Below are 72,089 nucleotides of genomic sequence, written 5' to 3' on the forward strand. Positions count from 1 at the left end.
CATTTTCGGATGCTGCATAAAAAACAAAAAACAAAAAAAATAACCTTGGATGGAAACGGCAAGATGACCATACATTATTTATCCAATAAACTACGATGAAAACACGTTTACAGAATAAATCCCTCGAAGCGCAACAAAAAACTCATGTGACTTTTCCTCAACAATGGATGTGATTGGATAACTGGACTAACCAGTGGTCTAATTTCATTGCACAGCATCTCAAATGTTGGTTTGAGATGCTTGAGTAGGCGGGGCGGGCTTAGCATAATGACGACGACGGTTACCTGCCACTTGAAAACAAAGAAGAGCGGCTGCTGCTGGAGAACATCTTTTGAATCGGCTTTGTCCGCGACTCTGGAGGACTTGGAGTTAGGTTTTTCTTCGAGAAAAGAGCAAAGAACGGCACTTAAGCCATTCTTAAAAAAAGGAAGATGTGTTCGTAGTTTTGCGCGGCCAGATATGGCAAAAGTTGAATCTATCAACTAAGCTCCGCTGTTTGGAAACGCTCTGGTTGGTTGAAGCGCTGTCCTATTGCGTGCAGAGGGAATTTGAAAGACAGCCGTTTATCCCGCCCCTCGGATTGAGCCGTGTCTATGGTGAGTTGCCAGACCCAACATCTTGATGTAGGTCTGGCTTGCCAGGCTATCGTACTATGGTAGGTAAGCAGCGAGTTACGTCATTGTACGGGAAACACACCCCTGTTCGGTGTGATGGCATTTAATGTCCGTGACAAACTCTGTAGTCCCATTTAGCCACTTCTCAGCGACAGCCATTTTCAAAACAAGTAAAATCACACGGGGATAGAAGTTATGCCGTAGAGTAAAATGTGAAAATATCTCGAGGCATTTAACAAAAACTCAGGATGATGGAACTGTAAGTGCAAAAATACTAGATCATTCTTGTGTTTTGGCCTACGAAAATATGTCATCCCTGCGGCACTCTATAATATCCCCCACTCTTCTCATAGGATCCTTCATCATACCCTCAGCCCACCACTCAGGATCTGGCAGGTTACTGGGACCTCCTCCAGCTAGCCATCGAGGACGTGAGAGTGAAGTTTCAGGACCTCCAGCGGCTGAAGGACTCGGGCTGGCGGTTGCCTCCTGAGAAGAAGGTGAGAGTGGAGATCCGCTCTGCTCCAGTCACTGCACAGCTCCACTCCAGTGCCAAAACAGCAGCGGGCAGGAGAACCGCTCGTGTGCTGGGTCCCAGCAACTCTCTGCCATCACACAAACACCTCAGCAAGAAATGGAACTAAACTAGAGGGGGGGGGGGAAGACATGCATGTTCTGGAATAACAGCTGATTTACTGCCTAAAGACCTGCTCATTTGCTTTGAGATATTAAAGCCTAACAAATATGTAACTAATATCTCTGTTTTCTTTCTTTTTACTGTCTGCTGCTTCCACAATGTCATGCTCATCCTAAAAAAACTAATCCAAAATCATTCTTATGTTGCAACTCCATGGTGCCGTCTCTTCTCCGTATATGTCCTGGTCTCCATCCTCTCTGCTTGTACGTGTGCGTTTTCGGTGTCCTTCCCTGCGTTCCCGTCCATCCCTGCATTGGTCATCCATGCTGTCACGCCACTCCCCCGCTCTTCCTCTCAGGAGGACAAGAAGGTTCCACCTCCATTACCAAAGAAGCCCATCGGTGGCGTAACGGGCAGCCTGAGGGCCGACAGCACAGCCGAGGCCGGGGGCATGCTGGTGGTCTCGCGTGGACGTAGCGTCCCCGAACGGGAGAAATCGCTGGACCTGGGCGAACGGCAGAAGCTGGAGACGCGGCGTAGGCTGCTCCAGACCAAACGCTCAGCTTCGTTCCGCCAGAATTCTGCCACGGAGAGCGCTGACAGCATCGAGATCTACATCACAGAGGCTCAGACGAGACTCTGAATCAGTCAGACACCCCGTAAACAACCACCACGGCTCTTCTCTGGCCCTCTGCACAGACCTCCATGTTACAAATCGGCCAGAGAGCGAGTGCAATTACTCACTTTAGCGTGATAGATAACTACAGATGGCCTACCAGTATGCTGCTGGTGTTTGGATGTGAGCTTACACGTTTTATTTGATTTTTTTGTTGTTGAGCAAGTGTTATTATTCTCACAAAAAAAGGGCTCAACCAGCACAACCAAGTGTCACATGATTGAGACTTTTGTAAGTCCACAAAATATATACAAATTTAAGGACTGTTTTAATGAACCAAGGCAACACATACGGGTGCAATATCACATATTAAAAGGATCTTATCTTGTAATTTTAAATAATAGACTTTGTTTTGATATAATCTTGGCAGTGTATGTGTTTGTTAATGGATTCCACAGTGCGGCGGACGTAGCCCCTTTCACTGTGACACTAGCGCACTCTTGTGCCCAGAGTAGAGCAATGCACCCTGATATAAATTTGGGCCTGAAACTGAATGTCTTAGCAGCGCAGTAGTAAAACTCAACAACGTTTGCAGTAAAGATAAATGCCTTTTTTTAAAAGCCAGTTATCAAACTGTCACAGGGATTTGTCTCCTGTATAGTGCAATATCACTTTGCAATTGCATTCAGGCTTCTGATGGGGAAAAAAACCCACACACACATAACAAAACCATTCAGGCTCTGAGGCAACAGCCACGCTTCCTGAAACAGGATGGTCTACATCATAAGACTCTTCAAAAACAGCAGCGGTTGTCCGAGGGGTGCAGAAGACAATCCTTAATTTCACACTTGACCTGCACACTGAAAAATTATCATTCAGAGGGAAAGGGAAGCATCTTGTTCATTTCACCCCTCTGCCTTTTTTTGTAACAGATGAAAAACATGAAATCAATGTAGCTTCTACATTTTGCCTGAGTGCTTTAATTTTATTTAATTTTTATTTTATTTTTTTACTGATTTGTTTTCTTTTTTATTATTATTTATTTATTTATTTTGGGGGGAGAAATTAATTAGTTCCAGTTCCATTGTCTAGTGGTCTGGCCCACAACTTATTTCATGTAGTTATTATTATTATTATTGTCATTTCCCTCTTTAATTTTGTCTGAGGCTCAAACTAAATAATTATTTTAGAAATAAACAACACATTCTCACCCCAAGACGTCACTTTTTCGTCACTGTCAACCATGCTTCAATATCCGACGCACAAAGCACCCTTTAGCGTCCATATGTGACGCTTCGGTTATGGGTAGGTTTAGGTATGTGGTAGGGTTATGCGTCTCATATGGACGCTAAAGGGTGCTTTGAGCGTCAGATATTGAAGCATGGTTGAAAGCGTCAGTATATGACGACTTGGGGATGAGAACGGGCTGAAATAAAAGCTTGTGTCCACTTTAAAAAAAAAATGCTGTGTTAGTTTAAGTGGTGAAGTTTTGTGTTTATGAAAGAAAGGAAACATTAATGAAAATATAATGTGATTGTGTGCATTCAACTTTTAATTTGGATGAAAGCAACCTGGAAACCAGATTACACAATCATTCTTGCAAACTCATTGTCATACTTGTTTTGGGGTTGTTTTTTTTGAGAAAAGGAAAAAATGTTGATTGCATGAACATTCGTTTGTTTTTGGTATGTTTAACCATGGAATAAGATGGAAAATATTTTATTGGGAGATGTATATTTTATAAAGTAAATTTTTAGATTAGCAGATGAACATTTGTTGTCAAAAGTGATGTTCAAATATGTAAAAAAAAAAAAGAAAGCTCTGTGGACTTTATAGAAGACTTTAGACAGAATCGGGTTGCTTTCCTCTTATTTCTTTTGTCAATCTTGAAATGGACTGGTTAAAGACTTTTGACAAAAGAACAGACGGTTGACAGCCACTTGCCATGTTGTCCACGGGCGAAAAATATAATCTGTTTTCTGTCTTGACTATCTACACGTGCCTAACAGCATAGTGTGTGTTTTTTTTTTTATCTAACTATTCAGTATTATATTCAATACAAAATATATAACTCACACAATATGTATTGCTATAATAATTTGATTTGTTACACCTCATCCAGCTAATAACCACCTCACACTGGATGTTTATGTAACCTGCATGCTTTTATTAATCCATGAAAAAAAAAATGAACTCTTCTATCAAAACTGTAGATCTGTATCCTCTGTCTGGAAAAAGACAGGAGTATTTATCTATTTATTTACAATAACATTTCTGTATCTTAATCTCATCTCATTTATTATTCTGACAGTTATTTCAGACATTTGCAGTATGTTTTTTTTTTATTTACTGTTGCCAATCATCTCCTTTTTATTATTTATTTATTTATTTATTTATAACATATATTTTTTAAACTTGAAAATGGTTGTATTTACAGTCAACTTACACGAAACAGCGAGTCTATGCGACAGAAAAGCACAACAGATTTCCTCTTCCACTGTGAAGGACTTCCTGCCTTCTCAAAACACTGAAAGACTATGTTTGACACGCCGTTGGGGTTTCCAGTGCGAGAAATGGGATGATCTCTTATCAGGGCCATTTGTTTTTGATATACCAACGAAACTTAATTTCAAGCAAGACTGACCGACCACACTTTCCCCCCTCCCCGCCAACTCGCTTGCCTTTTTAGGCTCAAATGGACTGCTCAGAAAGACTATTTTGATGGCCTTTCTATTCTAACCAACATTTTCCAATGTAACTGGATTGATGGAACCTAATCAAATACAATATTAATAACTGTGTCTCTTGCTGCATCATGTAAAGCTTCCCATGTCAACACATGACCCGATCGGTATGCTGATTGTCGGTTCTTGAGACACCTGGTGCCTCTTAATAGGTCAGAATGGATGGCTGACACTCTCTGCCATTGCTACTTTAAACTGAAAAACGAGTCTCAAAAGTGTTGGCGAAGCCTCTGTATGTGCCGTAACCAGATTTAGCTAGAGTAAGTGATGAATATTTCTTCGTAGCACAGAGGAGCTTGTAGCAGTGTGACGTAGACGTTACGTTGGATTCTATACCACATTACTGATCACTGGAAATTACATGGGTCATAGACTTACAAACAATTACTGTGTAATTACAAATACCTTCTCAGTTCTGTTGTATTATGTACAGTAAATATATCTGTTGCAATTGAAGTTGTTGTTATTAATATTCAATGGATTGTTATGATGATTACTGGTATTATTGATAATTTCATATATAATGAAGAAAAATGTTATTGCAGTTATGACTATGAGAAAATCTATTCTGTATTCTCCAGGGTGTTCACGCGTAAAGAGCCACCCGATTTAGATTTTATTCTTTTGTTCGTAATTGCTGCTAATGTAGAAAATAGACGAGACGAGATCAATTGAAAAATAACAGCTAATATTATTTAGGCCCATCTCCTCTAGCATTTGTGTGCAAGATATCACGTGACGGCAATCGTCAAATGAACATACAGATCTGAAGACTAACTTCGCCTCTCATAATGGAAAAAAAGATGAAGAATATTTGGGCAGTTTATGATGTAGCAAAACAATTCTGTTCTGTTTCAAATGTTAATTGAGTTACTCATAACAGAACATTGTGGAAATTTTGATTATTAACAATATCACTATTTACGGTTGTTGTATTTTTTTTTTTTGCTTGTTTTCTTTTCTTTTCTTTTTTTTCTTCTTTTTTTTTTTATACAGTGCCAAGATAAAATAAGTTGATTTTGTATCTATGCTTTGTACATCATTTTACCAAACTGCAATAGCTTACTACCACTTCACCTTTTTCAATATATTATTTCCAGATTTGAAATAAATCTAAATCTTTTACTGGTTTGTTGAAACGAAAGGGTGGAGGGGGTGCCTTATGTTGAATAATGGCACAGCTGAAAAATTCATGGATCATGTTTAGTCTTTGTTTTCTCGCCACTGATGTACAGCTCAATGTCTAGCATTAAATCAGAGAGATGGCACACTGTGATGTGGTAAACCTAAACAGAATGTAATATTGTAAACGGTTGTAAACATTTTCTAAAAATTATTATAAAGCTATTTTAGCAAGGTAAAATGACTGCTTTCCAGTTAGTGCTCTGTTATTTTCCTGATATGTTTGCCTTCACTTAAGACGAGTTCATATTTCACACGAACTTCATACTTAAATGTTAAACCTTTTGAAAAATCTGTTTAAAACGTATAGGCTACTCACGTTAGAAGAAGTCTCTGTTTAGGCCCGTTCGCCAGGAATGATATTAGCGCCCACACCAACAACTGACGCTGACGCAAATATTACGCTCGTGCTGCAGTTAGCGTTCGTCTCCTTTGCTGCCTTCACGTGCTATCGGAACTATCGTAAATATTGAGTTTCCTAGTCGGAAAATTGGATATAATGCTCTCTCAAGTCGTATTTACTACAGGGAAACTTGGAAATAATTGAGTTGAGGTTGCCGTGCCATAAGCGTTAAACATGGCGGAGGTAGTATTGCTTCTGTGACAATAATATTATTTATTAGGCCTAGTTGTTGTTTTTCCCCCAGCTACATCGACATTTGAAGCATATGTTTTATAAGCAGAATTGTCAGCATCTCAGTAAATGTTATTGATGAATGGGAAGCTACATTTTATTCTAAATTAAAGCTGCATTCCGTAACATTTTTGGGTAAACGGTAAGCTTGTAATAATGTTTTTAATTCCAGTGGTAGGCTACTGGTGGATTTCCGCGGGAAATTCGAACATGTCTTTGCGTCATGATGTCACATCTGTAGTACACATAAAGAAGGTGTCCCATTCCCAGCTAGTAGGCTATATTGTGTGTGAGGATGTTGGAGGTGGAAATTTATAGCCTTTTCTCACAGCACTTGATACAATTAAAAGTATAAATTTGATGGCAGATCCAGAAAGGTTCAAACGACAATCACGATTCCTATTAAACTTATCAATTTGATGGCGGATCCGACCATCACAATTCATGATTCCTATTCTTTCCGACAGCAAAGTACTTTTGCACGACGAGCTCATAACGATTTCAGTGGGAAGTGGAGGACATTTTCGATAACACGCAAAGCTCGAGCTTTTTAAAGCTGATTGGCTGTCAATGTTTTGGTCAACATAATTACTTAGAAAAAAAAAATAATAATTTTGAAAGTGATTCCAACTGTATTGTTCCTGTGTCATTATCAATATTCCTGTGGTGGACTAACCTATTATCATAGAATTAGAACGATTATTACTTACTCATTGGATCACTCATCAACTGTTTTGTTTCTAAAAAAAAAAAAAGCCTCTATGCTCAGAGAAGGTTAATTTTTTTTTTCATGTCATTTGGAACTAGTTGGTAGAGCAACAAGAAATAAAGAAAATGACAAGTTGCTTTAACTGTAAGTTACTCATATTAACTTACCATTTGAATTCTTGCATAGAAGCAACCTCATAATTGTAATTATGCTGCCAATGGTCTGAATATATTAATATTCGTATGGCATTCTGAACAGCAGACTTTTGGTTGCATATTATACCCAAAATGAAAATTGTGTCATTTACTTGGCCTCATGTTGGTCCAAACCACAAAGACTTCGTTCATCTTTGGAACAAAAGGTAGTAAGTTATTTTTAATGTTTTCATTTTATGGACACTAAAGCTCAACCACGCGTGCTTCACACAAGAACAAACTTAATTACTTAACGTCCGTAAATTACACTTGTTCATCTTATAAAGTGATTCAGTCTCTTCAGAAATCTTAAGTCATTTCACCATAAACTATTTTTACAATATCCCTTTATAACATTTGAAGTGAATTTTGGTTGCATTTTGGTTTGCAGGATGTAAAATTGAGAATTATTATATTATATATATATATATATATATATATATATATATATATATATATATATATATATATATATATATATATATATATATATAAAATAAAATTGAGATTTTTTTGGGTCAACTATCCCTTGTATTTGTCCAAGATTAGTGGGGGTGGCAAACTACTACACCCACACTCGGTATTAAGAAAAAGAATGCTGACATGTAGTACAAAGGGGGAAATAAAAACTTTAATTGACCATAGATGAAAATACAAATCAAAAACAAAAAAAGTAATTTCCAGTCCCCTTCCTAGATATAACCATTTCAGAATGTGCTGAGGTGAAAAGACAGAATAATGGGCCATTGCCTTTTGGTCCTTGTTATAGCTGTGTGCCTTTCCAACCATGGTTTTTTTCTCAAGGAGGTGCAGACTGATGTACAGAAACCATTATGCAGGGGACTTATGGTTAAAATTTGTAGATACAAGACACATATCTATAAAAAAAACCAACATAAATACAAACGATCAGGCCAAAACGTTGTCGCCGGAGACCACTGCATTATTCCTGGGTCTCCATGCTTTCATCTTCCCCCTCTCCGCCTTCTTCCAATGCTTCATCCTCCTCTTCCTTGCGCTCTGGGGGTTTTTCATAGGCTTTTTCAGATGGGGTGATGATCACTCCATCCCATGTAGACATCTCGGTGGTGAGATCTGCAGATGAGCATCACAGACAATTGGCTTAATGACACAGAAATATTGGAACTACATACATTTAATCTGGAATAAACCTCAAACACTCACAACTAGCATCTCCTTCAAGGCCCAAGATCTTACGGTATCCTCCATGAGAGAGAACCCTCACCAGCGTTTGGGCTGTGAAACACACCATGTCCTGCAGAAACAAATTAATCAGATTATCTGATTTTAACATTAGAATGGTGCATTGCCAGTTGACTCAAATTACCTGCTGCTCCAGTGTCATGACAGTGTGAACACGGAAGTTCCCGCTTTCACACGGATCAGTGATCCCTACAGAACCTGGCAGGAAAAGACCTGCAGCGAGCATCTGAAGACAGCGCCTGCAATACAACATGCTCATTTCACCCCAAGATCCAAAAAAAGATTGATACCCATAACCACAAGCAATTGGTTAACAACAAACAGGAAGTTCTGACTCACCTGTAAGCAACATTGAGTGGCAATGGCTGCCTAGAGGGGTTGTTCATGACAGCAGAGTGACCCTGTGAAGAGAGCAACATTACACCAGTTGATTTGATATCTGTCGTGCAGAAAACCAAGTTAGACTATGACAATGGTGCCCACCAGCAGATCCAGAATCCAGGGCGTGAGAGGTTCAAATCCAGGGAACCGGGCTCGAACGTCTTTCAACAAGCGGATCAAAACTTTCACACTGAATCAACATAGAAACCCAAGTAAGATACAACGGACATTTAATTCATTAAAAAAAGTACTATGGAAGTCAATGGCTACCATCAACTGTGTACCAACATTCTTTAAAATATCTTTTGTGTTCAACAAAAAAAAAAAAACTCATACAGATTTGGAACATGAGTGTGAGTAAATGGTGAACTATGCCCTTTAAAGCCATTGAGATACAACTATCCTTACGTTGACTGAGAAGCATTCTCCTCAAACCAGCGAGCGTGGCGAATGGCTGCCAGAGCACTTTGCAGAACCTTGATGTCCACTGCAAAAGGAATAGGAAGGAACTGCTGTTAAAATTCTGGCTGTAATCGATTCATGTCAGATGTTGGCGGGATAGTTTACCCAAAAATTAAAAGGTTATTTAAAGAGATGGTTGGGAGTAATTTAAGCCTAGGGTCCTTTGCACCATGACCTTGAGCCAAACATCGAGAAAATAGGCTAGAACCAATGTTTTAAATTAAATGTTAATTTAATATTTGAATTAAATATACAATTTTAAGAAATAAAAAAATAGCAGCATGGTGAAACATTGTAGATCCCCAGAAAGCTAATTTGTAAGACAAACTTGTCAAACTAACAGCTGTAGTGTTTGAGAGTGTGACTTACAGTGGAGCTCTGGGTCTAGTTTGCGCAGGTTGGGTGGAACCGTGGTGATGAGGATTTTTACCGTGGCATCGGCAGAGCTGATCTCAAAACCTGTCTCGTTGGTCAGCATGGACAGTACTGAAGAGAAGAGGAACACATGTCATTGAAAATGCAGGCAAAGTAATTTGATTTTCCCCCATTTTGATTACAAATAAGTTTTTTCCTCTCCACTCTAAACGGCTTGCCAGATTCAAACCAATACTCACCCTCAGAAGGGTCCTGTGTACGCAGGGTCTCAACTACTTTGTTTCCCAAAGCAGCGACAGCTTCCACTATACAAATAAACAGAAAATAAATTACAGGATTATCAATAAACCAAGCACTCTTAGGATAGAAGTGACCTACATATACAACTAAACAGAACATAACTCATGAAATGATACTCACAGGTGGGTAAGATCTTCAGGATAACCACAAGGTCAGCTACGTTGTGTCCTGTCGTCATGGTGCCCTTTTTATATGATCCCACTTGTCTTACTTCCTCAATTTGCTGCAGAGGGGATTGTAAGACATTAAACATTTATTCTACAAAAGTAATATGGGGGTAGGGGGGAAATGAAGATTGACTTATTGAAATGCCTTTGCCTTCTTACCACTTCAAAGTTTCCAGGTGCCACGATTAGATTATCAATGACATTGTTAATCTTAGTGACCAAGGACAAAATGGAAGCCTGCAACAGAATGAAAAAAAAAAAAAAACATACGCCCAAATTATGTAAACTAACTCAGCAATAATTCTAATACATATTTTATGAGAGCTAAAAAAAAATATGAAGGATGATGAGGCTTAATTTACTGATCTATGGTTTAACCCACATAGGCCACATTTGGCCATTTATCCTAATGGAAGATCACTGTACCTGTTCAGAAGGGTTAGGAGAAAGGTCTTGGTTCCTCTTCAGCAGACACTCACTGAAAGCGGTCTCATCAGGAGCCGGCTTCACACGAGGAAAGGCCATCTCACACTGTAACAAGCAGTTCATGAGCTGGAGGCGTAAAGGATTTGCTTCACAATGCAAAGAATCAATGAAGAAATGCACTTACAACATAGAAGTCAAATGGTATGTGAGGAACAAAGGGCCGATACCTGACAACACAGAATACATGGAATGTTAGACCAATATAAAATTAGTCAAAAAATAAAATATAAACGCATATACATATACAAATACATACATATATAAAAAATAAAACTCACCCTTGGACCAAACCTCCGCGGGAGCCGAATCGGCCACCTCGGCCCCTGCCACGATCTCCTCTGAGAAACACAAAAACAGTAGGCTAAGTTAATTGAATAAAGGGAAACACACAAATGCTATTCCTTTTAACAAAAAATAAATACAATTTAAATCATCCAGCAAAATCTCAAATCGTAGTCAAAGAAGCTAATCTTTTTCTTTCTCTTTTTTTTTAACTAGCCTATTGGGAAATCAAAAACAATCACAGGTAAAAAGAGCATCATTGTTCGTGTGAATGCTCGGTTCTTCATTCATTCGTTCATGAATGAGTTAACGAACAATTTCCTTGATAGAATAAATAGCGTTTTACAAACAACAACAAAAAAATATGAGTTAAATCCAAATGCATCATTAATCAGTTTTAACGCAAGCGCACAAATAGTAAATATGTCCCATTTATTTAATCCATAAAATGCACACCACGGCTAGCAGAGCAACATGCTAACAGACACCGGGCTAGCATAGCATCAAAATAATACTGATAAATGCGGCAATTTGATAAACCTCGGCTTAGTCAAGCAGTATATGTGTATATATATAAACATATTTTTTAAAAGAATAAAACAGTTGGAACCTCATTGCGTAAGACGTTTTGTCAGCTTAACGGGAACACGCTGATGAGAAATGCTCTGCCTCCTTCTACAGCTCACCGCCGATCTGCGTTTGCCTGACCGGAAGTTTATTTTCAGAATAAAAGTCCGTTATACCAGTCTATAATAAAAGTCCTAGACAATATCCTAGTAAAAGTCACAGTCGTCATTGACAAACTGAAAATCAAAATATATATGAATTGAGGAAGAACCATTTAAGATTTGCCTTAAACATTTTAAAGTCACATATCAAGTAAATTTGCACTTAATTAGTTTAACTCCTATGTACGGAGAGTCAAGATGTACCAAGTACTCACTTTTATTACAGCACAAGATGCTTTCACTATTAAGATGCAGTTTCACTATTATCACTATATATTTTTGGACCACATCATACCCCACTCTATTGGGCAGGAATTTTTTTTTTCTTTCCTATAACACTTAGTACAAGTAGGTGTTGCAGTGAGGTCTAGACTGTGACAGCATGTTAGGGGTGGACCACAGTACATACACTGCCTTTATCAGAGAAGACCAGACACATGATATTTTGCCACCCGCAGCCAATCCAACAGCTCAATAATCCAAAACTGTGCCATATTACGTGAATTACGTAGACATTATGCATGTGTTGAAGTGAGATAAGATTTGTTTTTGCATGTCAGAGTCATTTTCACTGTTATTACAGCAATATGCCTTCATCAGCAGACCCCAGCATTTTACAGAATTAATTCAATACAGTAATAACACAGAAGGTAAGAAAGTTTGTAACAATTTTATAAAGAAAATATATCAATCGCTTGTTTAAGTGATATGTCTTAGCTACTTGTTCTGTCTGGTACTTAGATGATTTGTGTGCTTTTAATTCAGTTTAAGTTGAAGAACAAAAAAAAAAAGTCTACAACAAATACTGTACAAATACTATTTCTGCCTCTTTACGGTAATTCTCATGTATAAACACAATAGTATTACCTTGATTAAATATTTTAATGCATTGTTTTTTTTTCTCCATTTCAAAAAAAGAAATTAAAACTTTTTCAAACTTTATAAGACTTAACTTTACATATTTTTTTCTATTAATATATATTGATTAATAGTTTTTTGTTATGTTTCGTTTATTTTTGTAGTATTGTAGTATATGATGTACTACAATTAATTTGTATTCATTTTCAGATCACAATTCACACACCATCATCTATTTAAAAAAAACATGTAACAAGCAGCAATGGCAAAATCCAGAGACTACGGTAAAGTTCACAGAGCACCACTTAATATAATCAATGTTTAATTTATTGCAATTGTATTGTGCATAGTTTATGCATGTTCTCCTTCAAATGTTGTTCTTCCCAACAGTTGGAGATTTCCTGACAGAATTCAAGGAGCAGATAATTACCAGAGCGACTCATGTCAGTGACATTGCTGAGGCTGTTATCTCCCAAAGTCTGATCCATGAAGTGGCAGCTCAAAAAATGGAGGCTGCTCCAACCCAGCAGGAGGCAATGCGGCTCCTGTTTGAGGCTTTGGAAAGAGAGCCAGCCCGAAACAGAGTGTCCTTCCATCTCATCCTGAGAATGACAGAGCCTGAATTGATTCACGAACTAGGTTAGAAAAACTAATAGATTTGTGGATTTTAGTGGCTAGCAATAGTATCAGTCATTTGACAAGAACCGGATCTGTCCGATATGCAAATTATTTTCAACAAAACAGGTTAAATCTTTTTTTTTTTTTGGCTTCAAAGCCATGGTAATTATAAACTTGTCTCTATAAACTCTTATGAAGTGGTATACAAAATGAAACTTGCATGAAGATTCTTATGGTAACATAAAATTTATGTACATCAGGGCTCTGAACCGGTTCAAGGAACGAAAACAAAAATTGGAAATGACCGAAATTTTAACAGGAACATAGAGAAAAACTTTTTTCCTAACGATCTGCTACCTGTAGCTGCCCGCCCCATAAGCAAGCAAAAAAACGCGTCTCTGTAGGCAGCCTAGGCTCTGAGATCTGCACACAAAAACAAATGGTTTAGCCAAACACTCAAAACCAAAACAAATAGTGTTCCAACCAATCACCGACAGGGGGAGGGTGTTGTGAGGTTTTGTGCTCGTGCACGGCTGCATGCAAAGTCAGAGCTGAAGAAAAAGCTGGCTCAAAACCTCACAACACCCTCCCCCTGTCGGTGATTGGTTGGAACACTATTTGTTTTGGTTTTGAGTGTTTGGCTAAACCACTTGTTTTTGTGTGCAGATCTCAGAGCCTAGGCTGCCTACAGACGCGTTTTTTTGACGGCATGCTTATGGGGCGGGCAGCTAGCGGATCGTTAGGAAAGATTAGATGAATGTGATACAAATATTTTTGGGCCTGAAATCACTGATACCACCTTAAAGATTTTCATTTGGCAGTCAACCAATAATAAATTCAAACAGTATGGCCTATGCAAAAGTCACGTTGACGCATCCAACGTCAGTGAAATGCCCACGCTTAGATGTCAAGTCATCCTATGTAAGTGACAAGACAATGTGCTGGCATTAGCGGTTGGATCGCAGGTGTTTATCCGAGGATATGTGACTGGCAGATTATATCCAGCGTGGTGAGTTAGGAAACCATAGAAAATTGCAGGTTACTGTAGATTCGCTACTATTCAGGAAATTTTAATTATTAAAAATTATTAAACACTTTTTGTTAAATTTAGTATAGTGGCTATATGTATGGTCAGACACTTGCGTGTGACGTTATATTCTACAAAATTTTCCAAAATCAAGCTCAAATGGAGTTACAAGGTTTTTCACAAACAAATGGTCATTAGAATGGTCGCATCTGAGGCAGTAAGTGCATCACATTAAGTTATCATCAACTTACAGGTTACAAAGGTTATTGTAGCTATATGAGGGCGCTCAGTTTTTAATATATCGTTTGAAATATTTGGCAAAAAGCTTGCGTTATAAAAGAAAAAGTGTTACGCACAGGCTGAATTGGCTGACTAGATAGCAAATGAACAGCTCTTCTGCATTTGCTTTGTGACCCTCTATCTGCTATAACCGCACTATGCAAGTTTGCCAGATCGGGTAGCAGATCTGTAGTTCGAATGAGACATAAGATACTACAAATTTGACTTGCTTTACGGCAAGTGTTACAATAGCAAAAAAATAGCAAGCAATTGTCATTATTTTGTTTTTCTTCATTTCTGATGTCGCAATACATCATACTTTCATAAAATCATGCAACATACTCTACCTTGTCTGTGGACATTGTTATTTCCAAAGCCAGTACTGGATAAACAAATAGCGTGCGTGCGACGGTAGGCTGCGGTAGGCTAAATTATTTACGACAGCGGTCATGGACAATTCCACTTCCAACCTGTAGGGGGACCGAAGAGGAAAAGTGCTTTGGTGTTGCTTTAAAATACTGATTCTGCTTGGAGTGAACTGATGGGCCTGATGTAAATTATCTTTTTTTTTTTTTTTGCAGAGTGGATACAACGCAACAGCAAGCACACGCAAACAGAGATAGGCAGTCCATTCAGTTCTCCCAGAGAAAAAAGAAAACAGGATGACACGAATGGGCATACAAGAAACATTCAGAAGAGAAAAGACTCACTAAAAAGGCGTAAACTGGAGACGATGCGTGCCATTGAGCAGATCGAGAAACTTTGGGAAGGAACCAAGCAAGAAAGGACTGAGATAGAGAACACGAGACAGAGGATTCAGCGACAGCAAGATGAAATAACTAGGATGACCACAGAGAAAAGTCAACTTGAGAGAACTATTACTCACATGAAAGCTGAGATGGACCACATCCGTGAAAGAATGGATCGGAATAAAGAAGAGGTAAACCGAGAGAGGGAGAGGGTAGAGCAAATGAGAGCTGATCTTCAAACCGAGCAAACCACCCTGGAGCAAAAGCGGGATGATATCATGAGAGAGAGACAGAATTTGGAGATGATCAGATATGAAGCTCTGAGACAGAAGGAGGAGCTGGAGAGCAACCGTGAAAGCACCAAGTATGAGATGGAACGAATGGAACAAATGAAAAGTGCCATACAAGTTCAGATTAATGAGATAGAAATGAAGATTTACGAAACACAGAAAGCAAAGGGTCAGATGGATCAGATGAAATCTGAAATAGAGGAGGGAAAAAAAGAGTTGGAGAGAAAAAAGGATGACATCAAGAAGCAAAAAGACCAATTTGAGCAGATTAAACTTGACATACAGCAAGTGAAGATGGAAATGGAGCAAAGATGGCATGAAACTGAAAAAGAAGGGCTGGAACAGAGAGCTATAATCCAAAGAGAGAAAGATGAGCTGAAATATCTGCAAGAAGAGGTTCAAAGAGCAAGAGAAGAGGCTGAAAGAAACAGAGAGTTTTCAAAACAAGAGGATGAGAGAATAAACCAGCTGAGAGCTAAAGCACTTATAGAAAACAACCTAATTGAAAAGAAATGGCAAAACGTCTTAAGAAAAGAAACAGATCTGGAAGAGATGAAACGTGACATTGAGAGAGGCAGAGAGGAGTTGGTAATGAATGGAGAGCTGGTCAAAAAGGAGTGGGAAAAGATCGAACAGGCCAAAGCGGACATACAAAGTCGCATGATTTCTATGGAGGGCAGAGCTGAGGAAGTAAAAAGAGAAACTGAGAGGCTAAAACATATGAAAACAGAGATTCAGAGGGACAAAGATATTCTAGAAAAACAGAGGGATGATACACGGAAAGCTAAAGAAGAAATGGAGAAGAAGAGATATGAGATAGTGACAGAGGAGCTAGAGCACAGAGCTCGACTGCAGAGGGAGAGAGATGAGCTGGTGAGTGTAAGAGTAGAGATACAAAGAGCTAATGATATAGAGAAAGCAAAGATACTGAAAGAGAAGGAAGAAAGTGTTAAGATAAGAGAAGAGGCCAGACAAGAAAGAGAAATGACAGAACTGATCAAAGCAGAGATCAAGGCCGAAAAAGACAGCTTGAACCGAAGACAAGAGGAAATGCAGAGGGAGAGACAGGATCTAGAGAGAATTAAACATGAAATGGTCAGAGCCAAAGAAGAGATCGAGAACAGTCAAGAAGTCACAATCCGGGAAAATGAGAAAATGGAAAAAATTAAAGCTGAAATTCAAGGGCAAATTGAAGATATTGAGAAGAAGGTTGAGGAGATCCAAAAAACTAAAGAAAAAATGGAGGAAACAAAGGCCAAGTTGGAGGAAGAGCAGGAGGAGCTGGAAAGAAAGAGAGATTTGGTGAGAAGAGAGACCAAACAGTGCGAGTTCCTCAGAAGTGAAATCCTCAGGGTAAAGGAAGAAATGGAGAGCAGGTGGCATGAAACTGAGACAGAGGAAGTCGAACTCAGAGCAAAAACTCAGGATGAGCTGGAAAGACTGGAAAAACTGAGGGAAGAGGTCCAGAGATCCCAGAAAAACATTGAGGACAGCAAGATGGAGCTCATGCATTGGAAGAACAGTTTTGACAAAATGAAGGTTCAGGCAGAAGAAGACAAACATGACGCTATCAAACAGATGGATGAGGCTAAAGCAAAGGGAGAAGAATTGAAAAGAACAATAGAACAGATGGAGAAAGAGCAAGAAGAGATTAATAACAGCAGAGAAAAGGCTAAACAAGAAGCAGATGAAATCAAAAGCATGATAAATGAGCTACAAAGACAACAGGCAGAAATAGAGAACAGGATTAGAGACGCAAAAAAAGAAAAAGAGGATGCAAACCATGCCAAACTTGCAGTCCAAGAGGCTGAGATGCTCCTAAAAAAGCAAATGGAAGAGTCAGAAAAGAGACGGTATGAAACCATAACAGAGGCACTGGAGCAAAGAGATGAAATTCATAAGAAAACAGAGGAGTTAGAACAAATAAATGAAGAGATACAAATAGCCAGACATGAGCTAGAAAAGATGAAGAGTTCTGAAAAAGGGATTCTACAGAAGATGTTGGAGGATACACAGCAAGAGAGAGAGTTCATTGAGCAAATGAGAACAGCTGTGCTTAAGGACAAGGAAGATCAGGAAAAGCGTTTAGTTAACGAGAGAGAGGAGCTTGAACAGATTCAATTTCAGGTCCAGAACGAAAAGAAAGATCTAGAAAAACGAAGGTATGAGATGATGAGATATAATGTAGAAGTGCAGAGACAAAAAGAAGAACTTGAGAAGATCAAAACTCAGCTAGTTATTGACACAGAGACCATGAACAGAAGCAGAGAGTTAGTGAGACAAGATAGAGAGAAAGCTGAACTTTTTATGCTTGAGATCCAAGAACAAAGAGAGGATGTGAATAAAAGGTTAGAAGAGACAAAAAGACGAGAGGATGCTTTGAGGCAGATGAGGGAGGACATGGAACACGAGAGAGAGGATCTGGAGAAGATTCGCACGGAAACACTGAGAGGGAATGACACGTATGGAGAGGTCAAGGAGGAGATTAACAGAGTGAGAGCGGAGATGGAAAGGATGTGGGATGAGGCTGAAAAGGGAGAGCAGGAGGAACGTGAGAAGATGAACAGGGAGAAGGAGGAGATAATGAAGAAGATGGAAGCTATGAAGAAGGAGATTGGTGAGATTGAAGACATGAAGGTGGAGTTAACGAAACAGAAAAAGGACATCAATATAAAGATGGAAAAGGCAAGGTCAGAAATGACTAAACTTGAACAGATGAAAGCAGACCTCCAGAGACAAAAAGAAGATATTGAGAATCAGATGATGAAAGCAAAGAGTGAGAGATACCAGATGGAACTGATGCGGACTGAGATCTTGAAACAAAAAGAGGATGTTGAAAAGAAAATGGAGCTAGCAAAAGCAGAGATGGACAAAATGCAGCATGTCAAAAATGAAATAAAAAGACAAAAAGAAGAGCTGGAGGAAAGGATGCAGAAAACCAAACGAGAGATTGGAGAAATGGAGCTGATGAAGAGAGAAATGGAAGGGAAGAAGAAAGAACTTGACCAAAGGATGAAATTAAGCATGAGGAAGAAGGATGAGATGGAACGATTGAAGATGGAGATGCAAAGGGCTAAAGATGAGATGGAAAGGAAAAGAATGGAGACGGAGAGACAGAAGAACGAAATGGAGCAAGTTAAAGTTGAAATCCAAAGAGCGAGGGAGGAGTTTGAACAAAGGGTTGAGGAGAGAGATTTAGAAGAGGAGAAAGGACAGATGAATCTCACAATCATCAACCTTATTCAGCAGACCGAGGCGACAAGAGAAATGGTGCGCAGAACGAAATTACAGATTGAAAACCGAATAGCAGGATGTCAGATGGAGACAGCAGACCAAGAGGTGATGAATGCTGAGATGCAGAGGCTCATTCTGGAGATCGAACACATTCGAGAAATGCTGCGAAGTCTTAAGGGTGAGGTGGAACACAACAAGGAAATGATGAAAAGAGACAGGGATGAGATGAAGCTGTTGAAGAACGAAGTTCAACGAAAGAGAAGAGAGATGGAACACAGAGAAGAAAAGATTATGAGAAAACGAGATGAACTAGAACTCATGAAAAATATGATGCAGCAGCAAAAAGAGGAGCTGGAGGAGAGGCTTGAGGATACCATTAAAGAGAATGATAAGATGGAGCAGATGAGAGAAGATGTGAAAAACACTTTGGTGGATATAGAACAAGCAAAGGAAGAGATAAAGAGACAGAAAGAACTCATTGCTCAAGAAAAGACAAGCAAAGAAAAGGTAAGTCATAATTTGCATACATTTGACAGATGCTTCATAATATTATCTGTATTATCAATATTGTCAGTAGCAACTGGACTCTTAAAGTCAACATGAAGCATTTGTAACCCATTATACTTCCATAATGTAACAAAATGTAGTTAAACAGGACAATCTTGAGTAAAACGAGAAAAGAAAGTAGACGAAGACCTCACAATAAATCATACAAATAAAAAGGGGACATTTTGATTTCATGTTGACTCCAAAGCAAGTTTGAAGAACATTTCGGAACATTTCTTTTTGCCATGTGAAATACAAGGGACGTTACATTTAATTTTACCAAAGTATTTTGAAAAATATTTTGAACTGTACCTAGCATAACTGTATACTGTATATCTAAAGAATATTAGAACAAAGAGATGCAAATGCAAACAAGGAACTTTTATTACAGGTTCAACAAGTCATCATTGCAACTGAGAGCCCAGAGTGTTCAAAAACAGAAGAACCGGGTGCCATTGAAATATTTATGACACAAGACTTTGAACTCAGTGTAAGTGAAATTCAGAAAGAAAGACAAAAACTGGAACATTATAAAGAAATATTTTTAAAAGAGAAACAGGAACTACTGAAGGCAAAGGAGGATGTGCAAACAGTGAAAAATGAAGCTGAAGAGAGGATGTCCAGACTGCAAGAGGAGGAAAAAGAGATGGAAAAGAAAAAAGTGAGTCTACAAAATAGGGAAAGACTGCTGCAATCGGAGAGAGAAGAAAACCAAAGAGATTTAGATACAATATGTAAAGAGAAGCAGCAGCTGAATCAACGAAAACAAGAACTGGACAGTATGGAAATAAATCTACAAAGAGAGAAAAATGAATTGGAAATAACAAGAATGATGGAGATTCAACAAATTGATGTTCAAGTTCAAACTGATGTGATGGATGACACAAGAAATTATGAGATTATCCTGACCATGGAAGAGCTGGATAAAGAGCGACAAGCTCTAGAGTTTTTCAAAGAAGACTTGCTTGCACAAAAAAGTACAATGGAGAGACAACTGGCAGAAATAAAATTGAGCGAGGATGAACTTTCAGTCAAAGAAGCCACAATGCAAACTACGACAAAAACCGCAGCAGACATGGAGTTACAATTAGAGCTGCAAAAACAGGAGCTGGAAAAAACAAAAGATGAGCTGGAAAATACAAAGTTAGAAATACAGAAAGGATGGGATGACCTGCAGGCTGAGCTAGCAGAAAGCAGAGAAAAAGAAGACATGATAAGAACAGAATTAGAAAAAGCGAGAGATGTCCTTAATCACATTAGACAGGATATAGAAAAACAAAAGCAAACCATGGAGACTGATCTAAAAGACACTTTTGCTAGAGAACTAGAGGACATAGAAGCTCAAAGAAAAATGATAGAGGACGAAAAGAGAAAATTACAGAGCATTAAGTTTGAGCTGCAAAGAGAATCTGGCGATATTGAGAGGGTAAAACAGGACGTGCAGGAAGAAAGACGAAATATTATCCTGGCCAAGGAGGAGCTGGATAAAGAGCGACAAGCTCTGGAGTATTTCAAAGAAGACATACTTGCACAAAAAAGTACAATAGAGAGACAACTGGCGGAAATACAACTGAGTGAGGATGAACTTTCGCTCAAAGAAACCACACTGCTAACTGCAACAAGAACCACAGCAGACATGGAGTTACAATTAGAGCTGCAAAAACAGGAGCTAGAACGAACAAAAGATGAGCTTGAAAAGACAAAGCTAGAAATACAGAAAGGATGGGATGACCTGCAGGCTGAGCTAGCAGAAAGCAGAGAAAAAGAAGACATGATAAGAACAGAATTAGAAAAAGCGAGAGATGTCCTTAATCACATTAGACAGGATATAGAAAAACAAAAGCAAACCATGGAGACTGATCTAAAAGACACTTTTGCTAGAGAACTAGAGGACATAGAAGCTCAAAGAAAAATAATAGAGGACGAAAAGATAACATTACAGAGCATGAAGTTTGAGCTGCAAAGAGAATCTGGCGATATTGAGAGGGTAAAACAGGACGTGCAGGAAGAAAGACAGAATATGGAGAAATTGACAGTGCATCTTAAAAAAGACAGGGAGGAACTAGAGAAGAAAATATGTGACATGCAACAAATACAAGCAGAGGTAGAGGGAGAAAATAAAGCTCTAGAAAACCTGAGAGAGAAGAATGAGCTGACATTGAAGGAGATCAAAGTGGAGAGAGACACTCTTGAGAGGATGAATGAACTCGTTTCTCAACAAAAAGCTGATATTGAGAATGAGAAGGGGAACATAAAGAAAAGAGAAATCGAACTGCAGCAAATGCAGGATGATTTTAACAGACAACAAAAAGACATGCAGGATATACAGAATATAGTTTTCATGCAAAAAAGTGAACTTCAGAAAAGCCAAGATGAAATAGCCGAAAAGCTAAAACAGGTGGATGATATCATACAGTTCACACAAAATGAAAAAGACAATCTTGACAGAGAGAGGGTAGCTATAATGGAACGGAAGCAGCAGATGGAGAGCAACATGACAAATGCATTAAACAGGGAACTTGAAATGGTAGCACTTGTGAAAGAAGAGGTAGTAAATGAGAAGCGACTTATTGAGGACTGCAGAATAACTTTAATGAGAGATACAGAAGATCTGGAGCAAAAGAAAATCGATTTGGAAAGACAGAGAGAGGAAATAAAACTGCAAAGACAAGGTATTGCAGGCGAACAACACAAGTTAGAACATATTAAATCTGTGCTGCAAACAGTAGCTGAAGATACTGAGAAGCTAAGACAAGATACACTAGCTGAAAGACAGACACTTATAGACACTACAGCACAGCTCCAGAAAGAGAGAGATGCCATTGTGAGTCTTACAGAGGAGACAAAAAGAAAGAGGGAGGACCTGGACCAAATGCAAGCTGATATAGAAAAGCAGGAAAAAGCATTTGAGATATTGAAGGACGTGAAGGCTGATCTGCAAAAAGAAGCAGGTGCCATTGAAAATCTAAGACAAGCTGTTCAAAATGACATGCAAAATGTAAAAGACATGAAAGCTCAAATTCAAAAAGAAAGACAATGCACTGATAGTCTAGTTGAAGAGATTGAAAAAAGGTCAAAAGCTCTGGATGAGATGCAAATGGAGATTGAAAAAGAGAAGCAAGAGGTTGATTCTGAGAGAGACGCACTAGAACAGGAAAAGTCTAGGCTCAGAGATCTCAAAGACGAATTTGCTCAGCAAAAAGAACAGAACATTATACGACTGACAGAGATGCTGAAAGAACGAGAAAATCTTAAGCAGATGAGTGAAACCACCTCAAAAGAAAGGTGCATTGTGGAAAGTGATAAAGAATATTTAAGGCTGAGAGAAAATGAACTAAAGCAAAAAGAAGCAGAGATTGAATACAAACAAAAACAAATGGATGAGTTGAAGAGCAGTTTAAGGATGGAAAAGGTGCAAGTTGAGCAGATACAAGCTGAACAAGAAAAACAATGGGAAGTTTCACAAGGAAAAATGGAATATGTAAAGACTGCAAGTAATAGAGAAATGGCAGATCTGGATGAAGCGAGACAGGAAATAGAGAATTTGAGAGAAGAATTGAGGACAAACTATGAAAATGTGGAGCTCCAAAATAAAAAATTAACTGAACAAAATGAATTATTTGAAAGCCACATGAAATCTTTGGAAATCGATAAGGAAGACATGGAAAAAGATAAAGCAAAACTGCAAAGAGAATTTGAAAACTTTCAGTTTAAGAGGCAATGCTTTGAGAAAGAGATACAGCAAGTGAGAGCTGAGCTTCAGAGAGAAACTGAAAATATTGAGAGAATGAAGAAAGAGGTTATGGATGAAAAACAGAGTATAAAAGATATGGCAGACCGAATTCAACATGAGGGATATGACAGGAAAGAAACTCTGGAGAGGATGCGCCTTGAGCTAGAAAAACAAAAGCAAGCCATTGAGACCGAAAAAGATATGATAGAAAAGCAGAAGTCTGAAGTAGAGAAGAGCAAAACAGAGATAGTTAGAGCAAAAGAAGATCTTGCTGAAATGAGAAAAAAGAACAATATTGATATGTCAGAGATGGATATGCAGAGAAATTCTCTTGAGCAAATGAAGATGAACATCTCACAAGAGGAACATGAAATTAAAAAACAGAAAGACCGTTTAAGACACAAGGAAAATGAACTGAATATACGTATGACAAAATTGTATGCACAGCAGAAAGAAACAGAAGAGATTCAGGATATTATCATCAAAGAGAAGAGTCAGCTCAATGAAAGACAGGCTGAAATGGAAACGCAAAAGAGAGAATTAGATGATGTGATGGACACACTCAAGAAAGAGAGGACTGATATAATGGAGGAAAGATTAAGAGTGAATAACATGCATATAGAACTGAAGAGGGAAAGTGAAACAGTGGAGCTGATGAAACAAAAAGTTCTCAGAGAAAAAGAATCTATTGAAAACAGCAAGAAAATACTGAACAGAGATATAGAGGATATGAAAGAAAAGAGAACCATCTTAGCTGAGGAATTTAAGACCTTAAACGATCATAAACAAATGATTGGCAAAGAAAAGCAGGAATTGCATATGATGAAAGCTGAGCTCCAACAAGAAACTGAAAATATTGCAAAACTAAGGCAGAACACTGAGGAAATGGCAATCAAACTTCAAAAAGAAAAGGAGGATATAGAGACTTCTGTTGCCAGGATCAGAGAAGAGGAAGCAAGTCTAAGAAAAGAAAAACAAACATTAAAATCTGATAGAGACACTTTTGAAAAGGAAAAGTTTGACCTGGAGAAAACTAAGACAGAGATAGACAGAGCCAAGGAAGATCTTGAGAACCAACTTGAATCCCAGAAAAGACTAAATACGATAACATTGGCTGAGATACAGAAAGAGAAGGACGTTCTTGAGCACTTGAGAATGAACATATCAAAACATAGAGATGATCTAGAAAATGAGAGGTATGATATTAAGAGGGAAAGAGAAGAAATAATGAATCAAAAACAGCAAGTGGAGGTAAATTTGAGGGAAGAACTGAAAAAGGAAAGTGAAAAGTTGGAGCTGCTAAGAAAGAAGGTGTATGATGAAAAGGAAGGAATTGACAACAGCAGAAAAAGGATAAAAAAAGAAATGAATGATTTGGAACAAACAAAGCTTGATTTAGTTAAAGACTTGGAAAATAACAAACTTCAGAAACAAATGCTTGAGGATGAGAAGGACAAATTTGAGCAGATGAAAGCTGAGCTAAAAAGACAAGCTGAAAATATTGAAAGGATAAAACTAGAGACACAAAATGAAAGAAAAAAGCTTGAGGAAGCAACAACCCAACTTAAGAAAGATAGAGACAATGTTGACATCCTTGCTAAGGAACTTGACAAGCAAAAAGTGGGTCTAGAAAATAGGGATCGGGAAATAGAAAGGCAAAGGAAAGCAAACGAGTCTAATAAACAGATGCAGGAAATGGCTTTGTTTGAGCTGAGGAAAACTGTGACAGATATAGCAACTGCGAAGGAGGATCTTGAAAACCAGCTTGCTGAGGAAAGAGAAAAGAACAAGATCACACTTGCAGAAATACAGACAGAAAGAGACATGCTTCTACCGAGAGACAATATTTCCGAGCAACAGGATGACATTGTAAATGAGAAGGAACAAATGAGACTGAGAGGGATTGAACTTGATCAAATCCAAGCTCTGATTTATAGACAGCAAGATGAAATGGAAGCCACAAGGAAAGCTCTCACAATTGAAAAAGATAGACTTGAAGAAGAGAAAATTGAAATAGATCAAAGACAGAGAAAAGTAAATGAATTGATTGATTTTGCAACAGAAGAAAAGGCTAATCTTGAGAAAGAGAAGTCTGAAATTATAGCACAAAAACACCAATTGGAGATCGAACTTGAGTTCTTTAAGGTGGAACTGAATAATGGAAGAGAATTAGTTGAGGAAAGGACCCAAATGTTGAAAACATACGAGGCTGAGGTGGATGAAAAAAAAGAAGCTTTAGAGAAAGAGATAAAAGAGCTCAGATATCAAAAACAAGCCATTCAAGATGAGAAGAAGGATGTACAACAGATGAAGATAGAGCTGCAAATAGAAGCTAATGCCATCAGAAAGATAAAAGAAGAAACACAAAATGAAAGGCAGAGTTTGGAAAAGATGGCTGAAGAACTTCAAAAAGACAGAAAATATATTGTTCATCTTGCTGAAGATACAAGGATAAAGAATGAGATCATGGATGAAATGAAAATTGCAAATGAGTCTACATTGGCAGTTCTACAAAGAGAGAAAAACAATCTTGAGCAAATGAGAGTGAATATCTCAAAACAAACAGATGATATTGAAAAAGAAAAAGAGAAAATGAGACTCAAACAAGATGAACTAGAGCGACTGCAAGAAGAGATTCTTAAACAAAAAAGTGAAATGGAAAAGAGTGACATTGATGGTGAAAGAGCTGCAATGATCAGGGAAAAACAGGACATGATGACTGAACTGAAAAAGAGGTCTGAAGATATTGAGATCCAAATGAAGGCAGTATTGACTGAAAAGGAATTACTGGACAATGACAGACAACTGCTGAAGAGAGACATGGAAGCTCTCCAACAAAAAATAATGAGTGTAGACAGAGATTCAGAGAGTCTGAAACTTGAGAGAGAATCTTTTGAGAATGAAAAAGAATCAATGAAAGAGATGAAAACTGACCTGCAACGAGAAGCACATGAGATTGAGAAGATCAAACTAGAGACACAACATGAAAAACAAAGACTGGAGGAAATGACCACTCAACTCCAGAAAGAGAGAGAAACCCTAGATGAGATGAACGAGAGCATCACAAGACAAATGCTTAACATTAAACATCAAAAGGAACAAATCAGACAACAACAACATGAATTTGAGCAGATGCAAACTGAAATTCAGAATCTGAAACAGGAAATAGACAATGACAGACACATTATAATGAAGGACAGAAGTCAGCTTGACCAGAGACAATCTGAGCTTGACAAACAACAGACACAACTGAATGAGTTTATGGAAATAATGAGGAATGAGAGAAGACAACTAGATAAAGATAAAGAAGAGATGGCACAACAGAAACGGCAAATGGACAAAGGAAGAGATGATGTAGACCAAAGCAGAAAGAATTTGGATGAAGACTTAAAGATTATGATACTTCAGAAACAAGTGTATGAAGATGAGAAGAACAAGTTAGAACAGATGAAGAATGAGCTGCAAAGAGAAGCTGATGACATCAGAAAGCTAAAAGAAGAAACAGAAAATGATAGACAGGGTTTGGAAAAGATGGCTGAAGTACTTCAGAAAGAGAGAGAAGATATTATTAATCTCTCTGAAGATACAAGGAGAGAAAATGAGATCATGGATAAAAGCAAAGTTGCAAATGAGTCTACATTGGCAGTTATACACAGAGAGAAATACAATCTTGAGCAAATGAGAGTGAACATCTCCAAACAAACAGATGATATTGAAAAACAAAAAGAGAAAATTAGACTCAAACAAGATGAACTAGAGCGACTGCAAGAAGAGATTAATAAACAACAAAGTGAAATGGAAAAGGAAAAGAGAGACATTGATGGTGAAAGAGCTGCAATGATCAGGGAAAAACAGGACATGATGACTGAACTGAAAAAGAAGTCTGAAGATATTGAGATCAAAATGAAGGCAGTATTGACTGAAAAAGAATTACTGGACAATGACAGACAACTGCTGAAGAGAGACATGGAAGCTCTCCAACAAAAAATAATGAGTGTAGACAGAGATTCAGAGAGTCTGAAACTTGAGAGAGAATCTTTTGAGAATGAAAAAGAATCAATGAAAGAGATGAAAACTGACCTGCAACGAGAAGCACATGAGATTGAGAAGATCAAACTAGAGACACAACATGGAAGACAAAGGCTGGAGGAAATGAACGTTCAACTCCAGAAAGAGAGAGACACACTAGATGAGATGAACGAGAACATCACAAGACAAATGCACGATATTAAACATCAAAAGGAACAAATCAGACAACAACAACATGAATTTGAGCAGATGCAAACTGAAATTCAGAATCTGAAACAGGAAATAGACAGTGACAGACACATTATAATGAAGGACAGAAGTCAGCTTGACCTGAGAGAATCTGAGCTTGACAAACAACAGACACAACTGAATGAGTTTATGGAAATAATGAGGAATGAGAGAACACAACTAGATACAGATAAAGAAGAGATGGAAGAACAGAAACGGCAAATGGACAAAGAAAGAGATTATGTAGACCAAAGCAGAAAGAATTTGGATGAAGACTTAAAGATGATGATACTTCAGAAACAAGTGTATGAAGATGAGAAGAACAAGTTAGAACAGATGAAGATTGAGCTACAAAGAGAAGCTGATGACATCAGAAAGCTCAAAGAAGAAACAGAAAATGATAGACAGGGTTTGGAAAAGATGGCTGAAGTACTTCAGAAAGAAAGAGAAGATATTGTTAATCTCTCTGAAGAAATAAGGAGAAAGAATGAGATCATGGATGAAATGAAAGTTGCAAATGAGTCTACATTGGCAGATCTACATAGAGAGAAATACAGTCTTGAGCAAATGAGAGTGAACATCTCCAAACAAACAGATGGTATTGAAAAAGAAAAGGAGAAAATAAGACTTGAACAAGATGAACTAGAGCGACTGCAAGAAGAGATTAATAAACAACAAAGTGAAATGGAAAAGGAAAAGAGAGACATTGATGGTGAAAGAGCTGCAATGATCAGGGAAAAACAGGACATGATGACTGAACTGAAAAAGAAGTCTGAAGATATTGAGATCAAAATGAAGGCAGTATTGACTGAAAAAGAATTACTGGACAATGACAGACAACTGCTGAAGAGAGACATGGAAGCTCTCCAACAAAAAATAATGAGTGTAGACAGAGATTCAGAGAGTCTGAAACTTGAGAGAGAATCTTTTGAGAATGAAAAAGAATCAATGAAAGAGATGAAAACTGACCTGCAACGAGAAGCACATGAGATTGAGAAGATCAAACTAGAGACACAACATGGAAGACAAAGGCTGGAGGAAATGACCGTTCAACTCCAGAAAGAGAGAGAACAAATCAAAAATCTCATCGAGGAGACAAAAATAAAAGACATGGTCTTGGATGAAATGAAGACAGATATTGAAAAGAAAACTAAAGCCATTGAATCTGATAGAGACCTGCTTGAGAAGGAAAAACATCATCTGAAAAAAACAATAAGTGAACATTCAAGAGACAAGGAAGATCTTGAAAAACAAAGAGAAAAGCAAAGAATCAAACTGGCAGAGATACAAAAAGAGAGAGACACCCTAGATGAGATGAATGAGAACATCACAAGACAAACTCATGACATTAAACATCAAAAGGAACAAATCAGACAAAAACAACATGAATTCGAGCAGATGCAAACTGAAATTCGGAATCTGAAACAGGAAATAGACAATGACAGACACATTATAATGAAGGACAGAAGTCAGCTTGACCAGAGACAATCTGAGCTTGACAAACAACAGACACAACTGAATGAGTTTATGGAAATAATGAGGAATGAGAGACGACAACTAGATAAAGATAAAGAAGAGATGGAAGAACAGAAACGGCAAATGGACAAAGAAAGAGATGATGTAGACCAAAGCAGAAAGAATTTGGATGAAGACTTAAAGATTATGATACTTCAGAAACAAGTGTATGAAGATGAGAAGAACAAGTTAGAACAGATGAAGAATGAGCTGCAAAGAGAAGCTGATGACATCAGAAAGCTAAAAGAAGAAACAGAAAATGATAGACAGGGTTTGGAAAAGATGGCTGAAGTACTTCAGAAAGAAAGAGAAGATATTGTTAATCTCTCTGAAGAAATAAGGAGAAAGAATGAGATCATGGATGAAATGAAAGTTGCAAATGAGTCTACATTGGCAGATCTACATAGAGAGAAATACAATCTTGAGCAAATGAGAGTGAACATCTCCAAACAAACAGATGATATTGAAAAAGAAAAGGAGAAAATAAGACTTGAACAAGATGAACTAGAGCGACTGCAAGAAGAGATTTATAAACAACAAAGTGAAATGGAAAAGGAAGAGAGTGACATTGGAGGTGAAAGAGCTGCAATGATCAGGGAAAAACAGGACATGATGACTGAACTGAAAAAGAAGTCTGAAGATATTGAGATCAAAATGAAGGCAGTATTGACTGAAAAAGAATTACTGGACAATGACAGACAACTGCTGAAGAGAGACATGGAAGCTCTCCAACAAAAAATAATGAGTGTAGACAGAGATTCAGAGAGTCTGAAACTTGAGAGAGAATCTTTTGAGAATGAAAAAGAATCAATGAAAGAGATGAAAACTGACCTGCAACGAGAAGCACATGAGATTGAGAAGATCAAACTAGAGACACAACATGGAAGACAAAGGCTGGAGGAAATGAACGTTCAACTCCAGAAAGAGAGAGACACACTAGATGAGATGAACGAGAACATCACAAGACAAATGCACGATATTAAACATCAAAAGGAACAAATCAGACAACAACAACAGGAATTCAAGGAAATGCAAACTGAAATTCAGAATCTGAAACAGGAAATAGACAATGACAGACACATTATAATGAAGGACAGAAGTCAGCTTGACCAGAGACAATCTGAGCTTGACAAACAACAGACAGAACTGAATGAGTTAATGGAAATAATGAGGAATGAGAGAAGGCAACTAGATACAGATAAAGAAGAGATGGAAGAACAGAAACGGCAAACGGAGAAAGAAAGAGATTATGTAGACCAAAGCAGAAATAATTTGGATGAAGACTTAAAGATTATGATACTTCAGAAACAAGTGTATGAAGATGAGAAGAACAAGTTAGAACAGATGAAGAATGAGCTGCAAAGAGAAGCTGATGACATCAGAAAGCTAAAAGAAGAAACAGAAAATGATAGACAGGGTTTGGAAAAGATGGCTGAAGTACTTCAGAAAGAGAGAGAAGATATTGTTAATCTCTCTGAAGAAATAAGGAGAAAGAATGAGATCATGGATGAAATGAAAGTTGCAAATGAGTCTACATTGGCAGATCTACAAAGAGAGAAATACAGTCTTGAACAATTGAGAGTGAACATCTCCAAACAAACAGATGATATTCAAAAAGAAAAAGAGAAAATAAGACTCAAACAAGATGAACTAGAGCGACTGCAAGAAGAGATTTATAAACAACAAAGTGAAATGGAAAAGGAAAAGAGAGACATTGACAGTGAAAGAGCTGCAATGATCAGGGAAAAACAGGACATGATGACTGAACTGAAAAAGAAGTCTGAAGATATTGAGATCCAAATGAAGGCAGTATTGACTGAAAAGGAATTACTGGAAAATGACAGACAACTGCTGAAGAGAGACGTGGAAGATCTGCAACAAAAAATAATGAATGCTGATAAAAAGCAAGCAAATGAATTTGAATTGGAGAAGTCGGATTTAGAGAAAATCAAAACAGAAATTGCTAAAGCCAACAAACATCTTGCAGAACAGCAGGAAAAAAATGAGATGACAATAGCAGAGATGCAGAGAGAGAGGGACATTCTTGAAGAAATGAGGGTGAACATCTCAAAACAAGTGAAGACCATTGAAAATGAGAATGAAAGTCTTTCTCACAGAGAAAGTGAATTTGCGCAGCAGCAGGAAGTCATTTTAAAACAACAACATGAAATGGATGAAATGAGGAACATCATCATGATGGAAATGAGTCAGCTGGACCAGAGACAAACTGATATTGATCAATTACAGCGAGAGGTTGATGATCTAATGGAATTCACAAAGACAGAAATGACCAACCTAGAAAGAGAAAGAGTGGAAATGATGGCACAGAAGAGAAATATGGAGAGGGATATGGTCAGTCTAAAGATAGAGAAAGAGACATATGAACAAATGAGACTCAAGTTACTTGAGGAAAAAGATCTGGTTGAAAAAGACAGAGAGCTGCTGACCAAAGATTTGGATCATATGGAGAGACAGAAAATGGATATGGAGAGAGAATTAAATAATCTCAAAGTTGAGAAACAAACCATTGAATGTAAGAAAGAAGAACTAGAGAAGATGAAAATTGACATTCAAAGTAAAGCTGAAGACTTGGAGAAACGACCTGAGAAGACAAACAATGAAAGACAGAGGGAGAGGGATATGGTAGTCCAATATAAAAGACAATCAGACACCAGTGCTCTTCCTACAGACAACCAACTAATGAAAGAGCTCTTGGATGAGACAGAGAAGCAAAGAAAAGAAATTCAGTCGGCCAAAGACTTGCTTCAAGAAGAAAAATTTGAACTGGAGAAAACCAAGACAGAGATAAGCCAAGCCAGGGAAGAACTAGATAGACAAAGAAAGGACTTAAAGAAAGAGAAAGACATTCTTAAGCAGGTGAATACAGATAACTTGAGACAAATAGCCCACATTGAAGATGAGAGGGAAAGAATACAACACAAAGAGAATGAACTAGATCAAATGAGAGCAGAACTGCAAAATAAACAAAAAGAAATGGATGACATGAAAAACAAAATGAAAACAGAAAATGCTGATATGGAGAATCTGAAACAAAAGAGAGCTGAGTTGGATAGAGACCTCCAAATTCAAAGAAAAGCTTTTGAAAATGAGCAAGATGAGCTGCAAAAGAAGAGAGAGGATATTGAGAAATTCAAGTTAGAAGTTCAGAAAGAAGAGCAGAGGGCTGCAGAAGAATTAGAAAAAGAGAGGCAACAATTTGCCGAGGAGACCAAAATGAAAACTGACACCCTGGATAAAATTCAAGCTGACATAGAAAGACAGAAAACATCTGCTGCTGTAGAGAAAGAGATGATTACAAAGGAAAGGATGGATCTGAAGAAAACCCAGGAAGATTTCAAAAGACAATCCGAGGAGAGTGAGATCACACGGGCAGACCTGCAGAAAGAGAGAGATAGTCTTAATCTAATGAGCATGGAGATCTTAAAACAAAAACATGACCTAGAGAGAGAAAGAGATGAACTGTTAGAGCAGCAGCGCCTGGTGGAGACACAAAAGAAGGACATCAAAAATGTGGAACAGCTAAGGCAAGAGCTTTTGGATGAGAAGGCACTGACTGAGAAAAGCAGAAAGCAGCTGAACCAAGACAAAGATGATATGGAACGAAATAAATCAAATCTACATAAAGAATTAGAGGAGATACAATTCCAAAAACAAGATATTCAAGATGAAAGAGCTCAACTAGAGCAAATGAAAGCTGAGCTCCAAATGAAAGCAGAGGATATAGAAAAGTCAATGCAAGAGATACTGAGTGAAAGAGAAAAATATGTACAGAAAAAGTCTGAAGAGAGCAAGATAAGAACAGACCTTGATAAAGCAAATACTGAGATACAGAAACAAAAGGAAGAGTTGGAAAGTTATGCTGATAATCTAGAAAAATGTAGGCTTAAACTAGATGAAGCAAGGGCTGAAATAGAGAGTATTAAAGAGGATGTTGAAAGACAGGCAACAAAACGGATTGAGGAACATTTGCAAAAAGAAAGAGACAATATTGAGGATATCAGAAGGAACCTGCTTAAAAAGGAAGAGGTCATTGAACAGGACAAGACAAACATAAGACTTAGATATCAAGAAATAGAGCTCATCCAAGCAGAATTAGTCAAACAGAAAGAAGAGATGATTGAAAAGATTGATAAATCAGAGCAAGAAATACAAGAACAGCAAAATAAACTACAGATGACAGAAGAGGAATGGAGTGTACGAATGGGAAAGTTGCAAGACGAGATAAACAAAAACAATGTCATTAAATCTGAGTTAGCAAAAGAAAGAGAAGCAATTGATGAGATGTTAAGAGAGCTTAAGAGAGAAATGGAGAAATATGAGAAGATCAAATCAAATATTATAATCCAAAAAGAGGAGTTTGAGACTAAAAGGCAGTCAGATTTAGAGGAACTCATTAGTATGAGAGCTGAAATGCTCAAACAGAAAGAGGAATTAGAGGACAAGATGCAAAGGACTAAACATGAGATGAAAGAACTGAAGCTTCTTCAGAATGAAACTGATGGCAAGAGGAAAGATCTTGATCACAAGATGAGACAGGTAGCAAGAAAAAGAGATGAGTTGGAGAAAATGAGGACTGATATTGAAGGTGCAAATGAGAAACTCGAAATGGACAGGGCCATTTTAAGTATAGAGCGGGATGAGATGGAGCAAATGAAAGCTGAGATACAAAGAGCAGAAGAGGAAGTACAATCTCATATGGAAGAAAGAGGTGGAGATATGGAAGAGAAAGAACATATGAACACCAAGATTCAGATGCTTATTCAAGAAGCTGAAAATACTAGGGAAATTGCTTGGAGAACAAAACATGACCTCGAAAGAAGCATGCAGAGAGAAGTTAATGTTGAAGCAGATTCAGAGGATAGAAAAGAAATGAGTGCTTACATGCAGAGGCTGATCCAGGAAATTGAGCATGTTAGAGAGGTTCTCAGAAGAATGAAAGATGAAATCAAGGCTGCTAGAAAAGAAAGATCTGAACTGGAGAACATGAGGCTGGAAATCGAAGCCATGAAACAGAACATGAAAGAAACTTGTGAGCAGCAGAACATTGAGATACAAAAAGAGAAACAGCAAATAAAGAGTAGCAAAGACTGCATGAGCAAAGAGAGAAGTGATCTTGAGCAAATCAGAGCTGATTTGGAAAGACAAAAACAAGACATGGCATTGGCCAAGCAAAAACTTCATGATGAAAATGAACTGCTGGAGAAAGAAAAGGTTGACATGAAGAAAAAATCTGAGATCCTTGAAAGAATTTTAGAAGAGACAACTAGAGAGAAAACAGATAAACCAGTTATTACCAGGAAAAAGAAAGGAATGAGGAGAGATTCAAAGGAATTAAGAGAGAAAATGGAAACATTAAGTATGGATGACCAACAAGAAGAGAGTGAAAGTCAGACGGGCGAAGTTAAAAGACAAATAGATGAACTGACAGAGTTGAAGGCTGAGCTTCAGCAACAGCAGGCAGAACTTGAGAAAACTAAAGCAGACTTAAAATATCAGATGGAAGAGCTAGAAAACATGAGGTCTGAGATATTAAAACTTGAAAAGGAGAGTAAAACAAAAGAGGTGGAGATGATGGATATACAACAACAGAGAGAAAACCTAGAAAAAAAGATTCAGAAAATGACACATGAAAAGAGAGAACTGGAAGTCCTAAGGTCTGAGATAGTCCTGGAAAAGAAAGATCTGGATCAGAAGATGAGACAAGTGATCAGAAAGAGGGATGATATAGATAAAATGAAGGCTGAGATTGCAAAGGCCAGAGAGGAAATCAACAGAGAGAGGCAAGAGCTGGAAATACTCAGGAATGATGTTCAAAGCGCAAGAGAGGATTTTGAACGATTGGTGGAGAGAACTGCACATCTAGAAGATGAAGAAAATACCAATGCTGACATCCAAAGATTGATTTTAGAGGTCGTGAAAATCAGGGAAATGGTGAGAAATCTCAAAGTTTACATGGAGAGCAGGATGGATGAAAGTAAGGCAGAGAAAGATGATAAGGAAAACTTTAAGTCTGAGATCCAGAGGCTCATTCAAGATATTGGACAAATACGGGAAAATCTAGGAAGCCTTAGAGCAGAGATAGAAACCACCGGAAGAGACAAGAATGAATTGGAGAAGATGAGGGCAGAACTTGTAGAGAAGCAACAAGAGGAAGAAAGCATGAGAGAAATGCTGCAGAAAGAAAGAGAAGAACTGAAGCAGTTGAAGGATGAGATAAAAAGAGAAAAGGAGGATGTGGAGACCAAGAGAGAGCTGGTTGAGGTAGAAATAGCTAAAGACAAAATGGAAAAGGCTATAGACACAAGGGAGAACAAGCAAGAACTTGAAAGGGTCACTGAGGAACTCTTGAGAAACCAGAGTCATCTGGAACAGCTCAACAGAGATATACAAAACTTGAGGCAAACCATGCAAGAAATGGAAACACTGCATGCAAAGAAAAAGTCTGAACTAGAAGGCATTACTTCTGAGGTAAAGAGGAGACAGCAAATACTGGAGAAGCAAAAACATGAGTTGGAGGAGAAGGATTGGATCATTGAAGAAATAGAGAAGAAGAAAGACACACTTGAAAAGATCAATCTGCAAATAATGAGAAAGAGAGAAGATATAGAAAAAGAAAAGGACAATTTAAGGCAAGAGAAGCAAGAGTTTGAGCTCTTCAGAGGGGAACTACAAAGGCAGAGAGATGATTATGAATCCTCAAGACAAGCTTTGATCATGGAGAAGGATGGGTTAGAAGACGAAAAAGCTGAAATCAATCAACAAAAGCATGAAATGAGTGCTGCCATGAAGGCTAATAAGATAGAACTGGAAAATCTAGAAAAAATGAGGAATGAACTAGAAAATCAGAGGGCTAAGTTAGTTGAAAACCTCCATGATGCCACAAAAATGGAAGATAAACTACAAGAGATGATGGGTGAATTAAACAAAGAAAAAGAGCAAGTGGAAGAAAAGAAGCAGATGGTCAACACAGAGAGAGATTTGATTGAACAAGAGAAAGAAGATGTGAGAAAACAGACTCAACAGCTTAAAGATGGCCATGCTGAGCTTCAGAAGAGGTCAGGGATCTCTGACAGGCTGATTCAGGAAGCAAACCGTGAGAGAGATAGATTAACAGACCTCAGTCTAAAACTTCAATTGCAAAAAGAAGATATAGAGAAAACTATCACAGAAATGGAGACCACGAAGAAAGATCTCAATATAATGATTGCAGAAGTTCAAAATGACAAGACACAACTGAAAATTGACAGGGATGATTATGAAATGGAAAAGACGCATTTGCAGCTTAAGATCGAAGAGTTAGTGAGAGAAACAGAGGACCTGGAAAGAAAAACATTACAGCAGAGAGAACAAGATGAGATAGCAAAACAAGAGATTCAAAGTCAGAGAAAGGCTCTAGAGCAAATTAAGATGGACGTTCTAAAGGAAAGGGATGAGATTGACAAAGAGAAGGAAAATGTACATTCAGAAAGACAGAAACTAGTTACACTTCAAAGAGAATTGCAAAGAAAGGAAAGTGAGCTTGAAAACAAAGAGCAAACTTTCATGAAAGAGGAAATCTTGAAGATTAAAAGCAATCTGGAAAAAAAGGAGGCAGAAATTGAAGAGGAGAGACTGCAGTTAATGGAAATGGGTGAAACAATGAAGAGAGAACACAATGAATACAGAAAGATGATTGAAGAAGTACAGAAAGAAAAAGAGCAGATTGAAATTAGTAAAAAGTGGATGGATCAAGAAAAGAAAGATCTTGAAAACATGAAAAGTGATCTGGAGAAGCAATTACAAAATTTAAAACATGAAAAATTAAATGTACAAGATGAGAAGAATGCACTAGAACAGATAAGGACAGAATCCGAGGAGATCCAAAATGTTATCAAAAAGGAGAGAGAGGACCAGGAAAAATGTTGGATGGAGATTGAGGGGGAAAAGCAACGAGTGGAGAAAGAAATCCGACAATTAAAGAGACAGAGGGAAGAAACTGATAAACTCCACAGTGAGTTACAAAAAAATAGAGAGGACATTGAAAGTAGCAAAGAAAAGATTGATAAAGAAATGGAAGAATTATTGCAAACGAGGGTTGAGTTGGACAGAAAAAAAGAAGAAATAGACAAGGATAATCAAAAACTTCAAGATGCTAAATCTGACCTTGAAAAAATTGACAAAGAAAAGAAAGACCTGGAAAACCAAATGATGGACCAGATTGAGGAGATACAAAAGGAGAGGCTGGCCCTTGAGGAGATGAAGGATGAACTTCTTCGTGAAAAACAAGAAACAGAGGAAGAAAAGACTAACTTAATGACTCTAAGAAACAAACTAGAAGTTTTAAGAGCAGAGATAAAGAACCAGCAGAATGAAAATGAGATTGTGAAGAAAAAGCTTCTTTTGGAAAAATCAAACACTGAGGAACGACAGGCTGAGGTACTCAACCAGCAGCGACAGAATGATCAAATCAAGGAGGAAAACAAGAAAGAGAGAGAAAATCTGGAACAACAGAGGTTTGAACTTGAACAAGAAAGAGACAAGGTTGAACAAATACAAGCTGAGATACAGAGTCAGATTCAGTCAACTGAACTTCAAAGGCAAATCATCCAAGACAAGCAAAAAACTCTTGAGGAAGAAGAGCTAATAATACAGAGGAAGGGAGAGGAAGTAGAGAGGAGAAACATGGAATTAGACGGAATTGCTGCTCAGCTTCAGATTGAACAAGAACATTTAGATAATGTTCTTAAGGAAACCAATAAGAGACAACATGCCCTTGACGTGATGCAGGTTGATATAGAATTACATAAACAGAAAAATAATAAGGACTTTGAGCTTCTTGAGAAGGTCCGACATGAAATAGACAATGAAAAGTTAGAAATGAAGCAGAAAAAAGATGATCTGCAGATCTGGACTGAACAACGGAAAGAAGAGATTGAATCCCAATTAGAAGAGCTAGAGAAAGAGAGAGAAAGACTGAAACAGATTAAGAGAGAGCTTCACGCTGAGAGAGAACAAACTGAGAAATGGAAAGGTGATATAAGTAGGATAAATTATGAAATAGAGACCATGAGACAAACAGTGATAATGGAGAAGAATGAGCTGGAGCAGAGAGAGAAATATATTACTGAGCAGCAGCAAAGACTGGATCAAAGTGTAAGAGAGATGAAGGAAGAAAGACGTGAAATGGATAAGATAAGGATTGAACTAGAAGCTCAGAGACAACAAATAGAAGAGGACATGAGGACAAATGCAAAACACGAAAGAGAACTTGCACAACTGAGAGATGAAATACAAAGCGAAAAACAAGACATTGGTGAAAACAGGAACATGACTAATAAATTAATGAAAGATCTGGAAATCATGAAAGCCAAGCTGGTGGAACAACAAGAAGAGATCCAAACTGAAGCAGAACAACTGCAAGAGGAGAGAAGACTGGTTTACAAGACAAAATCTGAGGTGCAGAATGATGCTGAAAATCTGATGAACATCTTAGAAGAGATCAGAAGGGAGCGAGAAAAACTGGACATAAGGGAGGCCCACCTTAAACTAATGAAGGAGCAGTGTGACGATACCATGGAAGAAACTAAGAGGAAGAAGAGTGAACTGGAAAAGACTGTTGATGACATAGCAGAGCAAAATCAAAAGATTGAGATCAAGAAAGATCTTCTGGAAAAAGAGACATTGAAACAGAAAAAAGACATTGAAACAGAAAGAGAAGATTTACAGAGACAAGCAGATGAACTGAAGCTGCAAATGACAAAACACAGAGAAAAGGAAGACATGAATAAAAGATCAATGGATGATTTCCTGAGACAGAGAGATGAATTAGAGAAAGAAAAAGAGGGCATGAGGAAGAAGTGGAAAGAACTGGAGGTTCTTCAGAAGGAAATACAAAAACAAAAATATGAAATGGAAGCAATAAAAAATGAGTTACAGACTGAAAATACTAAAATGAATCAACAGCAGCACAGACTAGAGGAGAGTTTAAGGGCCATGAATGATGAGAGGAAAGATCTGAAGAAAATTAGGAATGATTTTGAAACACAAATGGAAGAGATGAGAGTAAAAGCAAAGATGGAGAGAGAGGAACTTGATCAGATAAAGGCTGAACTGGAAAGAAAGAAAACAGAAATAGATCATGAACAGAAAAAAATGGATGATGACAGGAAGATGATTGAACATGAAAGAAATGATCTGGAGAGGATAAGGACTGAAATAATGACACAAAGAGAACAAATGGAAGAAAAGAGATTAGAAATTGATCTAGAAAAACATGACATTGAGAAGAGCAGAGAAATTGTATGGATAATGATGGATGAGGTGGAAGAACAGAGAAAATATAATAAGCTCCAGAAAGAAGAACTTGGCCTTGAAAGACAAAAGATCACTGATGAAAAAGATATTCTGGCTCAAAGAAAGACTGAACTGCAAAAGGAAAATGAACAAATCAGATACATGGATGAGGAAATAAACAAGAAGAGAGAAACACTGAAGGAAATAGAAGCTCATCTACAAAAGGACAAAGAATTAATTGAAAGTGTCATTGAAGAAACAAAGAGACAAAAAGAGCAACAGGAAAAAATGAGAACAGACACAAATGAACAAAAAGAAGAGATGAGGAAACACAGAGACCTTCTAGAACAAGAGAGAGAAGAAATAAATAATAAATGGTCACAATTACAGCAGAGAATTGATGAATTTGAGGATCAAGTCAGAAAACAGAAGGAAGAGGATATAACAGAACAGAAGAAGATGGAAGAAGAAAGAAAAAGTATGGAAGAGACCAAAGCCGAGATCCAGGAGTTAAAGACTAAAGCTGAGCAGGAACATCATGATATAAACCTAAAAGCACAAGAGTTAAACATATTGAAAGAACAGATTTTGAAAGAAAAAGAGAAAGAAGAAGAAATGACAGTAAAAGCAAAGATGGAGAGAGAAGAATTTGATCAGATAAAAAATGAATTGGAGAGAGAGAAAACTGAAATAGGTCATGAGCAGAAGAAAATGGATGATTACAGGAAGATGATTGAAAAGGAAAGAAATGATCTGGAGAAGATGAGGACTGAAATAATGACACAAAGACAGCAAATGGAAGAAGACATGAGAGAGACAATCCAACTAGAGAGATCAGCACTTGACCAGAAAATACAAGAGATTGATCTAGAAAAGGACAACATTGAAAAGAACAAAGAAATAAGTAAAAAATTAATGGATGAGGTGGAGGAACAGAGACAAGATATTAAAATCCAGAAAGAAGAGCTTGACCTTGAGAAACAAATGATCACAGATGAAAAAGATATTCTGGCTCAAAGAAAGACTGAACTGCAAAATGAAGTTGAACAAATCAGATACATGGAGGAGCAAATAAAGAAGGAAAGAGAAAAACTGAAGGAAATGGAAGCTCATCTACAAAAGGACAAAGAATTAATTGAGAGTGTCATTGAAGAAACAAAGAGACAAAAAGAGGATCAGGAAAAGATGAGCATGGACATAAATGAACAAAAACAAAAGTTGAAAAACTGCAGAGACCTTCTAGAACAAGAAATGGAAGAAATAAATAATAAATGGACACAATTACAGCAGAGAATTGATGAATTTGATGCTCAAGTCAGAAAACAGAAGGAAGAGGATATAACAGAACAGAAGAAGATGAAAGAACAAAGAAAAAGTCTAGAAGAGACCAAAGCCGAGATCCAGGAGTTAAAGACTAAAGCTGAGCAGGAACATCATGATATAAACCTAAAAACACAAGAGTTAAACATATTGAAAGAACAGATTTTGAAAGAAAAAGAGAAAGAAGAAGAAATGAGAGTAAAAGCAAAGATGGAGAGAGAAGAACTTGATCAGATAAAAAATGAATTTGAGAGAGAGAAAACTGAAATAGATCATGAGCAGAAGAAAATGGATGATTACAGGAAGATGATTGAAAAGGAAAGAAATGATCTGGAGAAGATGAGGACTGAAATAATAACACAAAGACAGCAAATGGAAGAAGACATGAGAGAGGCAATCGAACTAGAGAGATCAGCACTTGACCAGAAAATACAAGAGATTGATCTAGAAAAGGACAACATTGAAAAGAACAAAGAAATAAGTAAAAAATTAATGGATGAGGTGGAGGAACAGAGACATGATATTAAACTCAAGAAAGAAGAGCTTAACCTTGAGAAACAAAAGATCACAGATGAAAAAGATATTCTGGCTCAAAGAAAGACTGAACTGCAAAATGAAGTTGAACAAATCAGATACATGGAGGAGCAAATAAAGAAGGAAAGAGAAAAACTGAAGGAAATGGAAGCTCATCTACAAAAAGGCAAAGAATTAAATGAAAGTGTAATTGAAGAAACAAACAAACAAGAAGAAGAGCTGAGGGAAAACAGAGAACTTCTAGAACAAGAGAGAGAAGAAATGAAAAATAAATGGACACAATTACAGCAGAGAATTGATGAATTTGAGGATCAAGTCAGAAAACAGAAGGAAGAGGATAAAACAGAACAGAAGAAGATGGAAGAAGAAAGAAAAAGTCTAGAAAAATCCAAAGCTGAGATCCAGGAAGTGAAGACTAAAGCTGAGCAGGAACATCATGATATAAACCTAAAAGCACAACAATTAAACACACTGCAAGAACAGATTATGAAAGAAAAAGAGAAAGAAGAAGAAATGAGAGTAAACGCAAAGATGGAGAGAGAAGAACTTGACCAGATAAAGAGTGAACTGAAGAGGAAGAAAACTGAAATAGATCACGAGCAGAAGAAAAGGGATGATGACAGGAAGATGGTTGAACAGGAAAGAAATGACCTGAAGAAGATGAGGACTGAAATAATGACACAAAGACAGCAAATGGAAGAAGACATGAGAGAGACAATCCAACTAGAGAGATCAGCACTTGACCAGAAAATACAAGAGATTGATCTAGAAAAGGACAACATTGAAAAGAACAAAGAAATAATTCAAAAATTAATGGATGAGGTGGAGGAACAGAGACATGATATTAAACTCAAGAAAGAAGAGCTTGACCTTGAGAAACAAAAGATCACAGATGAAAAAGATGTTCTGACTCAAAGAATGACTGAACTGCAAAATGAAGTTGAACAAATCAGATACATGGATGAGGAAATAAACAAGAAGAGAGAAAAACTGAAGGAAATTGAAGCTCATCTACAAAAGGACAAAGAGTTAATTGAACGTGTCATTGAAGAAACAAAGAGACAAAAAGAGCATCAGGAAAAAATGAGAACAGACACAAATGAACAAAAAGAAGAGATGAAGAAACACAGAGACCTTCTAGAACAAGAGAGAGAAGAAATGAAAAATAAATGGACACAATTACAGCAGAGAATTGATGAATTTGATGCTCAAGTCAGAAAACAGAAAGAAGAGGATAAAACAGAACAGAAGAAGATGAAAGAAGAAAGAAAAAGTCTAGAAGAGACCAAAGCCGAGATCCAGGAGTTAAAGACTAAAGCTGAGCAGGAACATCATGATATAATCCTAAAAACACAAGAGTTAAACATATTGAAAGAACAGATTTTGAAAGAAAAAGAGAAAGAAGAAGAAATGACAGTAAAAGCAAAGATGGAGAGAGAAGAATTTGATCAGATAAAAAATGAATTGGAGAGAGAGAAAACTGAAATAGGTCATGAGCAGAAGAAAATGGATGATTACAGGAAGATGATTGAACAGGAAAGAAATGATCTGGAGAAGATGAGGACTGAAATAATGACACAAAGACAGCAAATGGAAGAAGACATGAGAGAGGCAATCCAACTAGAGAGATCAGCACTTGACCAGAAAATACAAGAGATTGATCTAGAAAAGGACAACATTGAAAAGAACAAAGAAATAAGTAAAAAATTAATGGATGAGGTGAAGGAACAGAGACATGATATTAAAATCCAGAAAGAAGAGCTTAACCTTGAGAAACAAATGATCACAGATGAAAAAGATATTCTGGCTCAAAGAATGACTGAACTGCAAAATGAAGTTGAACAAATCAGATACATGGAGGAGCAAATAAAGAAGGAAAGAGAAAAACTGAAGGAAATGGAAGCTCATCTACAAAAGGACAAAGAATTAATTGAGAGTGTCACTGAAGAAACAAAGAGACAAAAAGAGGATCAGGAAAAGATGAGCATGGACATAAATGAACAAAAACAAAAGTTGAAGAACTGCAGAGACCTTCTAGAACAAGAAATGGAAGAAATTAAAAATAAATGGACACAATTACAGCAGAGAATTGATGAATTTGATGCTCAAGTCAGAAAACAGAAAGAAGAGGATAAAACAGAACAGAAGAAGATGGAAGAAGAAAGAAAAAGTCTAGAAGAGACCAAAGCCGAGATCCAGGAGTTAAAGACTAAAGCTGAGCAGGAACATCATGAAGTGAACCTAAAAACACAAGAGTTAAACATATTGAAAGAACAGATTTTGAAAGAAAAAGAGAAAGAAGAAGAAATGACAGTAATAGCAAAGATGGAGAGAGAAGAACTTGATCAGATAAAAACTGAATTGGAGAGTAAGAAAACTGAAATAGGTCATGAGCTGAAGAAAATGGATGATTACAGGAAGATGATTGAACAGGAAAGAAATGACCTGGAGAAGATGAGGACTGAAATAATGACACAAAGACAGCAAATGGAAGAAGACATGAGAGAGGCAATCCAACTAGAGAGATCAGCACTTGACCAGAAAATACAAGAGATTGGTCTAGAAAAGGACACAATTGAAAAGAACAAAGAAATAATTCAAAAATTAATGGATGAGGTGGAGGAACAGAGACATGATATTAAAATCCAGAAAGAAGAGCTTGACCTTGAGAAACAAAAGATCACAGATGAAAAAGATGTCCTGGCTCAAAAAAAGACTGAACTGCATAATGAAGTTGAACAAATCAGATACATGGATGAGGAAATAAAGAAGGAAAGAGAAAAACTGAAGGAAATTGAAGCTCATCTACAAAAGGACAAAGAATTAATTGAAAGTGTCATTGAAGAAACAAAGAGACAAAAAGAGGATCAGGAAAAAATAAGAACAGACACAAATGAACAAAAAGAAGAGATGAAGAAACACAGAGACCTTCTAGAACAAGAGAGAGAAGAAATAAATAATAAATGGACACAATTACAGCAGAGAATTGATGAATTTGATGCTCAAGTCAGAAAACAGAAGGAAGAGGATAAAACAGAACAGAAGAAGATGGAAGAAGAAAGAAAAAGTCTAGAAAAATCCAAAGCTGAGATCCAGGAAGTGAAGACTAAAGCTGACAAGGTACATCATGAAGTGAACCTAAAAACAGAACAGTTAAACACACTGCAAGAACAGATTATGAAAGAAAAAGAGAAAGAAGAAGAAATGAGAGTAAAAGCAAAGATGGAGAGAGAAGAACTTGACCAGATAAAGAGTGAACTGAAGAGGAAAAAAACTGAAATAGATCATGAGCTGAAGAAAAGGGATGATGACAGGAAGATGATTGAAAAGGAAAGAAATGACCTGGAGAAGATGAGGACTGAAATAATGACACAAAGACAGCAAATGGAAGAAGACATGAGAGAGGCAATCCAACTAGAGAGATCAGCACTTGACCAGAAAATACAAGAGATTGATCTAGAAAAGAACAACATTGAAAAGAACAAAGAAATAATTCAAAAATTAATGGATGAGGTGGAGGAACAGAGACAAGATATTAAACTCAAGAAAGAAGAGCTTGACCTTGAGAAACAAAAGATCACAGATGAAAAAGATATTCTGTCTCAAAGAAAGACTGAACTGCAAAATGAAGTTGAACAAATCAGATACATGGATGAGGAAATAAAGAAGGAAAGAGAAAAACTGAAGGAAATTGAAGCTCATCTACAAAAGGACAAAGAATTAATTGAAAGTGTAATTGAAGAAACAAACAAACAAGAAGAAGAGCTGAGGGAAAACAGAGAACTTCTAGAACAAGAGAGAGAAGAAATGAAAAATAAATTGACACAATTACAGCAGAGAATTGATGAATTTGAGGATCAAGTCAGAAAACAGAAGGAAGATGATAAAACAGAACAGAAGAAGATGAAAGAAGAAAGAAAAAGTCTAGAAGAGACCAAAGCCGAGATCCAGGAGTTAAAGACTAAAGCTGAGCAGGAACATCATGATATAAACCTAAAAGCACAAGAGTTAAACATATTGAAAGAACAGATTTTGAAAGAAAAAGAGAAAGAAGAAGAAATTACAGTAAAAGCAAAGATGGAGAGAGAAGAACTTGACCAGATAAAAAATGAATTGGAGAGAGAGAAAACTGAAATAGGTCATGAGCTGAAGAAAAGGGATGATGACAGGAAGATGATTGAACAGGAAAGAAATGATCTGGAGAAGATGAGGACTGAAATAATGACACAAAGACAGCAAATGGAAGAAGACATGAGAGAGGCAATCCAACTAGAGAGATCAGCACTTGACCAGAAAATACAAGAGATTGATCTAGAAAAGGACAACATTGAAAAGAACAAAGAAATAATTCAAAAATTAATGGATGAGGTGGAGGAACAGAGACATGATATTAAACTCAAGAAAGAAGAGCTTGACCTTGAGAAACAAAAGATCACAGATGAAAAAGATGTTCTGACTCAAAGAAAGACTGAACTGCAAAATGAAGTTGAACAAATCAGATACATGGAGGAGCAAATAAAGAAGGAAAGAGAAAAACTGAAGGAAATTGAAGCTCATCTACAAAAGGACAAAGAATTAATTGAAAGTGTCATTGAAGAAACAAAGAGACAAAAAGAGCAACAGGAAAAAATGAGAACAGACACAAATGAACAAAAAGAAGAGATGATGAAATACAGAGACCTTCTAGAACAAGAGAGAGAAGAAATAAATAATAAATGGTCACAATTACAGCAGAGAATTGATGAATTTGATGCTCAAGTCAGAAAACAGAAAGAAGAGGATAAAACAGAACAGAAGAAGATGAAAGAAGAAAGAAAAAGTCTAGAAGAGACCAAAGCCGAGATCCAGGAGTTAAAGACTAAAGCTGAGCAGGAACATCATGATATAATCCTAAAAACACAAGAGTTAAACATATTGAAAGAACAGATTTTGAAAGAAAAAGAGAAAGAAGAAGAAATGACAGTAATAGCAAAGATGGAGAGAGAAGAACTTGATCAGATAAAAACTGAATTGGAGAGTAAGAAAACTGAAATAGGTCATGAGCTGAAGAAAATGGATGATTACAGGAAGATGATTGAACAGGAAAGAAATGACCTGGAGAAGATGAGGACTGAAATAATGACACAAAGACAGCAAATGGAAGAAGACATGAGAGAGGCAATCCAACTAGAGAGATCAGCACTTGACCAGAAAATACAAGAGATTGGTCTAGAAAAGGACACAATTGAAAAGAACAAAGAAATAATTCAAAAATTAATGGATGAGGTGGAGGAACAGAGACATGATATTAAAATCCAGAAAGAAGAGCTTGACCTTGAGAAACAAAAGATCACAGATGAAAAAGATGTCCTGGCTCATAAAAAGACTGAACTGCATAATGAAGTTGAACAAATCAGATACATGGATGAGGAAATAAAGAAGGAAAGAGAAAAACTGAAGGAAATGGAAGCTCATCTACAAAAGGACAAAGAATTAATTGAAAGTGTCATTGAAGAAACAAAGAGACAAAAAGAGGATCAGGCAAATATAAGAACAGACACAAATGAACAAAAAGAAGAGATGAGGAAACACAGAGACCTTCTAGAACAAGAGAGAGAAGAAATAAATAATAAATGGACACAATTACAGCAGAGAATTGATGAATTTGATGCTCAAGTCAGAAAACAGAAGGAAGAGGATATAACAGAACAGAAGAAGATGGAAGAAGAAAGAAAAAGTCTAGAAAGATCCAAAGCTGAGATCCAGGAAGTGAAGACTAAAGCTGAGCAGGAACATCATGATGTGAACCTAAAAACACAACAGTTAAACACACTGCAAGAACAGATTATGAAAGAAAAAGAGAAAGAAGAAGAAATGAGAGTAAAAGCAAAGATGGAGAGAGAAGAACTTGACCAGATAAAGAGTGAACTGAAGAGGAAAAAAACTGAAATAGATCATGAGCTGAAGAAAAGGGATGATGACAGAAAGATGATTGAAAAGGAAAGAAATGACCTGGAGAAGATGAGGACTGAAATAATGACACAAAGACAGCAAATGGAAGAAGACATGAGAGAGGCAATCCAACTAGAGAGATCAGCACTTGACCAGAAAATACAAGAGATTGATCTAGAAAAGGACACAATTGAAAAGAACAAAGAAATAATTCAAAAATTAATGGATGAGGTGGAGGAACAGAGACATGATATTAAAATCCAGAAAGAAGAGCTTGACCTTGAGAAACAAATGATCACAGATGAAAAAGATGTCCTGGCTCATAAAAAGACTGAACTGCATAATGAAGTTGAACAAATCAGATACATGGAGGAGCAAATAAAGAAGGAAAGAGAAAAACTGAAGGAAATGGAAGCTCATCTACAAAAGGACAAAGAATTAATTGGAAGTGTCATTGAAGAAACAAACAAACAAGAAGAAGAGCTGAGGAAAAACAGAGAACTTCTAGAACAAGAGAGAGAAGAAATGAAAAATAAATGGACACAATTACAACAGAGAATTGATGAATTTGAGGATCAAGTCAGAAAACAGAAGGAAAAGGAAATACCAGAAAAGAAGAAGATGAAAGAAGAAAGAAAAAGTCTAGAAGAGACCAAAGCCGAGATCCAGGAGTTAAAGACTGAAGCTGACCAGGTACATCATGAAGTGAACCTAAAAACACAACAATTAAACACACTGCAAGAACAGATTATGAAAGAAAAAGAGAAAGAAGAAGAAATGAGAGTAAACGCAAAGATGGAGAGAGAAGAACTTGACCAGATAAAGAGTGAACTGAAGAGGAAGAAAACTGAAATAGATCACGAGCAGAAGAAAAGGGATGATGACAGGAAGATGGTTGAACAGGAAAGAAATGACCTGAAGAAGATGAGGACTGAAATAATGACACAAAGACAGCAAATGGAAGAAGACATGAGAGAGGCAATCCAACTAGAGAGATCAGCACTTGACCAGAAAATACAAGAGATTGATCTAGAAAAGGACAACATTGAAAAGAACAAAGAAATAATTCAAAAATTAATGGATGAGGTGGAGGAACAGAGACATGATATTAAACTCAAGAAAGAAGAGCTTAACCTTGAGAAACAAAAGATCACAGATGAAAAAGATGTCCTGGCTCAAAGAAAGACTGAACTGCAAAATGAAGTTGAACAAATCAGATACATGGAGGAGCAAATAAAGAAGGAAAGAGAAAAACTGAAGGAAATGGAAGCTCATCTACAAAAGGACAAAGAATTAATTGAAAGTGTCATTGAAGAAACAAAGAGACAAAAAGAGCATCAGGAAAAAATGAGAACAGACACAAATGAACAAAAAGAAGAGATGAGGAAATACAGAGACCTTCTAGAACAAGAGAGAGAAGAAATAAATAATAAATGGTCACAATTACAGCAGAGAATTGATGAATTTGATGCTCAAGTCAGAAAACAGAAGGAAGAGGATATAACAGAACAGAAGATGGAAGAAGAAAGAAAAAGTCTAGAAAAATCCAAAGCTGAGATCCAGGAAGTGAAGACTAAAGCTGAGCAGGAATCTCATGAAAATCAAGAGATTGAGACCAAAAAAGATCTTTTGGAGAAAGAGAGAAATAAAATCAAAAAGGAAAGAGAAGAGTTACAGAGACAAGCTGATGATCTGGAGATGCATATGACAAAACACAGAGAAAAAGAAGAGATGAGAAAAATATCCGTGGATGATGAGAAGAAGCTTCTTGAGCAGAAAGCTGATGAAATTTTAAGACAGAAAGATGAACTGGAGAAAGAAAAAGAGGAAATAATGAGAAAGTGGAATGAGCTGGACATTCTTCAGAAGGAAATACAAAAACAAAGAGATGAAATAGAAGAAATCAAGAATGAGTTACAGACTGAAAAGAATCGACAGCAGAACAGACTGGAGAAGAGTTTAAGAGACATGAATAAGGAGAGGAAAGATCTGGAGAACATGAGGAATGAATCTGAAACACACAGACAACAAATGGAAGAGATGAGAGTAAAAGCAAAGATGGAGAGAGAGGAACTTGATCAACTGATGTCCCATATATTGATGGAACAAAATAAAACTGAAAGGAGCAAGGAAATGATAGACCATCTAAAGAAGGAAATGGATCAAACAAAAGCCAAACTGAATGCTCAAGAGGAGGAAATTAAACTGGAAAAGCAAATAGTGCAAAATGAGAGGAAAGATCTAGAGCAGTTCAAGGCTGAAATCAAGAGACAGGCTGAAGAAATAAAGACCATAAAAGAGCAGACCCATCAACTAGAAAAAGAGAAAGAAGCATTTGAAACATTAAAGGAGGACCGTTTACCAAAACAACCTGCTCAACTGAAGTCAGAAGAAACAGTCTCTCAAGGAAAACAGATACAAATAGACGAAGTCAACAGACTCTTGTCTGAGATTCAAAGGGAAAGGGAGGAACTTGAAAAAAACAAAAACATCTTGGAACATCAGAGGGAGGCACTGGAAGAGATGAAGCGTATACAACCAACACAGAGACCGGAAATCATTTCGATTAGTTCTGCAACACAAACATCTGATCTAGATTACATACCTGTAGGTGACATTTCAACCCCTCAGGAAGAGATTGTTGAGGAACATACAGACATTCATAAGGAATATAGAACTTTCATAACGAGAGAGAAGGAAGATCAACTAGAAAGAATGAGAGGCCAGGAAGACATGGAGCTCAAACTGAGAAGTGAAGAAACCGAAATGGAGGCAAGCCGAGAGGACACGACACCTACAAGTGAATATAAATATGTACCAGATCCATCCATGGTAGCAAAGTCGGAGTTCAATAAAGATGAAACCGATGGCCTTACTGAGATGCTGAAGACTGAAAGAAGAGAACTAGAAAAGACAAGACTTATTTTACAGACAGACCAGAAAGAGATCAAGAAAATGAGACAAGACATTGACAGAGAGAAGAAAGATCTAGAGAAATATAGAACCGCACTTGAGAAACAATATGAAGAGATGGAGATATGCAGACAGAATATGGAAAATGAAAGATCCGAGTTAGAAATGACTCAAGAAAAAATAGAGACCGACATACAAAATATTCTAATGGAGACCAAGAGCAAACAGGAGAGAATAGAAAACATGGAAGTTCAACTTCAAGAAAAGAAGAGAGAAATGGAAACCATCTCAGATGAGATAAAACAGAGACAAGAGGAGTTGGACTTCATAAATACAGAAATAAAAAGAAAGAGACGTGACATGGGGGATGCCAAAGGAAAGGAGGAACATGAGTTCTTTGGTATGCTTACAGAAAGAGAGGAGACTGTAAAAAGACACATGGAGGAAATACAGAACGAAAAAGAGGCATTACAAAAGGAGAGGGATGAAGTAAATAAAATACACGCTGGGCTGCAGAGGGAGAAAATGGAAATTGAGATGTGTCAGGCAATGTTGAATTCAGAAAAAAATGAGCTAAACAGAACGAGAGTCGATCTGGAGACACAAAAAGAGGAGTTTGAGGGTATGCAACAAAAGAAAGAGACTGAAAAAGATGAGCTGGAATCAAGGTTAAGGAAAGCAGAGGACACAGAGAGCCTTTTGGAGGACATTCTTAAAGAAAAGGAAAGGGTAGAACAAATAGCAGCCCAACTTTCCAAAGAACAAGAGGAGGTTAAAATTATTATGAATGAAACAAATAAACGGATGGAGGAGATTAAACGGATTGAGGAGGAAATTAAAACAAAGCAAGCAGAAATGGAGCACATTGAAGAACTGAAACAAAAAGAGGAACAAAAAAACACGAAAGAGAGTGAAAATCAAGAGCTTCAGCTGAGAAGAGCAGAATTAGAAAAAATTAAGAATGAAATTGACATTGAAAGAAGAGAAATTCAGAACATGCGAAAAGAGTGTGAGAGAGAAAAACTTGAACTGAAGCAAATCAAAACAGACTTGCAGAAAGAAAAACAACAGAAATCAGATGCAGAAGTGCAATATGATGAAATACATGATGCTATGGACACATTGAAAGAAGAGAAAGAAGAAATAGAAAGGATGAAAGCTGACCTCCAGAACGAGCAGAGAGAAATTGAAACCATAAGGGACATTATTAAACGAGAGAAGGGTGAGCTGGAACACAAGAAAGCTGAAATGTTGCAAATGACTGCAGAAATAAGGGACACGGACAGTAACAGGAACTTACAAGATGAAATGATGAAGATTGAAGCAATCCTCAAAGTAACCAAGAGACAGAAAAATGACCTGGAACAGGTGAATGAGAATTTGATCAGGGAAAAAACAAAGATGGAAAACAATTGTCAGATACTAGAAAGAGAAAAAATAAAACTGGAGACAAGATTACAGGATTTGGTGAATGAACTGAATATTAAGTTGAAGGAATTAGAAGCTCTTCAAAAGTCCCAGATGGAGGAGAGAGAGAAGAAAACTCAGGAGAAATTGACTATGGAAAAGAGTGAACAACAGAGGTTTAAAATGTACAAACAAGCACAACAACTGGAATACGTTGGGGAAGCTTCAAAAAGGAAGTGGGATGAGACACAGTTAGCCACTGAAAGGACCAAACATGATGAAGAGAACAGACAAATCTTGAAAATTGAGAGAGAGGAGGTCGCACATCTGAAAGATCAATTACTGAAAGAGAAAGAAGATGTTGAAACCACCAAAGAGAGAATTAACAGAGAGATGGAACATATTGAAAAGATGCAAACCCAGTTAGATGACCAAAAAGAAGAAATGGAGCTTGAAAAACAAAAAATAGAAGACATAAGAACTGATATTCAAGACAAGACAAATGCTCTCGAGAAAAATATGCAGGACATACAAAAAGACAGGGAAAATCTGAATGCTTTAGTAATTCAACAACAAAAAGAAAGAGAAGAGATGGATATACTAGCAGAAGAAAACAAAAGAAAAGAGGAGCGTGCAGAAGCTGAGATTCAAAGACAGCTAAAGGACATAGAAAATGTCAAGGTCACGTTGGTAAAAGAGAGGGAACAAATTGATCGGATGAATGCAGAGATACAGACTAAAAGCAAAGAACTAGAGAAAACAATCAGAAAACAGCAAGAGGAGATTAAAATCAAAGAGAATGACATGCACATAGAAAGAAAGGCTTTGGAGAAGATGAATATTGAGCTAGAAAGGAAAAATACAGAAATAGAAAACAAGAGGGAGAAAGTAACTCTCTGGGAAGCAAATATACAGAAACAGAAAAATGAGGCAGAAGAGCTAAAGAACATCTTAGAAAGAGAGAAAAGTGAACTTGACAGAGAGAAAGCTGAAGTACAACAAGAAAAACAAGAGATGGAAAACATTCTGAAAACCACCAAGAGTGAGATGGAAGACCTGAAGCAACTGAGAAATGAAATTGAGGAAGAGAAGAAAGACATGCTGGACAGACTGTCAATGGAAAAACATGGAATGGATCAACTAAAAACTGAGTTACAGTTGGAGAAGGAGAGCGTTGAAGAGGACAAGACAATGTTGAAGCAATTGATGAATGAAATAGAAAATAAAAGATCTCAACTGTACAGTGACACAGAGAAGATGAACATGGACCAACTAAATATTCAAAAAGAAAAAGACTCCCTGGAGGAAATCAAGGCTGATTTACAAAGAAAGGCTGAAAAACTTAATGAGGAAATGAGAAAAACAGAACAAACCACCTATCAAATCATCAAAGACAAAGAGGATACTCGAAAGAGTCTGGATGACATGAAGAGAAAGGAAGAAGAGCTCAGTACTGTGCATGCTGACATTGAAAGGCAGAAAAAGCTTCTGGAATCTGATCTACTGCTACTTCAGACACAACAAGAGAGCTTGGAGAAGAGCAAAGAAGTGAATGAGACGCTCAGAGAAGATCTTGAAAAACAAAGAGAAAACAATGACTTGACAATGCAAGAACTGCACAAAGAAAGGCTGGCCTTAGAACAGATGATAACTGACATAACACAGCAGAAAGACACATTGGCAAACAGACAGAATGAAATAAGACTTGAAGAACAAGCACTGAAAAACAAAGAAAGAGAACTTGACACACAAAGAAAAGATATGGATAACCTAAGAAACATTGTCATAGCTGAGAAAAAGCAGCTGGAAATGAGACAAAATGTTATAAATCAACAGCAGCGGGAGGTTGATGACTTGATTGCTGAAAACAGAAAAATGAGAAATGATCTAGAGAGCATTAAAACTCATCTGGAACAAGAGAGACGGCAACTGCAGGAAAACATAAAAACATTTGAAGACCAGAAGAATGTTCTTGATCAAAGCAAGGTTGATGCAGTGCAACAGACTGATGAGCTTGAGAACATCACAACATATACAAAGATGGAAAAGGAACATCTTGGAAAGGAAAGAGAAGAGATTGATGCTTTAAAGAAGGACATGCTCCTCATCAATAAAAATATGCAGACAGAACGAGACAAGCTTAACGATGCTATTCAAAAGGACAGAGCAGAGATTGAAAACAACAAAAAGACCATTGATAGTGAAAAACATCAAATCGAAATGGAGAGAGCTGCTTTAAACAGACTGAAGGAAGAGGTTGAAGTCAGCGAACAAAGAGTACAGCGTGAGAGAACTTTACTGCAACAAGATAAAGACATGATACAGAAAGAAAAAGAGGACATGGAATACATTATAGAAGAAAAAATGAGAACAACAGAGGAACTGGGTAATCTCAAAGAGCATATAAACAGAAAATTATCCGAACTGGAGACATTAAAAATGGAGATTAAAGTAAAGAGACAGGAAGCAGAAATGCATTACTTACCAGGAGAGATGAAAACAGAAGACTACTCAAAGAGGGATGCTGATGTCCTAAGTGAGGCACAAAAAGCAGATGAAACCCAGAAATATCAACTGAAGACCATCTCAATAGATGCTGAAACGCAAACGGATGACATTAAGAAAATAGATGATAGCGGACAAAAGGTATTAAAAGAAGAAACAGCTGCAACAAAGACAAAACAACCAACTGTGACAAAGTTAGAGGACACGCACACATCTGAGGTGCAAGAAATAAGGGAATCTTTAAGTAAAGAAATGGAAGATTTGGAGAGAATGAAGACAATGATGAAAAAGGAGAGAGACGAACTGGAACAAGCTAAAACTGACATTCAAAGGAGGAAGGAAGACTTTGAGAGAAATATGGAGGAAACCATGAAGGAAAGGTCAAGGAATGAAGAAAAACTGCTACAACTTACACAAGATAAGGACGATTTATCAAAAACCCTTGATGAGAAAAATAAAGAAATAGAAAGCGTCACAGAAACATTAATGAGAAAGATGGGACAACTGGAAAAGACTATAGCTGCAATGGAAAAACAGAAGGACGATGTTGAAAATGAGTTGCTTCGACAAAAACAAAATGAACAGGAGATACTAAAAATCCAGAGACAGACAGATGATACTTCCAGAAAGAAAGTCACATTCAAAGACACTAGAGAGGAGAAAAAGACAGACCAAGAAAGCAAAGCACAAACCTCTAAAACTGAGGGAGAAGATCTCCAATTAATGGATGACACAACCCTAGAAGAAGATGAGCTTAACAACATGCGAGTAGAATTACAGAGGCAACGTGATGAAATGGAGAATAAAATGAAGAGCACACAAACTGGCCTCCTTGAGCTGGATAAGGCAATAGAAGACCTGCATAAAGTGAGGGATGAATGTAGAACTGCTGAACAAGAAAAGTCAGTGGTCTTGGAGAGTCTTGAGAGAAGTAGGAACAGTTTGGAGAAGGTTCAAGCCGAGATCTTAAGACTTACAGAGGAGATTGAGCATCTCACTCAAAGCTGTGAATGCAAAAGAAGAGAACTGCAACAAATAGAGAGTGGCATACAAAGACAGAAGAAGAGGACTCAACAAGAAACTGATATGCAGAGCCAACTAGAAAACCAAGAAGTAGTAGAAACTACAGAATACACTCAAAAACATTCAGAAGACATTAAGGACAGGAGAACCCAAGAGACACAAACTGAAGACCAAGAAAGAGATGCTCTACCACACTATGAAGAGATAGATGCAATGAAAAGGAGAATACAGGAAATGAAAGGTGAACTAGAGAAAAAATTACAAGACATCCAGAGAAAGGAACTGGAAAGAATAGGCATGCAAAGAGAAAAACTCGAGCTGGAGCTACGGAAAGCTGAGATAGAAAGATATAATGAAGCCCTCCAGCATGAGAGAGAAACCGACAGACTCAAGCTCATGGAAAAGGAGAAGGAGGTTCTTCTTTTAAGGGAGTGCATGCTGATAGAGATCAATCGACTGAAGAGCAAAGAGACAGAAACAAGTACACAGCGCTTGGAGATGATGGAGCGCCTCGTCGGTGATGCAGCGTTAAGGATGGACCGATTCAGACGGGTTACGGACAGAGCCGTGCAAACCCTGATGTTGGAAGAAGATGGAGAGCAGCTCGGAAGAGCTCAGAGAGTGACGACAGATCAGGTGGAAAGTGTCAGTGGAAGGGTGGAGATTTCTGAGATTTCTCTGGATGTCCTGAGTGAAGACAGGGAGGAAGGAACAAGAGCAGAATCCCAGAGTAGGGGCGTGGCTGGGCCAACTTCACGGAGACTGAGGCTATTGCACTGGATCAGAAGGTGCTGCTGTTGCTGCTGTCCCAGAAATGCTAGAAACACTGTGGAGGACACAGAGGACATTTTATAAACACAGGTCTTGTTCATTTAGTCAATCTTCACATGGAATTTGAATGAAAATTAGAAGCACTTTCTAAACAAGTACAATCTATTTTTATCTGTATATTATATGTAGAGTTCAGAAAAAAAAAAAAAAAAAAACCTTTCAGTAAGGTCTACAATAACCCTAAAAAAGCATAATAAAGTCATATAATTGCAGCTTATTTGCATAGTACCATATGTTTAATGCTTATCACAGTTCATATGATCCAAACAATCAGAGCTTTGCATTTTCAAAACACAACCCAGATGTTTGCACAAAGTACCAAAATGAATGTCACGTAGGAATCAAATAACTCATTAGCATAATGTATGCGATACATGTGTGTGTCTGTCTGTGTACTGTTTTCCCTAATGAATCTGTGAAATACTCTGGGATCTGGATCAACCGATACTGAAATTTTCTATTTTGATTTCTCATAGCAAATTACTATAATTATCTAGTGTTTTTGTGTTATACTCCCTCCTGAATCTTTCCAAAAAGGAATTGAAGTGTTTGGCTCTCTTAATTGACAACTCTGGAAATTTCTGCGAAACTATCTGTGAAAATACAAAGCTCACCTGTTATGTCCAAAGGTCATTATGCACATTCCTTTGGGGTCTGAGAAGAGCACTGATGAATGTGAGAGAATGAATATCCTGTTCTTACGACTGCACCAGTTCGAGTGCTCCAGGTTGTCTTTGTTGCGTTCACATTCTTGCAGCTCTGCATGATGGGAGTGTTGCAAATGTGCCCTGTATAACATGGATACACAGAAGCTGCTGTGAGTGATGAATTTCACAAAGGATCCACAGTATGCCAAAGAACCGCCAGTGAACTAATTACAGTGGCCAATTATTTAGCAACTGGACAAAAAGAGAGCTTTTGTGAATTTTTAAACTCAGATTAACAGAGGCAATCTATTTTTAGATGATAACACCATCAAGTGTCCATTAAGAAGATCAAACACTCATTATTCCTAAAACAATTCTATTCTAATTTAATAACTATATCCCAGAGTCACGCACACACACACACACACACACACACGCACACACAGACACAATATATATATATATATATATATATATATATATATATATATATATATATATATATATATATATATATATTACTTTCAGTGTCTTGGCTTGGACTTATCTTTCACAAACAGTATATTTACATGCAATACATTGGTTTGGACTGAAATAAATACAAATCTGAATTTACCATTTTTTTTGTTCGTTTTTCTTCAATATTGTGCCATAGCTTCTTAATTTCAGAAGACTGCTATAATGCATCTCAAACCATTGCATGTAGATAGAGTCGTACACAGAAAGAAACAATCACAGATCAGGCATTAGAATAAACATGGTTACTTACTGTATATGTTTGTGGCGTTGCTGACGGATCCATATCAAAGTAAAAGAGTGTTCCTATGGCAATTCTCGATTGCATAAATGACCTACAATGGCGACATTTTTCACAATCACGACAGAAAATCTAAATACTGCCCTAAACTCACTAGCAGAAAGGCAACTCGAAAATAAAACAGACTAGAACCAAATAGAAAGAGTCACGCAAAGAAAGAAACAGACACAAGAACATGTTAAGAATTTTACAGTGATTTTGTCAAGTTGACACTTTTATGATGTATTCATATACAAAACATTCAAACTGGACTGACCCTTTGTTGGTGTCAGATCAAACCATGACATGTAGTTGGAAAATAACATGTTCAGAAATGCAGTGATTTTCCAGAATAAAATATTTATGTTGCACTTTAACACAACAGTTTTGTATGTTTTCACATTATATTTTTTATCATATTTACCATTGTGACAGCTCAAACCTTGGCATGTACTGTATATGGAAAATGCCATGCAAAGAAACAAAGCAATAGCCGTCATTTCACCGTCTAGGTTAACTATAGACCCGATATAGTCCAGCTATGAGTCACTTCTAGCCAAAATAATTCAATAACCTTGAATTTGGTCACTTCGTTTTTGCCAAAATAACTTGCGAGCTGTATGATATTCCATCATGTAAGCAAAGTAAACAATGGTTGCAAGGTGTTTGTATTAATTTCTTCACTCATTGCATTTCATTATATAATTGATATTCTTGGGCTATGGTTAAGATGTCTATAAAATTTTCACTGACAGCCCAAATTTTGCCTTGTTTTAGCCTAGACGTCTGGGCTGTGTTTGGACGGCTATTAGACATCTTTTAAACACAAAATTGCTTGACTGGAAACAAAGTTCATGATTTAGAGAGAGAAAAAAAAAGAAAAAGTATATATATATATATATAGTTTTTTTTTTATAGATTTACTTTTAGCTTCTGACCAAGGCTGTATCTCAATATTAGTTTTACTTGATCTTAGTGCTGCGTTTGATACTATAGATCACACAATACTCTTAGATCGACTACAAAATTATACTGGTGTTCAAGGACAAGCATTAAGCTGGTTTAGATCGTATTTATCTGACCGCTACCATTTTGTTTATTTAAATGGAGAAAAATCTATCATAACTCCAGTAAACTATGGAGTGCCGCAGGGATCTGTGTTAGGCCCTCTATTATTCTCAATATATATGCTGCCACTTGGAAATATTATAAGGAAACATGGAATTAGTTTCCATTGTTATGCTGATGACACTCAAATCTATATTTCATCACGGCCAGATGAAAACGCTAAATTATCCAAATTGACAGAGTGTGTTAAAGATATAAAAGATTGGATGACGCATAATTTTCTTTTATTAAATCCAGACAAGACAGAGGTACTACTTATCGGTTCAAAAAACCACCCACAAAACCTCTCACAATACAACTTTAACATAGTAGGATGTCCTGTTACTTCATCCTCTACAGTAAAAGACCTGGGTGTTATATTAGACTGCAACCTGTCTTTTGAAAATCATATTTCATATGTTACAAGAACAGCCTTTTTCCACCTTAGAAACATTGCTAAGCTACGTAATATGCTATCAGTTTCTGACGCAGAAAAGTTAGTTTATGCATTCATGACCTCGAGACTAGATTACTGTAATGCGTTATTAGCCGGTTGTCCTGCATCCTCAATAAACAAGCTACAGTTAGTCCAAAATGCCGCCGCTAGAGTTCTAACTAGAAAATATGATCATATAACACCGATTTTATCATCCCTACATTGGTTACCTATAAAGTCCCGTATTAATTACAAGGTATTGCTACTGACTTATAAAGCCCTAAACGGCTTAGCTCCAGTCTATTTAACGGATCTTCTATCGCCCTATAATCCATCGCGCTCTTTAAGGTCACTAAATTCGAGGCTTTTGGTCATACCTAGGATATCTAGTTCCACCAAAGGAGGGAGAGCATTTTCACATTTAGCACCAAAACTCTGGAATAGTCTTCCGGATACTGTTCGTTGCTCAGACTCGCTCTCCCAGTTTAAAACTAGATTAAAGACGCATCTCTTTAGCCAGGCATTCATATAATACTTTTAATCCTACAGTTAAATCCGACCTCTAGTTCATAAACGCCAGAGGAGAACTGGCCCCCGACTGAGCCCGGGTTCTCCCAAGGTTTTTTTTCTCCATTAGGTCACCTGATGGAGTTTTTCGGTTCCTTGCCACTGTTGCCTTTGGCTTGCTCAGTTGGGGATATTTAATTTAATTAATCAATCAACGATATTATTGATCAGCATTACCAAACGTAGACGTTCCACTAGAAACAAACATTGATGTATTGTTCTAATTTATTACTGTGAAGCTGCTTTGATACAACCTGTGTTGTGAAAAGCGCTATATAAATAAACTTGACTTGACTTGACTTGATATAGAGAGAGAGAGAGAGAGAGAGAGAGAGAGAGAGAGAAAGAGAGAAAGAGAGAGAGAGAGATTTACCTTAATTAATTAATAGATCTCTTGTTCACCTAGATAAACACTAGTTTCAAAGTGACTTCAATAAAACTGTTCTACATCATAAAAGTAGCAGCATATCAGTATGAATCAATTATCAATAACTGCAGCTCAAGCTACTACTTACCATTGTGATGGCATGGAAAAAGTCATGCAAAAAAAAAAACAGAAAGGAACATGTTCAGAAATACAGTGATTTTTGTACTTTAAAACAATTTTTGTAATGTAATGTAATATAAAACTTTCAGATTGTGTTGCATGATCTTTCTTACCACGTTTACCATTGTGATGGCTCATGAAGACAGAAAGAGAAACGCAAAGAAAGAAACACACACATTTTGCACTTTAAAGCAAGTTTAGGCTATAGGCTACAGTTTTAGGATGTATTCATATACAAAATATTCAGATTGGGCTGACTTTTTGTTGGAGATGATCTTTCTTACTTACCATATCATTGTGGCAGATGCCCTGTTGTAAATTTTAACCAGTTGATGAAAATTAAACAAATGTAAATTCTAAAAATCGAAACAATTTGGAAATTATGAGGTATCTATAATTATTTACGGAGCAAATAAATATAGTTATAATAAACTATCATTTTGACCAGAGTGCGAATTACCCCACCATAATTGGGGGGTACTGCTCCTTCACTTCTTCTATGACCATCATGGTCCACTACTACCATATCAATCTCTACCGTGATCGCCAAGTGTAACATGTGTTGTGCAACACACATATACATGTTTACAGGTGTAAACATGGTCTAAAATAAGATAATTAACTGTGTATTTTTTGTAGATCATCATATATAGCCTAATATGTTTCCCACATTTTTTTTTTTGTTGGAGGAGCTTGGTATCTCTAGGGGGGTCCGGGGGCATGCCCCCCCGGGAGAAAATTTTGTACATTTTAAAGATAAATTAATTAATCTGGTGCACTTTGAGTCACCCGAATCCACTATTAAAAATAAATAATCCGCCCGCAAACCGTCTATATTCTTTGATTTAGATATCTGCATCTGATCATCACATTACAATTATTCAAATTCTTAGTGTTAAGCATGATAATATGGTAACATATCACACTGAAGTAGGCTGATTTAAAATGAACATTTATTTAAAATAAAAGTTCTTCTTTTGGCAAAATTACATTTCCTTAATAGCCTAAACAGAGGCTTTACTCCCTTCAAACTTAAATTGTCAATGTTTCATTACGTCACTGTTTGAAAACACTCAGAATAATTTTCTGTACCTTTATAAAGGGCATTTTCCCCTAATTTTATTAAATGAATGCTCCATCTTTCATTTCAAATTCTTATATTTGATAAATATATTCAATTAAAATAATTAGACACTAGGCTGTTACCAATAAAATTAAATAATTTACATTGAAAATTATAACTGTATTAGATTATTTTAAATATTTCTGTATATAGAAATAAGGAATGTTGAAAAGAATGATACTTTATGAAACTAGCGTTTTGTCATTCAACTGACACTTGCGTGAGAAGTTGAAGTCGTTCTCTATCTCCGTTGCTTCTAGCGCCACGGTGGTTAAAAATGGTACGGTCCACAATAGGGGTGTCTGAAATCGCTGTACATTAAAACTATCCTACAGTGAGTTGACTTGTATTGTAACTGTAATTACATTTTTTCACAATATCAGAAAATATATCTGACCCCCCCAAAACTGATATTTCTGTCCCTTTGGGGGGTACTTGGTCTTCATTGGGGGGTATAGTACCCCCCAGTACCCCCTGTAATTCGAACTATGATTTTGACTCATCCCTTAAAAATGGATTAACCGTTTCACAAAACCTCTGAAAGGCGTCGGCTCAACAACTCACTGCACCAGGAACAGTCTCTTTTGGACATGCCCGGATCGATTCGAAGATCGAAGTATTTCGAGTAGCCTACGGAGGAAATTATTGATGGGCAGTGCTGCTGGGTAAGTCACACAAAACAACTGTCCACTGCGGATTACCAATTATTTGAGTAAGCAAGTTTATAAAAAAAAAAAAAAAAAAAAAAAAAAAAAACTACAAACACTTTAAACTACAGTTACCAGCTTTTGAGCACTAATGCTACATATTTGTGCAGGTGTTAGTATGTCTGACTAGTATGCGTACCTGAGATGAGTATCATATAAATTGCACGTCTATATTGAACTTACTGTGGCAGTAAGTTATTTTAGGGGACGTAAACATTTCATAGGAAAAACTTTTAGTTTTTCTCCTCAACTAATTCCAAATAATGCCGCAAGCCTCACGTCCTCATCGCGTGCACCAAGCTGCATTAGTTCAGGTGTCACGTGCAAACAGATACATGTACACATGAGCTCAATTCGTGCTTTAAATTAATTTAAGATGCATATTAATATTTTAGAAATCTCAGCCAAGAGAGGATTTGGTATTGTTGTATGTAAATGCAAACTAAATTCATGTTCTAAATGTTTGAATATTTTTAAAACCTGAAGCAACAAATTCAATTATATTACATTACAAGAAAAAAACTATTTCAGCCAAAATGTGCACGTATGTGGTTTTATTAGAACTTTTTATATCACTTAAAATACCACGCCGTCTTAAGATCACTCGATGACGTAATTACGTAAGACGTAAACAATATTGTTTGAACTGATTCTTTCCAGCGAAGTGTTTGGAAGAACCAATTCTCAGTAAAATGTCTGACTTCAGTATTCAGTCTTGTAGCCTCATAATGAAACTTTCTATCCAAACACAAGAGGGCATCAGAACATCACTCTCAGAACTGATGAAACTCATCTCCAAGTAAAGAAAAATATTTAAAAGGACAAGTGAATTCAAGTAGATTTTAAAAACATTCAAAATAATCAGTTTAGTGCTTGCAGCATTCTGCTATATTATTATGATCATTAACTGATGTTTTGTGTCTGCATTTTCACAAACTTTGTCCTCAGCTTGCTCTGCACACATATTCTTTCCTTTATGTGCTAATATTAAATGATAACCTTTTAAGCAAACCATAACATAGCAGCTTTAATTAACTCTGATCAAAGGAATGTCTCTCTAATTGGCATTAAATATTAAATTCCCCTTCCTGTTGTAATGCTGAAAAAAAAAAAAAAGTTTACACCAATGTGCAATTGACACTGAGCCAAAGAGGTGAGAAGTCATAAATATTGATGGTCCAGAAGTGCTGTGCTCATTTAATGATCCATATACGTAAATAGATGTTTCTGTTGTCTACAGCCCTGTAAAATAAATCGAGAATTGACAAGGAAAGTAAATGCAAAATCTTTTATCGTTATGTATTAACATAATTAAAAGTGGGATAGAGACAGTGGGCAGTGCAGTGCCAGTTTTGTTTTAATGAATGAAGTGACTCAGCTGTGTAGAAGAGGCTCATTAGCAGACTTCAGTCAGGGTCTTGTGCCCTAGGGCACAGTCTCTCATGTACAGCCTCCCCCCTGCTGGCTGAGCCACATTTGGACGTGCTGTAGATCCAGGGGAAGCTATAGACAAAGATATATAGCCGCTAAACCCCAAGTGCGAGACAGTTATGCTCCTTCATGCAGGTCAGTGGATAATCTAATTTGGTGTAATGAATCTAAAATGCAAGGAGGAGGTTCATGTGCTGTGCACGTTGCAGAATGTGTACACACAAACACCCAGCATTTGAAATAAATCTGGAATTATTCCTAAGCATTTGTTCCTGGTGCAGTTGAAACGTCTCATAGTTCATACCGGCACATGTGACAAGATGTTTACTGCAAGCAAACCCAAGAAAAGGTCAATTTCATACCCTTTACTGCCAAGAACTGTCACACATCACATTCCTGCACAGATATCCAGCGCAGGAAAACACAGGACAGCTCCGGTGGACAAGTGTTTCTTTTTATTATGTAAATGTTAAAACAGCGCTAATTGGTTTTCTGCATGAGTGGCATCTTTGAAGCAAATGTCTGGTTGCTGGTTGACACGCACATATTTAACATAATGTGTTTTCCCATTGTTGTCTGTTTGTGTAATTGGTGTATTGGGTGTGAGATACAGAGGACTTTCATTTTATATATAGTATCCCGACTGGCTTGCCACGGTATACAATAGGCTACAGATTAAACTTGGTACGAGGGACGATACCTGTCATAGTTCATACCTGCAAATGTGACAAGATGTTTACTCCAAATAAAGGTTACTTTCTTCCCCTTTACTGCCAAATATTCAGCACAGGAAACCACAGGACTGCTCGGTTTTCGGTAGACAAGTGTTTCTTTAAATATAAAGCTTATCGCTAATTGGTTTTCTGCATGAGTGGCATCTCTGAAGGAAATGTCTGGCTGGTAGTTGACACGCACATATTTAACATAATGGGTTTTCCTATGTTTGTGTAATTAGTGCATTGGGTGTCTGTGAAAATAAATACAGAGGACTTGCATTTTGAAGCTAAACAGGGTTGAGTGGCTGGTCAGTACCTGGATGGGAGACCTTCTGGGAAAACTATAGGTTGCTGCTGGAAGATGTGTTAGTAAGGCCAGTAGGGGGCGCTCATCCTGTTGTCTGTGTGGGTCCTAATGAAGCCCTCAATGTTTCGGAAAACATTTGAAGCTTCCCTGGGTGCCGCCATTGGCTAGCAGACCATCACCTGCTGTTAGCATCCCATTGACTCCCATTCATTTTGGCGTCACTTTGACAGCGAATAACTTTACATCTGGCGTTTAAAGACTCCATTTGTCCATTATATATTTCTAAAGAAACACGGAAATGTATAAAAGGCTCCATTACCTTGTATCTTACGTTATGGCCCCGTAGAAGCAGTTTTTGTAAAAATAGGCTAACGATTGCGTCATACCCACGCGACTCTCTGTCGCACAGTAAAGAATTACCATATGGACAGGAGGAGAAGCTTGCGCGCAATCGGAGGGACGTGGAGGCAAAGTGACAAATTAATTAATCAAAATACTTAGCAAAAGTTAGTCCTGCTCCTAGCTCATGGACAGCTTCTACTCACACTCTCCGTCTCTGCAAGATTCGGAAGGGAATGATTGAGATTTTGCTTGGCACAGCTGCTAGAAGACAGACGGGTTGCTCACGTCACATCTACGTTGTCAAGCTCAGTTCGAGTGTGCGCAGTACGCTCGACCATCAGGAAGTTAGTGCTTCTAATTGACTTAATTTGCCTCCGTTGAATCCAATGGGGTCGCTGTGTCCAGTTTATATACTGTCTATGGTCCTAATGCCCCAGTGTAGTGACGGGGACACTATACTGTCAAAAAGCACCGTCCTTCGGATGAGACATTAAAACCGAGGTCCTTTTATTTTTATAGAGTAGGGCTTTAAAAATGTGCCCACTGGCCTCTGTCTATCATCATGGCCTCCTAATCATCCCCATATATACTTATTGGCTTCATCACTCTGTCTCTTCTCCACCAATAAGCTGGTGTGTGGTGTGATTGTTCTGGTGCAATATGGCTCATCCAGGTGGATGATGCACATTGGTGGTGGTTGAGGATTCAGGACATTCCCCCCTTCCATGTAAAGCACTTTGAGAAAAGCGCTATATAAGGGCTACATAAATGTAACACATTATATTATTATTATCCAGACTAGCTTGCTACAGTATATAATAGGCTACAAGTTATATTCCATACAAGGGACGATACCGGTATTTTTATACCGGTTTAAAGGGGGGAAACATTATGATTAAAACTTACTTGACAACAACTCCTGTATCAATATTCAATATTCTGATTAAAGCAGGGCTCAGTAGTTTCGGGATTTCTTCGCTGTATTCTCGCTTTTTGCTCGCAGGTTTCTCTCTAGAGCTCCCCCCACAGCTTCGGAATAGATATTTGACAACGCAGCTGTAAAAACTCGTTGGCGATTCTCAGACACCAGAGGCTAGTAGATCAACGACATCAAAGCAGATGGGACATTCTTAAAACGTCTTCTTCATTCGGGTTCGAACAGCGTGAGGGAGCGCAATAATGACAGCATTTTAGCAGATTTCTTTTGGCCGTAAAGCAATTGTTTACATCGCGAGACCTGATATCACGCGATACTTCCTGACGCGGTGGCCGGCGGGCGATATTTTTTTTCCCAGGATGGTAGGGGAAGACTCATGAATATTCATTAGGGAAGTCATCCCTGATTGGTCTTAACCCCAGTGACGGGTAGGTTTAGGGCGGGGTTAGGGGTAGGTCATCAGACCAATCAGGGATGACTTCCCTAATGAATATTCATGAGTCTTCCCCCTACCATCCTGGGAAAAAAAATATTTCGGCTGGCGGCCCGCCGGCTCAAAGTTGCAAGTGCGGATTTTCCGTTCACGGGCACCAAGGGGGTGCGAAACGACCACCATTCAACCCAAAATAAGTAATATAACCATTCCAATGACTTTGAAGCTGTTCAGTTAAGGTAAAAAAGTTACTTAGATCACCTTTAATCGCTTTCACACTATATTTTGAACATGCAGAATTTCAATGAACACTGCAATGTATTGTAATTGTAATATCGTGCCATTTAAAAAAATATAAAAGTCAACATATGTATATATGTTTTTTAATAAATGTAAAAAATATAGAATCGACTGCACCACATCAAACCTGCAGCTTTGTTCTTTTCAGCTAAGATATGACAGTGTGATGTTTCGATCCTCTATTGGTCTTGCAACTTCCCGTGATATGAAACGGCAGGTCAGAGTTCACCAAACTTGAACATTGGAATGCAGTGAAATGAACACAAGCTTGTGTTCCTGGGCTCCCGTATTCGCATGCATACGAATGGAAGTCAATGGAACGGAAATATAGTGTGACTGCCCCTTGATGCAACAGAAAGAATAACCTTTTTAAAGTGAAAGTTCACCAAAAAATAAGAAAACTGTCATCATTTACTAACCCTTGTGTTGTCCTTAGTTCTTCTCTGGAGGACAAAAGAAAATGTTTTGAAGAATGTTTTTGTCCATACATTGAAAGTCAGTAGGATCCAATGTTGTTTGGACCGCAAGGTTCATCATAGTGTTGTATTTTCTGACCACAATACTGACCATTTATTTTCAAGAATATCCTCTCATTCAGTGCTTGTGTTATTTACTGTATTATGTCGAGAGGTTTACAGTAGTGACATTTATGACTGTATGGCCATTCTGAATCAGCTTTTATTCTGTTTCATTCTCTTTCAGAGAGGGTTTTGGTTGCAGTGCAATTACTAGCCAGGAAAGGTTAATGAGAAGCAGACTCTTTCTTTCTCTCTCTCTCTCTCTCTCTCTCTCCTCTCTCTTGATGTGTTTATATTGCATTTTTCAGCACAGAGGGGAGTTTGTTGTGTGGAAATGCCTTGTATGTTGAACGCCAGATGCACATGGCTGGTTTTGGGTTTGCTGAGAAGAGTCATTCAGTCTGTGCTGCTGGTCAGGAGGGGCAGTTTGTAAAATAGCGTGTTCTGCTGTTAGTGTCACTGTAAAATGTCAGTTCAGAGCAGAGAACAGCGGCCTTATCGCGTCCTCCTTCTGTCCAGTGCCTCGAGGGGATGGATCCTATTGTTTCGAGAAAGAGGTGAGAGGACAAGGATAGATTACACACACACACACACACACACACACACACACACACACACACACACACACACACACACACACACACACACACACACACACACACACACACACACACACACACACACACACACACACACACATATTCATATACTTTCGCACAGCCAGATATGTGTCCGCTCTGTATCTCTCTCACACACACTGACATTCAGACAGTTGAAACAAATGAAAAGGTGCTTTTCTGCCAACCCATAAAACACTCATCGTGAATCTTGTGTTCTGTTTGCGGTCAGTGGCTTTAATGAGGTCCCCTCGTGTGACTGCACAGATAAGGAAAAGCCTCTGAATGCTACGACAGTCTTACACTCGCCTCTTTTTATGCTACAGACCAGTCCAGCGACTCAGCACCTTGGAGAGCACGCATTCACTGAAGTGCAGATTGTAAGAGTGCCTATTCAGCATATATTGACCTTTGTGACTAGTAGACATGCACTATGGACTCACTTACCTATTGTTCTTTTTTTGTGTGTGAATGAACGTCTTTAATAGAATTGCATTCATCATGCTGTGAGAATGTTTATGTCATGTTGCATAAACTGGAATGGGGAATGTAAACGGCATAGTTATGAATAATGAATAAACCAATAAAAGACACATTTACATAAAATTTACATATCAAAGGAAAGTTCTACGCAGTGATCATAGGCAATAAAGAACCACTATTTCTGACATATATATACGTAAATAAGATCATTTATATATATATATATATATATGTATGTATGTATGTATATTAGAGAGAGAGAAAGAGAGAATAAATATAGATATTATGTAACTTATGTAACTACTCTTTACTCTTATATATATATTGTAGTATATATGTGTATATATATATATATATATATATATATATATATATATATATATATATATAATTGTATCTATATTACAGTATGTATATAGCTATTTTATTTTATTGAAATTAATTATATTCATAAATACACTATGAAATAAAATAATCAAATAAATAAATATAATAATAATACATGTTTTTATTTATATTTTCCATTATCTGAATTTTATTTTTGTATTTTTTGGGATAAAAAAGCATTATATTACATATTACATTATATACATACTATTACATGTATGTAACACTTAGGCCCACTTTTGTATAAAAGCAGTACCATAATGATTTATGACTAGTGGAAGTATTTCAAACTTATCAGGTCCTTTCAGGTCCGCCTAATTACACACCTGCCCTATGTGATGAATGCAGAGTATGCTGATCTGATCAGTCTTTTTTCATTTGAACTACACAGCACTCTGTCCCACTGAGGCCAAATGAGAAGAGCTAGAAGAGTAAGTTCTTTTAATCAGCCTAATTACTGCAATTGTTCAAGAGAAGAGGTCTTATGAATGATAGCCTTGCTTTTACAGCCATTTATGTCCTTCCTAGAGGAATTTCACATAGAAATAGGACATGGAATGTAGCTCATATACGTGTTTCACTCTGTAAATAGATCTTACAGTTAGAGGTGACAAGATGTGTTCACTTAATTGGATAGCATTTTGTATACTGCACGAATACCTGCACCAAGAAAGTATTTGTTTCCATCAATGTTTGTATCTATCATCAATCTATCCAACTCTTTGTGCAACAAACTGCAAAGGAAAAGAAAGCTGCACTTCAGAGTGCTTCCAATAAACCAAATTTATTGAAAGAAGCACTGAAGACAGTCTGATGATAGATTGGTATAATTGCGCTGTGTGCAGACAGAGCTGTCTGATCAATTCAAATGTAAAATTGCATCCTTACGGTCAGAGGAAACCCTGATGTAAATTTGATTTACTTTGCATTTGCTGGACTGGAGTGTTTTTTGATAGGGCAAATTAATGGCTGCATTAGTGGATAAAGTGCAGACTAAGGGCTGGAGAGCTTTATAATTTCCTTTTTAGCGCAGACCTGTGATATCACCCAGCACAATTGCCTATTAAGAGCTGCATTTCTCTTCAGAGATTTCCAGTCCATGCTGTAGACTGAGTTTTTATGGTTGAGGAATTTGGGGTTAGACTAATGATCCCTGTTAATTTTTTTTCTTTTATTTATCAGTGGTTAGGTCAGTTGGTTGTCGTTTTAGCTTTGTTTTGTAAAAGGTAAACACTGAAGACTGGGATTGAATGGACTTGGATTGAAGTGAACTAAAATGAGGTCTTATGAAGATGTTTTAGGTCTTTCATAGTTATTTTCATGAGTGATTATAAGTACAGGCTTGACAACATTATGGATAGTTTGTAAAATATTTTGTTAATGTAAATTGAACGTACATAGGTTTAGTCTTGGCGTACTAGATCTGCTATGCTGCTATATCTATGGTTGCTGCGGCAAGTTCAGTTTGCTTCTGAATAATGCTCAGAACATACAGTACAACTAATGGAAACTTGCTGCTGCTGCTAGAGAGAGGGAGAACCCCCTCCCATTGCAGATCTAGACAGGTGGTGCTGGGGAGGTGGAGGGCTAGAATAAGAACTTGCAAAGTGTGCTGAGATGCATTCCTTTGGACGTTTCGTGGTAATAAAGGGAAATGGAAATGGTAACGGATTCATGAAATCGATTGGGTGAGAATGTTATATTAAACAAATTAGTCAGAACACAAATAGAGTTTCATGGATGAAATATTAATTTATCTTCCTAGCTATTTTTCATGGTTTGTTGTTATTGAAAAAACTGTCCTAACCCAATCTCATTAGAAGTCGTAATAATTTGGCATGAACTAAAGAATAAAGAATGTACAACCTATACCTAAAACTAGCCATAAATTCAACCCTGTACACATACCCTAATTATTATTATTATTATTATTATTATAGAAAAAACAACAACAAAAAAAACTTAAAAGTCATAGCTTTTTGTACGCACTAAGCCGTGTGATATTATATGATATTGCCATCACATAAAAATTATAACGAGTTGTCATGAGAGTGTTGTTTGTACTTCTATTTTTCACAGCCTTGTTTTCATCTTCCTCAAATTACATATTCCATCTACTAAGATCCATTGCACTTATAATGATGAATTTCCTATGGCAGCAGTGCGAATGAGAAAGAAGAATGGTTTGAATCAGAATTAAAACACAATTAAAAACTCATGTAGAAATAATTAGAATATTATAGACATGCTTCCTTATATCCCACTAACAGCAGCTGAAGGCGTGAAGAGGAATGAGCCATGTGGTTATCCCCATCTCAACATCACTAGAGTGAAAATTGGTGTTTACAGTCACGACAGAGCCATATCTCAATGTTTTTATCAAATAATTATCACACTTCAGATTGGATGGATCGGATGAACAGTTTCTTAAAGACACACTTTAATGCAAACAGGAGACTGCTCATATTAAAATGGATGTTTGCATTTGGGGTGAGAATATTTGGCTAAGAAGGTCTGTCATTTTTCAGCGTCTTGCTAACTCATGAATTAATTATGAACTGGATTGTGTAATCTCAAACAAACACAGCAGTGAATGGAGTGTATAGTGAGATGCAACTGACTTGTTGAATTTGCATCACTAGCATTATTTTACCAGCGCTAATGCAAGCCGTTTGAGGATCTAAATGCCATGTGTTTCTGCTTTATTTACACTTGTCAGCGCATTATTTTTATTTTTTATGCGAATCAGTCAGATCACCATTTAACTCCATCTTTTTTTCTTCAGTGTTTTGATATAATAACTATAAAAATAAGTGTTATAATTTAACTGAATATTATATTTAATAATATAATGTATAATGCAAATTATAATAATATATTTATATAAATACTTGATTGCATTTTATTTTGATAGTCCACTTTAGACATTGTAGTACTATCTGTAAGCAACTACATGTTATCTAACTCTTATTAATTTGCTACTACATGCTAGATTACTCTCATTAGAGGATTAGTAGACTTTAGGTTAGGGTTCAGGTTAGTAGAATAAGTAGGCATGTAGTTGCAGAGTTACTTAAGTCAGCAGAATGTCTCTTTGTGGACCATCAAAATACAGTTTTCCCATATAATTTAAAATATTAAAAATTTGTTTAGAATAATTAATAAATTCATAATAATTTAGTTGTTAAATGCTAATATTTAAATGTTAATATCTTTTTATAGCCAGATAGCTTCTCTTTCAATCAAAGCTTTCCTTCTTTATTGTATCTCCTACAACCTTACAGTGGTCGTAACCTTCTGCACTAATATCTGATAAAGATGTTTTGTGAGCTCTTGAGTAGCAGATGTATTACATTCAAGGTTTTCTGCTTGCTTTTAAATCGGTTTTGAGCATGTATCTTTTTGTAATAGGCTCACTCCTACTTGTTTGTGTATGTGTGCACTTGTATGGAGGCTGGTCCCTCACCACTGCTGCTCATTGGTTGCTATGCAGAACATGGGTAGCTGCATGACCCACATTTCAGAAATGCCAAGGTTTGATGCAGATCTTCAATGTTAAAACAACAGGAACCAGCGCACTGAGCATCCTTACAGATGAACAAGAGCTTTGAGAATATGTAGTTTCTGGAGTAGCCGCCATCCAACCATCACTTTGTGGTTCTCTCCCACTGTGTATCTTTCACCGTAAGCTGTTTAGAGTGTGAAATGTGTTCTTATCCAATGACTGAGCACATCAATTTCCCCTGTTTCACTGCAACGAGGAATAACCAGCTTCTATTAACCCTGGCGGTCTCCAGTCAGCTGCCAAAACCCCTTCCATTTTTTAAAACTTCCTTTTATTGAGAGGCAATTCTGTCTCTTAAGCCCAAACCCATGATTCTTGGTGCCTCACAAAGAGGCGGTTCTTTACCAAAGGGTCTGGTGTCTCATCGGTATGGTCCAGTCATCATAAAAAGGTCAAAACCATTCAGGTTGAATTTGCTGTAGAGTGAAATTGGGTGAAATTGTGTTTGCCCCACTCAAGTCACTTTATTTCTGAATTAGGGGCAGTTGAGATCATGGCAGGCCTGACACTGATGAGTAGTAGCAG

At 37.2% G+C, this 72,089-nt stretch overlaps 3 protein-coding genes across 3 annotated transcripts in view; 2 read left to right on the forward strand and 1 right to left on the reverse strand.

Annotated features, from left to right (window-relative positions):
- The window catches only part of dlgap3 (discs, large homolog-associated protein 3), a gene marked incomplete at its 3' end in the record, with an annotated part of 19,309 nt that extends 17,415 nt beyond the window's left edge, over positions 1-1,894 (forward strand). Inside the window, exons 9-10 of the mRNA XM_081375780.1 lie at positions 968-1,114; positions 1,610-1,894. Coding sequence (XP_081231906.1) covers positions 968-1,114; positions 1,610-1,894 — 432 coding nt within the window. The remainder of the gene's footprint in view (positions 1-967; positions 1,115-1,609) is intronic.
- Positions 1,895-7,939: 6,045 nt separating this feature from the next.
- On the reverse strand, positions 7,940-12,114 carry ilf2 (interleukin enhancer binding factor 2). Its single transcript, XM_081375828.1, has 15 exons — positions 11,951-12,114; positions 11,618-11,710; positions 11,004-11,063; positions 10,850-10,892; positions 10,666-10,770; positions 10,399-10,476; positions 10,193-10,295; positions 10,012-10,077; positions 9,767-9,883; positions 9,344-9,422; positions 9,038-9,125; positions 8,894-8,955; positions 8,679-8,793; positions 8,516-8,606; positions 7,940-8,425 (listed from the first exon to the last, which is right to left on the reverse strand). The coding sequence occupies exons 2-15, from the start codon at positions 11,620-11,622 to the stop codon at positions 8,274-8,276; spliced, it is 1,164 nt and encodes a 387-aa protein (XP_081231954.1). The 5' UTR covers positions 11,623-11,710; positions 11,951-12,114; the 3' UTR covers positions 7,940-8,273.
- LOC308696893 (uncharacterized protein) lies at positions 12,090-55,808 on the forward strand. The gene is made up of 5 exons (XM_081375827.1): positions 12,090-12,385; positions 12,804-12,877; positions 12,984-13,232; positions 15,099-19,297; positions 19,728-55,808. The coding sequence occupies exons 2-5, from the start codon at positions 12,856-12,858 to the stop codon at positions 55,620-55,622; spliced, it is 40,365 nt and encodes a 13,454-aa protein (XP_081231953.1). The 5' UTR covers positions 12,090-12,385; positions 12,804-12,855; the 3' UTR covers positions 55,623-55,808.
- The last annotated feature ends 16,281 nt before the right edge of the window (positions 55,809-72,089 follow it).

Source organism: Scardinius erythrophthalmus, assembly GCF_964197995.2.
Source record: "Scardinius erythrophthalmus genome assembly, chromosome: 10".
NCBI classification, from domain to species: domain Eukaryota; kingdom Metazoa; phylum Chordata; class Actinopteri; order Cypriniformes; family Leuciscidae; genus Scardinius; species Scardinius erythrophthalmus.

Bases quoted from the DNA above. Each gene is read 5' to 3' on its own strand.
- LOC308696893 (XM_081375827.1), top strand. From the start codon at position 12,856: ATGGCAAAATCCAGAGACTACG. The intron at 12,878-12,983 runs GTAAAGTTCACA...TCTTCCCAACAG, and splicing joins GGCAAAATCCAGAGACTACG to TTGGAGATTTCCTGACAGAA. The intron at 19,298-19,727 runs GTAAGTCATAAT...CTTTTATTACAG, and splicing joins AAAAGACAAGCAAAGAAAAG to GTTCAACAAGTCATCATTGC.
- ilf2 (XM_081375828.1), bottom strand. The intron at 10,477-10,665 runs GTACAGTGATCT...ATTCTGTTGCAG, and splicing joins CTCCTAACCCTTCTGAACAG to GCTTCCATTTTGTCCTTGGT. The intron at 8,607-8,678 runs GTAATTTGAGTC...TTGTTTCTGCAG, and splicing joins TCATGACACTGGAGCAGCAG to GACATGGTGTGTTTCACAGC.